The 69694-nt window shown below is 53.6% G+C and overlaps 3 protein-coding genes and 1 long non-coding RNA gene across 5 annotated transcripts in view; 1 reads left to right on the top strand and 3 right to left on the bottom strand.

Moving 5' to 3' along the window:
* The window catches only part of LOC132837003 (dedicator of cytokinesis protein 5-like), a 95049-nt gene extending 76159 nt beyond the window's left edge, over nucleotides 1-18890 (top strand). Inside the window, exons 44-52 of the mRNA XM_060856630.1 lie at nucleotides 369-455; nucleotides 1691-1867; nucleotides 2696-2779; nucleotides 5677-5814; nucleotides 6623-6789; nucleotides 7898-8066; nucleotides 9501-9630; nucleotides 10752-10852; nucleotides 15172-18890. Coding sequence (XP_060712613.1) covers nucleotides 369-455; nucleotides 1691-1867; nucleotides 2696-2779; nucleotides 5677-5814; nucleotides 6623-6789; nucleotides 7898-8066; nucleotides 9501-9630; nucleotides 10752-10852; nucleotides 15172-15282 — 1164 coding nt within the window. The 3' untranslated portion in view covers nucleotides 15283-18890. The remainder of the gene's footprint in view (nucleotides 1-368; nucleotides 456-1690; nucleotides 1868-2695; nucleotides 2780-5676; nucleotides 5815-6622; nucleotides 6790-7897; nucleotides 8067-9500; nucleotides 9631-10751; nucleotides 10853-15171) is intronic.
* A 3809-nt stretch (nucleotides 18891-22699) lies between these two features.
* LOC132836968 (uncharacterized) lies at nucleotides 22700-25587 on the bottom strand. The gene is made up of 3 exons (XR_009647413.1): nucleotides 25529-25587; nucleotides 23412-23489; nucleotides 22700-22781 (listed from the first exon to the last, which is right to left on the bottom strand). It is a non-coding gene; the product is annotated as an uncharacterized LOC132836968 (long non-coding RNA).
* A 6772-nt stretch (nucleotides 25588-32359) lies between these two features.
* LOC132836860 (BTB/POZ domain-containing protein KCTD9) lies at nucleotides 32360-48540 on the bottom strand. 2 transcript variants are annotated; one of them, XM_060856403.1, is made up of 12 exons: nucleotides 48471-48540; nucleotides 45097-45218; nucleotides 44510-44553; nucleotides 43376-43472; nucleotides 42712-42770; nucleotides 42415-42543; nucleotides 40558-40625; nucleotides 40215-40310; nucleotides 39010-39159; nucleotides 36272-36377; nucleotides 34064-34197; nucleotides 32360-32894 (listed from the first exon to the last, which is right to left on the bottom strand). In XM_060856403.1, the coding sequence occupies exons 1-12, from the start codon at nucleotides 48516-48518 to the stop codon at nucleotides 32778-32780; spliced, it is 1170 nt and encodes a 389-aa protein (XP_060712386.1). In that variant the 5' UTR covers nucleotides 48519-48540; the 3' UTR covers nucleotides 32360-32777. The 2 variants fall into 2 exon arrangements, with proteins under 2 accessions (XP_060712386.1, XP_060712387.1); XM_060856404.1 differs by lacking the exon at nucleotides 43376-43472 and having other exon boundaries at nucleotides 44506-44553.
* Nucleotides 48541-55407: 6867 nt separating this feature from the next.
* Nucleotides 55408-60137, bottom strand: dusp2 (dual specificity phosphatase 2). The gene is made up of 5 exons (XM_060856377.1): nucleotides 60066-60137; nucleotides 59186-59612; nucleotides 57904-58022; nucleotides 56647-56866; nucleotides 55408-56137 (listed from the first exon to the last, which is right to left on the bottom strand). Exons 2-5 carry the CDS (start codon nucleotides 59559-59561, stop codon nucleotides 55923-55925), a joined length of 930 nt encoding a protein of 309 aa, XP_060712360.1. The 5' UTR covers nucleotides 59562-59612; nucleotides 60066-60137; the 3' UTR covers nucleotides 55408-55922.
* Nucleotides 60138-69694: the final 9557 nt, after the last annotated feature.

Genomic DNA, 69694 nt, shown 5'->3' with positions numbered 1-69694 from the left:
CGTGATACTCCAGGCGCGGTCTCACCCCCCCCCCCCCCAACACCTCGTACGATTGCAACAACACTTCCCTTTGCCTTCAATTCCTTTCGCGATAGAAGCCTTAAACATCGCGCTAAATTTGCAATCTTTCTTAGCTGCTGTAAGAGTCAGAAAGCGAAAGGACTGAGGGTTTCGTAAACCCAACAGACAAAGCAGCACTCACTGAGGCCGGTCAGTTCCGTTCGGTTGTGTTCATTTGCTGACAGGAACTCCCGGGACACGTTGCCCTGGGCACAGGACTCTCGAGAGTTTGAGAGGGGACTGAGAACCATCCCTCCGTGGTGGGTCAGGAGAGGAGAATGCTTGAAAGATTGTTCTTTATGCTACAGACAATGTGGATCGAGCGGGTGACGTACACAACTATGTACAAGTTCCCAGGCATCCTCCAGTGGTTTGAGGTCAAGGCTACTACGACGGTGAGCACCGGATTTGTTCGTGGGGGACATTGGCTTGCTCAGTGGTTAGTGCCGCTGCCACACGGCGCCAGGGACCCGGGTTCGATCCCAGCCTCTCCCCTGCGTCTGTGTGGGTTTTGTCTGGGTGCTCCGGTTTCCTTCAGGGATGTGCAGGTTCGGGTGGCTTGGCCATGCTAAATTACCCATAGTGCTCAGGGATGTGCAGGTTAGGGTGGATTGGCCATGCTAAATTACCCATAGTGCTCAGGGATGTGCAGGTTAGGGTGGATTGGCCATGCTAAATTACCCATAGCATGAGGTGCTTTAGTTAGAGGGAAACGGGTCTGGGTGGGTGACTATTTGGAGGGTTAGTGTGGACTTGTTGGGCCAAAGGGCCTGTTTCATACTGTAGTGAATTAAATCTAATCTTGTAGATGGTATATACTGCTGCTACTGAGCGTTGGGGGTGGAGGGAGTGGGTGTTTGTGGGTGTGGGGATAATCAAGTGGGGGTTGCTCTGTCCCACACACATCCACACAGACACACTCTCTCTCACATACACTGAAACAAACACACTCAGACACGTACACTCTCACACACACGCTCAGATACAAACACACACAAACATACGTACTCACACATATACTCACACACAGACACACACTCTCTCTCATATAGACACACACAGACACACACTCACATACACACACTCAGACACACATACACACAGACACAGACACACACACAATCACACACACACACACACTCACACACACACATACACACACACTCAGACACAGACACACACATGATCAGACACACACACACACACATACACCCACTCAGACAGACAGACACACAGACATACACACACACTCAGACACACATACACACAGACACAGACACACACACTCAGACACACATACACAGACACACACACACACACACACATACACACACACTCAGACACAGACACACACATGATCAGACACACACACACATACACCCACTCAGACAGACAGACACGCACCCACACATACACACTCAGACACAGACACACACACACACACAGACACACATACACTCACACAGCTCACCAGGAGACTCTAAGGGTGACCACAACAGGAGAGGCATTGGAGCTGGCTGGGTTGGGGGGTGTGGGCGGTAGTGGGTGGTGTTCAGAGGGCTGGGAGCTGCCCCCCCCTCCCCCATTAACACTAAGTTTGTGATTCCTTCCCCCTCCCCCCTTAACCCAGGAGGAGGTCAGCCCTCTGGAGAATGCCATCGAGACCATGGAGCGCATGAACGAGAAGATCAGCAACATGGTGCAGCAGTACGCCTGGGACCGATCGCTCCCGGCACACCCCCTCTCCATGCTCCTGTCCGGAATAGTCGACGCCGGAGTCATGGGTGGCTTGGCCAATTACGAGAAGGTAGGCGTGTTACCCCACGGGTCAGGGGGCATGTGGTCTGGCAGGTTCCCACAGAGAGAGAGAGAGAGAGGCCAGAGGCGAACGCTGTCGGATGGTCATTTAATCCCGGGCGGACAGAACCCATGGAACGATCCAGACTGCGTCGCTAGATCCATGGCGAGAGAATCCGTTTGTGTTGTAGTGTGCACACTCGATAGAGATACCGTCCGTTCACTCAGAGGATTACGCGTTGTTGACCAACAAGAAAGCCTCACTGTCAAAGATCTTTCACGCACCAGGACCCAACGGCAAGAATGCCCCATCTCCCAAGCAAGCTCCAGTTTATACAGCTTGAGAAAAGAGGCTGGCAATTATTGATCGATCCAAGTGGGGAGGGGAGGTCGCACCCCTAGCTGCGATGAAACCCAAGTGCCATTTTCAAATTGCCGGGCGTCCCATAATTCCCTATTGCTCCCTCTCCACGGCAACGGCCCAGTCGATTCGAGTGGAACCGGCCGACCAGTAGCAAGTCTTGAGATGAGGTGTTCTTGCGTGGGTCCTGATGAGTGTGCTGGGCAAGGTCAGTCCTCCCTTTTCTCCCACCTTATCCACCGATAAAGGAGTGAAACTGGGTCCACCTGGGGATAAAGTTGCCCCCACCCCCTCCCAACCCCACCCCGATTTTCAGCTCCCCTTCAAGTCCTCTGCTCAGGGAAAGGGAATGTTCTTTACCCAGCAGCCTCCATGTTGGCAGCAGAGTTGGCCAATTTGCGGCTGGGCGGGCTCTGACTCGTTCCGTGTTTTTGTTCTCTCTCGTCGGACCTCTATCTTTCCTGCTTCCTCTGCCAGGCGTTCTTCCACCCCACGTACCTACAAGAGCACCCCGAAGACCAAGACAAGATAGAGACGTTGAAACAGCTGATTGCTTTGCAGGTAGGTTAATGTACTCTCCAGGGAAACAGCCTCCCCCTCGGACCGCCGCAGGGAGAGAGAGGCCGGGAGAACGTCTCCAGCGCTGTACTGGGCCACAGTCGAGTGGCTCAACAGAGGGGCCGAACGGCCTCATCTGTGGCTGCCGTGCCCCTCACCCTTCTCAGTTGCACTGCTTCCCTCCACCCCAACCAGGCTTAAGAATCTCTCGGACTCCAAATCCGTTTTTGACAGCGCTACCAGCCCCTTTTCCGGTTTCTTTGATCGCCAATTTGGTTAGGGTACAGACACAGACCCTTCGGCCCAACTCTGCCAGCTCAACCCAATCCAGTCCCAGCCCGTATCCCTCCAAACCCTTCCTATTCATATACCCATCCAAATGCCTCTTAAATGTTGCAATTGTACCAGCCTCCACCACTTCCTCTGGCAGCTCATTCCATACACGTACCACCCTCTGTGTGAAAAAGTTGCCCCTTAGATCTCTTTTATATCTTTCCCCTCTCACCCTAAACCTATGCCCCTCTAGTTCTGGACTCCCCCACCCCAGGGAAAAGACCTTGTCTATTTACCCTATCCATGCCCCCTCATGATTTTATAAACCTCTATAACGTCACCCCTCAGCCTCCGATGCTCCAGGGAAAACAGCCCCAGCCTATCCAGCCTCTCCCTGTAGCTCAAACCCTCCAACATCCTTGTCAATCTTTTCCGAACCCTTTCACAACATCTTTCCGATAGGAAGGAGACCAGAATTGCACGCGATATTCCAACGGTGGCCTAACCAATGTCCTGTACAGCCGCAACATGACCTCCTAACTCCTGTACTCAATACTCTGACCGATAAAGGAAGATGCCTTCTTCACTATTCTGTGTCCCATTTTGAACGTCAGATCATTTAACATGAGCCAGGCTAGACACTGAGAGATGATGTTTGCCGTCCCGAAATTTTGGGTTGGTGCTGGGATCCCAACTCTTGCCAACGTTCCCTGAACAATCTGAGTGGGAAAAAAACACATATTTGAATAAGGGGGGACAATACTTAACTCGAGGGTTAGGGGTGGATTAGAGGTCAGAGCAGGAGTACTGGTCGCCGCACTACACAGAGGACCTGCTCGCATTGAGGGGACAGGCCGGAACTGTTCCTCTTTCCTAAAGGGGTCAAAGGTTATAGGCAGGCATCGGCCTAGTGGTATTATCGCTTGACTGTAACCTAGAGACCCAGGTGGCATTGTGAGGAGCTGGGTTCAAATCCCGGCCAGGCAGATGGTGGAATTTGAATTCGATGGAAGGAGGGGGCACGGTTTGAAGGGAATGGGCAGGGGGGGATTTGAGGGATAGGTTTTCACCCGCAACGTGGTGGGGGAGGGGTGTAAGTGCAACTCATGGCCTGTGGCGATTGGTGGCAGAAGGTGCCCTGGAAGAGCTGTTTCGACAAGTGGGTGGCAAAGTGATTGGCATTCTCCCACGGTCTTCACCCCGTCCCCGTCCCCCCACCCCCCCCCCCCCCGGGTCTGATGGCGATGTCGAACAGGACGCTCAGACCCTGTGTGCCCAGGCCTCTGGCGGGGAGCGAATCTGCCGCCCTTACCCGCTCCGGCCTACTCGTGACTCCAGACCACAGCTGCTGCGAAAGGGCCGCAACAAACCGTTCTGGTCTGAGGGCGACTGGGCACAGTGGTGAGAGACACCAACGCCCCGCGAACAATCGGAGAGGGAAGGGAGACAAAAAAAAACAACAGACAAGCCAAATAAGACAGGGAGCTCACCGGGAGAAAGCTGACATTCCCCCTCGTTGGACTGGATAGCGTACAGGTGTCTCCCCCCGCTATCCGAACATTCCGCCAGCGTAACACACAGAGAAGCAAATCCCGTTAATTTATGCCGCAAAACATTCCCAGACCCATACGACATGGGAGTGGAAGTCAGGCCGTTCGGCCCGTCGAGGCCACTCCGCCATTCCATCATGGCGGATGGGATTTTCGATTCCACTTGCCCGCCCTCTCCCCGTGGCCCATAATTCCTTGCGAGATCGTAACCCGGCAGCATCCGTGCGCCGGAAGCGTCGACGCTCCTCGGATGCCGACTGGCGCTGCTGCACTCTCGACTCCACCGCCCTCACTTCCTCCAAAAAAAAACCGTGAACCGACCAGATAACACGCCGGAAAAACCTGAGATTACAAGGAAAAGCCGGAATGATAGGATAAACACGAGGCCTGTAGAAATAGGGAAAAGATAAGCGCTTAGCGCAGTTAGTGTGGGGCTGTGGGAAAAAGATAAAGATATATATATAAAAAAACCAGGAGATTTAGAGTCTCTTCAATTCTGGGGGAGAAATAAATGTGGGAATAGGCCCCGTCTTGCTGACGGACGCACAAAGTAAGTCGGGATAGAGCACAGATGCTCTCGGCCCCTGTCCGAGCTTGATGCTGGGTGTAGTTGCCAGGGGCGACCCTTGGTGGTGCTGTGCGGGGGTGCGCCCCACCCTCTATCATGGCCGAACACCACCGTCACTTTCCCGCCTTTTCTCTGAAGGGCAACGATCCTCTCGCTGTTCCTTTTGGGAAAACAGTTCCAAGACGTCGATGAAAAGGGGGGAAGGCGTCCCTCGTAGCTAACAGGACGGGAGGGAGGGGAGGGCGAAGAGACATTTAAGGGTGAGAAATGAGGACAGATAAGGCATTTTCTCCCCCGGTGGTGGGGGAGCCGGTGATTAGGGAGGGGAGAGACGGTGAATGGGTTTTGGTGGGGGAGGGGGGACGCGATGGGCCCAATGGCCTTGTTTCCGTGGAGCTGCTCCCCGTCGCGTCAGCTTTCCCCGCGAGCGAGGCGGCGCGTCACGGCAGGTGTGTCCGCTCAGTCTCCGTGCGCCTGTCTCTTTTCCCGCTTCCCCCACCCACGCACAGATCCCGTTGTTGACGGAGGGGATCCGGATCCACGGCGAGAAATCCACAGAGGAGCTGAGGCCGCTGCACAACCGCATCGCTGCCTGTTTCAAGGAGCTGAAGGAGAAGGTGGAGAAACTGTACGGGGTCATCACGCTGGTGAGTCTCCACCTTCCATCATCGCCCGGGGCTGGGCAGAGTGCATCAGTGCAATCCTTCCCCCCCCCCACCCCCAAAACACCCCACGCCCCACTTTGGTCTCCCGTTCGGTCTTGACTCTGTAATGGGGCAGGGCGTCAATCCCAATTGAGTTGCTCCCGTTGCCCGATGGACCCAGCCACGGGTACCCCCGCACGCCTCCCCTCTCTCCTCCCCCCCCAACCCACAACTCCTCCAAGTTCACCCAAGGGTGGGGGGGGGGGAAGGATGTGGGGAGAATTACTGGCCCACTCGGAATTATTTGCCGATTGTTGTCCTGTCACGCGACCTTCAGGAGGGTTGGCGTTTTTGTTTGCACCCCTCCCAAGGGAGTCGGTGGGGGGGAATTGGGGAATTACAGGCGCACTCAGAATTGTTCGATGATTGCTGTCCTGTCGCGTGACAGTAAGTGTCGGCTGATGGTTTTGTGTCACCCACAGGTTGGGTGGGGGTGTGGATTACCAGTGCACTCAGGATTGTTCGTGATGGTTGTCCTGTCGCATGACTGTAAGGGACGGCTGACATTTCTTGTTCCCCTCCCCAAACCTCGGGATGGGGCGGGGAAAGAAAAAAAAATGACCGGCACACTCGGGGTTGTTGGCCGTTTGCTGTCCCATCGCGTGACTGTAAGGGACGGTTGACATTTCTTGCCCTCCCTGGGGAGGAGTGTCCCTGGTGCGCAGGCTAAGGCGGATATTCGGCGAGTGTTGTTGACCATCTTTCACCTCCTGCCCCCCCCCCCCCCTCACCTCCCCTCCCCGGGCCACAGGCTCCCTCTCTCATCGACAGGAAGAGAAGCCGATCGGGATCCATGGTCCTGCCGTACATCATGTCGTCGACGCTGTGGCGCCTCTCCACCGTCTCCGTTGCCTCCTCAGCGGCGTCGAGCTCCTCCTCCTCCTCCGACGGCCCCTCCTCCCGGCCCGCCTCCGACGGGTAGGTGTGTGCGCCCTCCGGCCAGCAGGGGGCGCGGGGTGCGGGAGGGCGATGCAAATCCAGCTCGCCCAACCTGGGCCTCCATCTCGCCCGAACTACTCCTATTGGCTCTGCCCGAGTGAGGGGGCGGGACACCACAGGATGCCCAGAAAAATGCCAGGCTGCCCCCCCCCCCCCCCGCGCCCCCTCCCAAGTTGGGTTGACCCTCCCTGAGACAAAAGAGTATCTTTTACCGCCTCCCTCATCATTCAAACCCGCACTCTTCAGCCGAGACCCCAGCTGGCACACCGCGAACGGTTTCGGGGGCCCCGTATCCAAGCCAGGATAGACCAACCAAAAGAAGCAGTCCAGGAGAAGGTTGATCCCGGGGATGGAGGGACCCTCTCATGAGGATGGGGCTTGAGTACTCCCTTAGAAGACTGAGAGGTGACTCTATGGGAACATGCAAGACACTTAGAGGGCACGTGACGGGGGAAGATGTGGAGAGATTGCTTCCCCCCCTGTGGGAGAGGCTGGGACCAGAGAGTCACCTGTTGAAGACAGAGATGAGGAATTTTTTCTGGCCGAGAGGAGGGAATTTGTGGAATTCTTTACCTCAGAGGGCTGCCAGGGCTGGGTCGTGAAGTCTCCTCAAAGGCCGTCAAGGAAGAAGGGGAACTGAGAGGTAAGAGGCAGCGGGAGTGGGGTGGAGACCTGCAGCAGGCTCGATGGGCTGAATGGCCTACATTGGCCGCTACGCCTTCCGGACATTCCTGAGGAGTCAGACATTGGGGGGAGGGGTCAGAGGTCACGGATGGGCATGAAGAGATCCGTGAAGAACGTTTGCCCCAACCCCCCCACCGTAAACATCCCAGAGAACTGTTGGGGTCCCGTCCTTGAGCACGTTCGCAATCCAACATCGGTCCGGTTCCGGGGTGCGTTAGGGTGGGTGGTGCCCGGATTGGGAGAGGCCCCTCCCACATCTCGAGGCCTCCCAGAAGCCTCGGGAGGGGGCAGAGCTCCAGTCCGCGGGTAGTGCTGAGGGAAGGGGTGTTTCTCAGTGGGGTGGAGGGCGAGGGTAGGCCGTTTTCCACTTGGAGACAGGAATCTTCTGGTCTTGTCCCCGCAGCTCTGTTTTGGACCCACTGTTGGAACACAAGGTGGAGGGAACCTTGGGCAGAGACGATCACGAGCACAAAGTGAACAAGTCCAGGAGGAAGGAGCTGAGCCTCAGTAAATCGCAGGTCATCTTTGAGAAACAGGCGAGGATTGACCTCTCCCCCGATAAAGCAGAAACCGTACGTACGCCAAACCTCAGTTTTGCTTGGGGGTTGGTTCCTGTCGGAGCTGCCTACGTTTTCCGCCATCCCTCGATGTCACCCGCCCAGGATAGCGCTGAAAATGCGTCACTGCGGTTTCTCCATCCTCTGCCCATCAGGACCCTTGGCAAGAGTGCCAATTTTCAAACGATCGCCATGATTTAAACCGCCAGGGAGCCCGTGGTGTTTCCTCCCCCACTCCTCACCCTGACAACACTCAGGCACTTTGCCAACCAGTTCCTCTTCACCCCCCCCGTGGCATGAATTGTTGTCGTTTTGAAACGTGGCACTCTTGCCAGGTGTCCTGACGAGCGGGGGACACAATGTCTCAACCGTCAGTTTATCCAGGCTTAATTCTCGGGGGGGGGCCGGCGGCGTCACAGTAATCTGAGTTCAAATCCTAACGTGACCGATCAAACATCGCTCAGTCCTGTGCTCATAGCCATAGACTGTGCCGACCATACTGCCATTCTGAACTAACCCTATCCACCAGGATGTGGTCATGTGTCTCTCTCTAAATGTCTTTCCAACATTGCGAGCATATCTGCTTCTGGCAGTGCGTTCCTGGTGCTTATCTAGAAAAATCTAGCCTTGTACATCTCCTCTAAACTTTCCCCCTCCCTCACCTTAACTATATGTCCTCCAATATTTCCGATAATGTGATAATGTCTCTGACTATTGACCCTAACCAGGTACCTCATAATTAAATAGACTTCTGTCAGGTTGTCTCCAGGGTACACATTCCAGGTTTGTCCGACCTCCTGCTGTGGCTAATCCACTCCAATCCGGGTAAAATCCTGTTCGGCCCCCCCACCTTCCCGCATCCTTTCAAGAGTGTGGTGACCGGGACTGCGCGCAGTATTCCGAAGGTGGCCTGACCCAAGTCTTAGACAGCGGCAACACAACTTGGCAACGTTTGTATGCCCCGATGTGCCAAACACCTTCTGCCCCACCTCGTCCACTCGCAGGGGGTTGCAGACCTGTACCTCTAGAGCCCTCTGTATCACAAAGCTCCTCAGAGTTTTTTCAGAGTATCCAGTCAAATTTTGAACTCCGTGTAAACCCCGGAATTAAAAATCTGTCTGGTTCGCCAATGGTCGTGTGAGGGAAGGACATTGGCCATTCTGGCCCCCAGCCCCACTGCATTGTGGGTGATTCTGAACTGCCCTTGGCCTAGCCAACAATACCGGCATCCCATGGACGCCAAGGGATCGGTTGGGATGACCGGATTTCTGTGTGGGATTTAAACCTGGGGAGCATGACACTGAGGTTCTGGATGGGGGAGGGGAAGGAAAGACCAGGTCGGTGTTGCCAGGGGAGGGGTGAAGGTGTGACGCTGGCCCGGTTGCCAAGGTTGCACGAGAGTCTGGTCTGAGATCATTGTGGTTGTGTTTTTCGTTTCTGCTTGTGTAGATGGCGCGACAAAGGCAGCTGCGCCCGAAAAGTCTTCCGTTTGGTGAATTGCAACAGTCTTCGATGCAAGTCTACACCTCGCACTCAGTGTCCTCTCCGGTCATGGCGGCAGACACCGTACGCAGTCTGAGTACGTAATGGCTAGATCCACCCGTCACGGAGAGGCTGCGTGCACAATGCGGGAGATTTCTCTTTGCCGTCGCAGCGCACGCGTCCTTTTCGTTTTGCTTAACGAAAGCTCCTCTTCCCATCCGGAACATTCCCATGTCCTCCCTCCATCGGAATTCAGCTCGCCCGATGCTTGCCCAGCGTTCAACGCCATTAGCGCCGCCTCAGGCACCACAGGCCTCACGTGCAGCAACACCCGGACAACCGTCCAGGCTGACGCGTGAGGTTTTGGGAGCCGAAACCGGAAGACGGTTAGATCCGAACAGTGAGCGATTGGGAAAGGGAGAGGTGCGACCTCCCTCCTATCCCATTGGCTGAAAGTCGACCTTGCAGGAGCAGCAGATAGTGAGGGAGGCCAGTGGGGTGTTGGACCCTCCATGACGAGAGGATTGGAGTGCAGGAGCGATACCACACCCTGGGGTATTGTGGGACACACGGTTTCGGGGGTCTCCTTATCTGAGGAAGGACAGTCTGGTGATGGAGGGAGGGCAGCGATGGCTTTCCCAGATGGATTCCTGGGACTGACAGTTGGAGAGAGATTGGATTGGGTTAGGGTTATATTCACTGGGAGTTGAGAAGCATGGGGGAGGTGTGGGGGGCGGGGGAGCGGAATCTCAGAAACCTATTGAATTCCAACAGAGTAGAAGACCTTCCCGATGACCGGGGAAGGGGGGACGCCCAGAACTAGGGGGTCACGGTGTAAGGATAGGACCGAGATGGGGAGAAATGTCTTCGGACAGAGAGTTGGGGAGGTAGGGGGAGCCTGTGGCATTCTCTGCTGCAGAAAGCACCCGAATGTTTTCAAGAAGGTGTCGGTGTATGTTTTTTGGGAGAAAGTGGGGAAGGGGCGTGATTCTATTGAATGGCGGGACAGGCTAGGAGGGAGCTGAGTGGCCTCTTCACATTCGGAGTGCTCAAGGGCCCGTCTCCCAGCGAGAGCGAACCTTCCCATCATGCCCCGCCCCACCCTGCCCCCCCCACCTGCCGAAATTCGAGGGCAATCGACATCATGTCCGACTGACCCGCTCTCTGTGTCCCAACGCAGTCATTTTCTCACTCCAGGTGTTGTTCGGTCTTTCCCAGGTTCCCCCGGGCTGCGGAGCGACCCGGAGACGACGCTGGATTCCTGCGGCAGTCCCCCGCAACCTCCGCCAAAGAGCAGGCACTCGAGGGACTCGACAGAGGTGAGCACTGAGCAGGGCTCCGCAAACTGGCCTCGTAATTAGTGGCATGTGAGACTTACGCAGGCTCGTCAGTGCTCGGGTCGGAGGGGGGAGACGGGGTGGTGAGTCCGCATCCGCGAGCTGCACGTCGGCGAGGTTTCCTGGTGGGATGACGCCGAGAGGGGGGGTCGAGTCTCAAGACTGAAATTTGCCACGTCCAGCGCAAAAACATGTTCAGCCAGGAGCATTGGAAGAGCTGCCAGTGTGGGGAGAGAGAGAGAGGCTATGGAACGCTGCAGTACAGAGGGCACTGAAAGTCTCCGTGCGTCGAAGTTAATCACAAAAAAGTCCCGATAAAAAGTCAGTAACGAAAAAAATTACCAACCTAAAGTTACCGGCAGAAAGTTAACGACAAAAAGTTAGTGACAAAAAGTTAGCAGTAAAAATAATTAGGAAAAAAACATGAGTCGGAAAATAACTTGCAACTAAAAATTAGCAGGAAAACGTTAGTAACAAAGAAAATGCAACAAAAAGTTAGGAACAAAACACTCCTAACAAAACGTTAGCAACAAAAGATAAGTAGCAAAAGGTTGATAACAAAAAAAATTAGATTAGATTCACTACAGTGTGGAAACAGGCCCTTCGGCCCAACAAGTCCACACTGACCCTCCGAAGAGTAACCCACCCAGACCCATTTCCCCCTGACTGATGTACCTAACACAATGGGCAATTTAGCACAGCCTATTCACCTAACCTGCACATCTTTAGATTGTGGGAGGAAACACATGCAGACATTGGGGAGAACGTGCAAATTCCACGCAGCCTGAGGCTGGAATCGAACCTGGGACCCTGGTGCTGTGAGGGAGCAGTGCTAACCACTGAGCCACCGTGCCACCCTTAAACACTGTGAAACTCTGCGGGAAAGAGGGATCTGGGACTTTCAATGCAAGTAAATTAGTGACAAAAAGTCAGTAGCATAAAAATTAGCAACAAAAAGACGCAGAAAGTCAGCATGATGAAGTGACAAAACGTTATTGACAAAAACATTAGTAACAAAAGATTAGTAGCAAAAAATTAGCAACGAAACATTAGTAAGAAGACGTTAGTAACGAAATATTCATAACGAAAAGTTTGCAAACATTAGTAGTAGCAAGAAATTAGGAACAAAAAACAGGCAACAAAAATTAGCAATGAACCGATTAGCAACAAAATATGGGGAACAAAATATTCATGACAGGTTAGCAACAAAATATTAGCGACAAAGAGTAACAGAAAATTAGCAACAATAGCATAGTGTTAAGGGTTTAGATAGAGAGGAATTTGTTAAGTGTGTACAAGACAATTTTCTGATTCAGTGTGTGGACGTACCTACTAGAGAAGGTGCAAAACTTGACCTACTCTTGGGAAATAAGGCAGGGCAGGTGACTGAGGTGTCAGTGGGGGAGCACTTTGGGGCCAGCGCTCAGGGATGTGCAGGTTAGGGTGGATTGGCCGTGCTAAATTACCCATAGTGCTCAGGGATGTGTAGGTTAGGGTGGATTGGCCATGCTAAATTACCCATAGTGCTCAGGGATGTGCAGGTTAGGGTGGATTGGCCATGCTAAATTACCCATAGTGCTGAGGGATATGCAGGTTAGGGTGGATTGGCCATGCTAAATTACCCATAGTGCTCAGGGATGTGCAGGTTAGGGTGGATTGGCCATGCTAAATTACCCATAGTGCTCAGGGATGTGTAGGTTAGGGTGGATTGGCCATGCTAAATTACCCATAGTGCTCAGGGATGTGCAGGTTAGGGTGGATTGGCCATGGTAAATTACCCATCGTGCCCAGGGATGTGCAGGTTAGGGTGGATTGGCCATGCTAAATTACCCCATAGTGTTCAGGAATGTGCAGGTTAGGGTGGATTGGCCATGCTAAATTACCCATAGTGCTCAGGGATGTGCAGGTTAGGGTGGATTGGCCATGCTAAAAATTACCCATAGTGCTCAGGGATGTGCAGGTTAGGGTGGATTGGCCGTGCTAAATTACCCATAGTGCTCAGGAATGTGCAGGTTAGGGTGGATTGGCCATGCTAAATTACCCATAGTGCTCAGAGATGTGCAGGTTAGGGTGGATTGGCCATGCTAAATTACCCACAGTGTTCAGGGATGTGCAGGTTAGGATGGATTGGCCATGCTAAATTACCCATAGTGTTCAGAGATGTGCAGGTTATGGTGGATTGGCCATGCTAACAATTACCCATAGTGCTCAGGGATGTGCAGGTTAGGGTGGATTGGCCGTGCTAAATTACCCATAGTGCTCAGGGATGTGCAGGTTAGGGTGGATTGGCCGTGCTAAATTACCCATAGTGCCCAGGGATGTGCAGGATAGGGTGGATTGGCTGTGCTAAATTACCCATAGTGCTCAGGGATGTGCAGGTTAGGGTGGATTGGCCATGCTAAATTGTCCCATAGTGCTCAGGGATGTGCAGGTTAGGGTGGATTGGCCGTGCTAAAATACCCATAGTGCTCAGGGATGTGCAGGTTAGGGTGGATTGGCCGTGCTAAATTACCCATAGTGCTCAGGGATGTGCCGGTTAGGGTGGATTGGCCATGCTAAATTACCCATAGTGCCCAGGGATGTGCCGGTTAGGGTGGATTGGCCATGCTAAATTACCCATAGTGCTCAGGGATGTGCAGGTTAGGGTGGATTGGCCATGTTAAATTACCCATAGTGCTCAGGGATGTGCAGGTTAGGGTGGATTGGCCATGCTAAATTACCCATAGTGCTCAGGGATTTGCAGGTTAGGGTGGATTGGCGATGCTAAAAATTACCCATAGTGCTGAGGGATATGCAGGTTAGGGTGGATTGGCCGTGCTAAATTACCCATAGTGCTCAGGGATTTGCAGGATAGGGTGGATTGGCCATGGTAAATTACCCATAGTGCCCAGGGATGTGCAGGTTAGGGTGGATTGGCCATGCTAAATTACCCATAGTGTTCAGGGATGTGCAAGTTAGGGTGGATTGGCCGTGCTAAATTACCCATCGTGCTCAGGGATGTGCAGGTTAGGGTGGATTGGCCATGCTAAATTACCCATAGTGCTCAGGGATGTGCAGGTTAGGGTGGATTGGCCATGCTAAATTACCCATAGTGCTCAGGGATGTGCAGGTTAGGGTGGATTGGCCATGCTAACTTACCCATAGTGTTCAGGGATGTGCAGGTTAGGGTGGATTGGCCATGCTAAATTACCCATAGTGCTCAGGGATGTGCAGGTTAGGGTGGATTGGCCGTGTTAAATTACCCATAGTGCTCAGGGATGTGCAGGTTAGGGTGGATTGGCCATGCTAAATTACCCATAGTGCTCAGGGATGTGCAGGTTAGGGTGGATTGGCCATGCTAACTTACCCATAGTGCTCAGGGATGTGCAGGTTAGGGTGGATTGGCCATGCTAAATTACCCATAGTGCTCAGGGATGTGCAGGTTAGGGTGGATTGGCCATGCTAAATTACCCATAGTGCTCAGGGATGTGCAGGTTAGGGTGGATTGGCCATGCTAAATTACCCACAGTGCTCAGGGATGTGCAGGTTAGGGTGGATTGGCCATGCTAACTTACCCACAGTGCTCAGGGATGTGCAGGTTAGGGTGGATTGGCCGTGCTAAATTGTCCCATAGTGTTAGGTGGATGAGTCAATATCGGATACGGGAAATGGTTCTGGGTGGGTTACTCTTCGGAGGGTCGGTGTGGACTGGTTGGGCCAAAGGGCCTGTTTCCACACTGTCGGGAACCTAATCCAAGCCGCTGCCTGCTATTTTGTTTGACCCTGACTAAAGGCATTCGTTCCACAAAACATTCGGAACAAAAAAAAACAGAGACAGAATGTTATAACAAGAAGTGAGTGTACGGCAACAGCAAGTGATTAATAAACAAGATGGAGTGTTGGCCGTTATTTCAATGGACTGGAAACATAAATGTAGCCATGCAGGAAACGACCCCGGGAATCCTGGGTATAGTTTTGGAGGGAACCATTGGCTGCCGACTGACCTGGTGGCTGAGGCGAGGCGGTGTGCGATTGGAGTTGAATGACGGGCAAGCAGGGATGAGGCAGAAGGGAGATGAACGAGGGAATGAGAAGGAAAGGAAAAGGAGAAATGGAGGTGGGGTTGACAGGACAGAGAGAGAGAGAGAGAGAGGGATGGGGGGTGGGGGTGAGAGGATAGAAGGAACGATGTGCCCATAGAGACTGGGCACTAGGAAGATAGATAAGGAGGTCTCTGGATTTGAGGTCCATCCCCCCTCCAGGCAGGATTTTATTTGGTTTTAACCTCTTTCTTTGACACTCGCCTCTCCGGTCTTTTGCAGAATGGCCCGCACGTTGCAGAGAAATGGAGTTCCCGCCCACCGACCCCCCCACCCAAACTGAGGCGGTCCCAGCCCCTCTTCCAGCTGCCCAGCCCAGGGGCGAGTGACTGAGCGCAAAGGGAATGGTGTCAGTAACATAGCCCCCCTCCCTATGGCCTGCACTCCATCTGTGAGTGTGTGCGTGTCTCTGTGTCAGACAGTGAGAGTGTGTGTGTGTGTGTGTGTGTTAGAGAGTGAGTCTGTGTGTGTTAGTCTGTGTGTGTGTGTGTTCGAGAGTGACTCTGTGTGTTAGTCTGTGTGTGTGTTAGAGAGTGAATCTGTGTGTGTTTGTCTGTGTGTGTTAGAGAGTGACTCTGTGTGTGTTAGTCTGTGTGTGTGTTAGAGAGTGAATCTGTGTGTGTTAGTCTGTCTGTGTGTGTTAGAGAGTGACTCTGTGTGTGTTAGTCTGTGTGTGTGTTAGAGAGTGAATCTGTGTGTGTTTGTCTGTGTGTGTTAGAGAGTGACTCTGTGTGTTAGTCTGTGTGTGTGTGTTAGAGAGTGAGTCTGTGTGTGTTTGTCTGTGTGTGTTAGAGAGTGACTCTGTGTGTGTTAGTCTGTGTGTGTGTGTTAGAGAGTGAGTCTGTGTGTGTTAGTCTGTGTGTCTGTTAGAGTGAGTCTGTGTGTGTTAGTCTGTGTGTGTTAGAGAGTGACTCTGTGTGTTAGTCTGTGTGTGTGTTAGAGAGTGAATCTGTGTGTGTTTGTCTCTGTGTGTTAGAGCGTGTATGTGTGTGTTAGAGAGTGAGTCTGTGTGTGTTAGAGAGTGAGTCTGTGTGTGTGTGTTAGAGAGTGTGTGTGTGTGTTAGTCTGTGTGTTAGAGAGTGAGTCTGTGTGTGTGTGTGTGTGTGTGTGTTAGGAGTGAGCCTGTGTGTGTTAGTCTGTGTGTGTGTGTGTTAGAGAGTGAGCCTGTGTGTGTGTTAGAGAGTGAGTGTGTGTTAGTCTGTGTGTGTGTTAGAGAGTGAGTGTGTGTGTTAGAGAGTGAATGTGTGTCTGTGTGTTAGAGAGTGAATGTGTGTGCCTGTGTGAGTCAGAGTGAATGTGTGTTAGAGAGTGAGTGTGTATGTCTATGTGTTAGAGAATGTGTGTGTGTGTCAGAGAGTGTGTGTTGGTTAGTCAGTGTGTGTGTGTGAGTCTGTGTGTGTATCTGTGTCTGTGTGTGAGAGTGTTTGTTCCGACAGTTGGCCCTGTGGGTGAGGGGGCAGAGGATATGAAAGGTGGGGAATAGACAGAAGGAGAAGATTATGGAAAGGTGTAATCCGCGTCCCACCAAGCAACCAACCTCCGCGATATCGGCACACACGGCTCGGTTACCTCTCCGGAATAACTCGCAAAGCAGAGTCATGGAATTTGACAGTGTGGATGGTCATTAACCCAATGGTGTCCTGACGGAGCTACCCACTCTCCAGCCCTCTCACAGTCCATCCCTTTCCAATGTCGAAGTATCCTCAAACATCCACCACTCTCCCAGGCAACACTTTTCAAATCCCAACAACTCTCTGAGTCAAAATAAGAACATTTTCCCCCCACTCTCTGTCAAAAGCAAAAGCGAAAGAGAAATGGGCTTGTTAATTTAAGGTTCTAAATCTATAAAGATATAGCAGCATGGTCACTTTAATAATGATGCCACCAGCCCTATTGGAATAAGCTGCCCATCCCCCCTCTTCTCCTCCAGAGGGCAATCAGGGCATTAAATGTCCCAGCAGCCTCAGGCCAGGCCACTGCAGTTGGGCCCCTCCCCTGTTACCAAGGTGACGCTCAAACAATCAACGCAGCTTCCATTGGTTGAATGCTTAGCCAATCCCAAATCGAGCCCTGGGGGGGGGCAGGCCGGGAGCGATCTATGTGGAAGACGATTGGTTGGCTTCAGTCAGGCCCAACGTGCTGCCATTTTCTGGAGTGGCCACCATTTCGTGCGGTTGGCCTCCACCAGAACGCTTTCCCGCCGACGAAACAAAACAGACAGCGAGTAAAAATCGCCCGGGACAAAGTCACGCTCGGGCGTGCGAGTTGAAAGTTCAACCCAACGCGGGACAAATTATTCCCTGGTTGGCTGCAAACTTTGCACGGAATCGAAATCGAACGGATGGTGAGCATCTGCGCAGAAGCTCAAAATCAAAATGGACCCTATCGCGTACATTTTACAGCAACAGGCAGAGGAATTTGGCCTCTGGTGCTACCTCTTTGAATGAGCATCGTCATCTTGCGCCAAGTCTTCATCTTTTCCCATCATCCCTTGCACTCCCAGGCAATCCTCCATGTCCTCTTGAATGCCTGAAACTTGAAAGTTTAACCTTGAACTATAATCTTGTCGGTAAATGTCCCTTTAAGAATCTGCCTCCTGATTCCTGTGGTGGAGTTGCCTTCTCTCGACGCAACCGGTGGTCCTTTCGACCCGTGCTCATCGTTACGCGCGCGAATTATAAGGGAGCATAACTGTTTCTGCTCCAGGGCAGAAAGTTGACTGCTAATTCTTCAACAAGTCAACCGTGATTGGCCAGGGAGAAAGCTCAGCAAATTCCGAAAAAGCACGTGTTCCTCTCGTTTCCATGGACACGTAAATGGCCGCCGCTTCCGTCGGGCGCCAGTTGGCCATGCGGCAAGATTGTCTGCACCGCTGTTGCCGCACTCGGGGAAGCTGTTCAGCAAACGTGTGATTTCCCCTCCACCCCACTACTTCTGTCCCTCAGCGTGAACTGTCACGGTGGCTTGAACCTCGCGTGTTCCTAACTAGCGCACACTTTGGCAACAGGCGGCCATTTTGTGGCAAGACTCAACTAGGCCATCAGCAGCTCATCGCTGGACGATCTCGCTAAGGTTGGATACGCACGGGAGGGAAACGTGAGAGGGCTCCCCCGTGACCCCCCCAACTGGTTATGGCACGGACAGGTTGAGATATTTTTTGTGAATGTACCTTATTTGCTGCTACAATCCTCAACTGGAAGGGGGCTATTTGGCCAGGCCGCCATTGCGAGATGGAACCTTGCTGAGCTGTTTCCCACCTCCCACCACCCCCTCCCCAACCCAACCTAACTAAGGTTGCGTCCCCAGAGACGGTGTCCCGTGCTCCCTCACGTAGAACGCAGTTCCATTTCGGGAAGTAGATCAGTTCTGCTCCGACGTCGACCCTGGTGTCAAAGGCCTGGTCACACACGGAGACGCGAGCGGACCACGTGTCTCGAACAGTCACGTCGTCTCCCTGTGGCCCTCCCCACCCCGCACCGCATCCCAAGAAAAAAAACTGCAAGAAGATGGGTCGTAGCAAGGTCAAGTGTGATTTTGCAGCGCAGCTCGTGGGCTGAGAGAGAAAAGAGGCAGTGCTTTCTCCAGGCCCGGAAATGTATCCGGAAAATCGTGTCCCTGTCAGACACACCCACTAACCTCGCTCTAAATCTAAAACCGAACGCTCTTTATAACCCCCAAGGCCATTTCAGTGTAGGCTACCTCCCTCTCTACTCACACAAGGCCTGGAGCCTGCCAACTAGGCCGTCTGTGGACAGCCTTCCTGACACAGTAAAGCACTCCAACATTAGCTACTTGATCTTTTAAAAAATTTTGTTAGGTTTTAACAAAATTAAGGTGTAAAGTTTGTAAATATACTGATTTTTTTTAAAAAGAAAGAAACATTATTGAAGCAGGTGTCCCAGGTACTGAAGCCAACCATATAAAATAAGATATGTACAGTGGGTAGTGTGTCTCTCTGGTGTTTTTTTTTCATCATGTTGACAATGGAGGGAGGATTTAATCGGGAGAACTGTCAGGGCCATGTATGCGAGCAGACATGGAATGGCGGACTGATGAAAATATCCTCCTGTCCTCAAACTGGTACCACACGAGACAGTACTTGTTAACTGCTTTCACTTGGAATTAGGCGGTTTAACGGGGAATAGGAATTCACACAGGGAATGGATTCCAGATATAAATCCCGCCAACAACTTCCAGTTCGTCCTCAATGACTCATGCGGACTAGGTTCCCTTCCCAGGGAAGAGCGAGAGGCGGAGAGTTTGAGAGCCCCTCAGAAAGCCCTCTCCAAACGTTCGCCACTTTCCGATCATTCCTTGAAGCAACTCCAGAATTGAGGGATTTCACTCCGGAGGGAGAGACCAGAGGAGCTATAGGAGTTCGGAAGTCATGTTGAGGTTGTACAGGACATTGGTGAGGCCATTTCTGGAGCACTGTGTGCAGTTCTGGTCATCCCGTTATATAGGTTGGATGTTATTAACCTGGAGAGGATTCAGAAACAATTTACCAGGATGCTGCCAGGAATGGAGGGTTTGAGTTATAGAGTCATAGAGATGTACAGCGTGGAAACAGACCCTTCGGTCCAACCCGTCCATGCCGACCCAGATATCCCAGCCCAATCTCGTCCTACCTGCCAGCACCCGGCCCATATCCCTCCAAACCCTTCCTGTTCATATACCCACCAAAATGCCTCTTAAATGTTGCAATTGTACCAGCCTCCACCACTTCCTCTGACAGCTCATTCCACACACGTACCACCCTCTGTATGAAAAAGTTGCACCTTAGGTCCCTTTTATATCTTTCCCCTCTCACCCTAAGCCTATGCCCTCTAGTTCTGGACTCCCCGATCCCAGGGAAAATACTTTATCTATTTACCCTATCCATGCCCCCTCATGATTTTATAAACCTCTATAAGGTCACCCCTCAGCCTCTGACACTCCAGGGAAAACAGCCCCAGCCTGTTCAACCTCTCCCTATAGCTCAAATCCTCCAACCCTGGCAACATCCTTGTAAATCTTTTCTGAACCCTTTCAAGTTTCACAACATCTTTCTGATAGGAAGGAGACCAGAATTGCACACGATATTCCAACACTGGCCTAACCAATGTCCTGTACAGCCGCAACATGACCTCCCAACTCCTGTACTCAATACTCTGACCAATAAAGGAAAGCATACCAAACACCTTCTTCACTATCCTATCTACCTGCGACTCCACTTTCAAGGAGCTATGAACCTGCACTCCAAGGTCTCTTTGTTCAGCAACACTCCCTAGGACCTGACCATTAAGTGGATAAGTCCTGCTAAGATTTGCTTTCCCAAAATGCAGCACCTCCCATTGATCTAAATTAAAGCCCATTTGCTACTTCTCAGCCCATTGGCCCATCTGGTCCAGATCCTGTTGTAATCTGAGGTAATCTGTCCACTACACCTCCAATTTTGGTGTCATCTGCAAACTTACTAACTGTACCTCTTATGCTCACATCCAAATCAAGTATGTTGCCAGGGTTGGAGGGTTTGAGCTACAGGGAGAGGATGAACAGGCCGGGGCTATTTTCCCTGGAGCGTAGGAGGCTGAGGGGTGATCTTATAAAGGTTTATAAAATCATGAGGGGGCATGGATAGGGTAAATAGACAAAGTCTTTTCCTTGCGGTCGGGGAGTCCAGAACTAGAGGGGCATAGGTTTAGGGTGAGAGAGGAGCAACTTTTACACACAGAGGGTGGTACGTACGTGTGTGGAATGAGCTGCCAGAGGAAGTGGTGGAGGCTGGTACAATTGCAACATTTAAGAGGCATTTGGATGGATATATGAATAGGAAGGGTTTGGAGGGATGTGGGCCGGGTGCTGGCAAACGGGACTGGATTAATTTAGGATATCTGGGTCAGCATGGACGAGGTGGAATGAAGGGTCTGTTTCAGTGCTGTATATCCCCATGACTCTATTTATGTCAAAGATGGAAAGCAGTGGGCCCAGCAACGATCCTTGTGGCACTCCACTGGTCACAGGCCTCCAGTCTGAGAGCATCGTGGAAGTGCTGGACAATGTAGAACAGACATTTGGATAAGTACGTGAACAGGAAAGGTTTAGAGGGATATAGGCCTGGAGGAGGCTGGGGGGGGACTAGTTTAATTTGGGGATCGTGTTCAGCACGGGCTGGTTGGACCGCTGACCGGATTCGGATTTCGATTCCCACATCTTCCAACCTCGAAAGCCTCGGCCTTCCGTACACCACAGCGGAAACAAGGTCAAAAGAGGTGTCAGATAACAACCCACACCTCCTCGGCAGTGATCCTCCCCTGAATTATCTCCTGTCTTCTTTCCTCAACCCGCAGAAGTGAACCTGGACACGTGCTGTCCAGTCTGTCACTCAAGCACAGCACCGGGACTCTGACAGAGTTACCTCTGCTTACAGAGTTAACCTTCTCAATCGCTGGGGGGAGAGTAGGGTGCAGCGAGACCTTAACTAACTCAGGCAATAGCGGGTTGGTTCACAAGTGAGGTGTTTTTGGACAATCGCAGAGCTGGATAAACAAGGGGACATTTAATTCAATGCTCAGATGGGACCATATGACAACAGGTTTGCTGTCTGAGACTGGTAGCTTGTTCGGAGGGTTGGTGTGGACTTGTTGGGCCGAAGGGCCTGTTTCCTCGCTGTAGGGAATCTAATCTAAAAGCAATGACCGCCATTGGCTTGACGTCTCTGGTGAGACCTCACTTTTAACATTGCCATCCCTCGTCGTCACACAGCGCGTGCTCTCTGACCCCGCCCGAGGAGACTCCGAAACCCTCCGGGGGGCTCTCAGTGACTCCCCTCCCTCCCCCAGTTTCCCCATCGCTCCACCATCGACTGCACACCTCCCGCGAAGCTGCTAAATCCAAGCCTTCGATCAAACCCTTTGCCTCGGTCTCCTCAACCCACCACAGGCTTCGGGCCTAGTGTGGGGAAAGTAGGACCCAGATCATTATTAGGGTCTCGGGATCAGCCGTCAGACAACTTAGGCTATTGCCTCCCCTCATAGAGGTTTATAAAATCATGAGGGGGCATGGATAGGGTCAATAGACACGATCTTTTCTCTGGGATGGGGAGTCCAGAACTAGAGGGGCATAGGTTTAGGGTGAGAGGGGAAAGATATAAAAGGGACCTAAGGGACAATGTTTTCACACAGAGGGTGGTACGTGTGTGGAATGAGCTGCCAGAGGAAGTGGTGGAGGCTGGTACAATTGCAACGTTTAAGAGGCATTTGGATGGATATATGAACAGGAAGGGTTTGGAGGGATATGGGCTGGGTGCTGGCAGGTGGGACTGGATTGGGTTGGGATATCTGGGTCGGCATGGACGGGTTGGACTGAAGTTTGCGCATCCGTATGTCTCTGTGGCTCTCAGGCTGTGGAATGAGATCAATTCCTAAAGGCTGAGAGGGGAAAGAGAGTGTGGGGAGTGCGGCGGTGAGATTGAGGGTCAGTCGGAGGGCACAGCCGGTCAGATGGGCAGAATGGCCAAGTTCCCAGCTTCCTGTGAGTGCAGTCCAAAGAACTCTTTCCCCATGGAGTTGGGGGAGAGCATTCATGTGAATTAATAAAAAGCACAGAGACCAGAGTCCAAAATGTTTTATTTCTTTCTGAGGGGTTAGGAACCTGGTAAACGCTGCCGAACGGACCAGATAGCGACCATCGAAGGCGTCTTCCAGTTCCAGGTCACGGTTTCTTCGTCCTTGGCTTGAGTTTTGCCTAGAGGGAAAACCGCAGATGAGGTGGGGCGGGGGTCAGCGGTGAGGTCGATGGTCAACCTACGATCCTATTCAACGCCCTCTACTCCTGCTCCTCTCCTTCCAGCTCTGTGGGGAAGGAGGCATTCCTCAGCAAGTAGGCTCGATCGCAACCCGAAGGCCAGAAAATCAAGTTCAAATTTGGCTTGAGGTGGACATCAGGGAAAACCTTTTCTGGTTTTCAGTCAGTATCCCGCCCTGAAGGGGTGGGATTGGAGGCGGGGTGGTTTTGGAGGGGAGGAGTATCAAACCCAGTGAACTTCCACTGCACCCCCTCCAGAACCAGTCCATCCTTTCTCAAGTGTGAGGAGAAATGGCCCACAGTTCTCCAGGTGTGGCCTCACCAGCTCCCTGTACCATAATCTCCCTGCTTGTAAACTCCATCCCTCTGGCAACGGAGGACAGAGTTCCACCTGCTGTACCATATACGCTACAACCAGCCTTCCGAGATTCATGCACAAGTACACCCAGGTCCCTCTACACGTCTCAAGCTGGATGACTCCACATTTATTCCCATTGTACTCCATCTCCCCCACCTTTCCCCACTCACTTCCACTATCCTTTGCAAAGTTTCCCAGTCCGCAGAGCGACTAAGGGGGTGCAGAAAGTCGGCTGGGAAAGTTCGGATCGAGTTAGACTGACCCACGGGACCAATCCCGGCCCAGACGACGGCAGGTCTCATTTCCGGAAGACTCTTACCAGGACGCGGCTGCGGCAGTCCGGGGAGAACATCTCCGTCCTCCTGGCTTGCAGCGCCGGTTCAAGATCACGGCTCGGCTGAAACAACACAAGGCGGCCAGCGTCAGGACGCCGCGGTGGGACACCCACGCGCACGCGCTTTCCGAGAGGGAACGCCACCCTCCCCCGGGAACGTCGACAGCCCCGCGGCTTTCGAGATGGGCGGGAGTTGGGGGACGAGACCGGAGAAGCCGGGAATGTCGTCAGGAAGGCGGAGGAGATGGGCTAAGGGGATTAGAGTGACGACAGGGTGGCTCGGTGGTTAGCACTGCTGCCACACAGCGCCAAGGACTCAGCCTCGGGCAACTGTCTATGTGGAGTTTGCACATTCTCCCGTGTCTGTGTGGGTTTGCTCCGGTCTCTTCCCACAGTCCAAAGATGTGCATGTTAGGGTGGATTGGCCATGCTAAATTACCCATAGTGCTCAGGGATGTGCAGGTTAGGGTGGATTGGCCGTGCTAAATTACCCATAGTGCTCAGGGATGTGCAGGTTAGGGTGGACTGGCCGTGCTAAATTACCCATAGTGCCTTGCAGGATAGGGTGGATTGGCTATGCTAAATTACCCATAGTGCTCAGGGATGTGCAGGTTAGATTAGATTAGATTACTTACAGTGTGGAAACAGGCCCTTTGGCCCAACAAGTCCACACCGACCCGCCGAAGCACAACCCACCCATACCCCTACATTTACCCCTTACCAACACTACGGGCAATTTAGCATGGCCAATTCAATTGACCCGCACATCTTTGGACTGTGGGAGGAAAACAGAGCACCTGGAGGAAACCCACGCAGACACGGGGAGAACGTGCAAACTCCACACAGTCAGTCGCCTGAGGCGGGAATTGAACCCGGGTCTCTGGCGCTGTGAGGCAGCAGTGTTAACCACTGTACCACCGTGTCGCCCTTTGGCTGTGCTAAATTACCCATAGTGTTCAGGGATGTGCAGGTTAGGGTGGATGTGCCGTGCTAAATTACACATAGTGCTCAGGGATGTGCAGGTTAGGGTGGATTGGCCATGCTCAATTACCCATAGTGCTCAGGGATGTGCAGGTTAGGGTGGATTGGCCGTGCTAAATTACCCATAGTGCTCAGGGATGTGCAGGTTAGGGTGGATTGGCCGTGCTAAATTACCCATAGTGCTCAGGGATGTGCAGGTTAGGGTGGATTGGCCGTGCTAAATTACCCATAGTGCTCAGGGATGTGCAGGTTAGGGTGGATTGGTCATGCTGAATTACCCATAGTGTTCAGGGATGTGCAGGTTAAGGTGGATTGGCCGTGCTAAATTACCCATAGTGCTCAAGGATATGCAGGTTAGGGTGGATTGGCTATGCTAAATTACCCATAGTGCTCAGGGATGTGCAGGTTAGGGTGGATTGGCCGTGCTAAATTACCCATAGTGCTCAGGGATGTGCAGGTTAGGGTGGATTGGCCGTGCTAAATTACCCATAGTGCTCAGGGATGTGCAGGTTAGGGTGGATTGGTCATGCTGAATTACCCATAGTGTTCAGGGATGTGCAGGTTAAGGTGGATTGGTCATGCTGAATTACCCATAGTGTTCAGGGATGTGCAGGTTAAGGTGGATTGGCCGTGCTAAATTACCCATAGTGCTCAAGGATATGCAGGTTAGGGTGGATTGGCTATGCTAAATTACCCATAGTGCTCAGGGATGTGCAGGTTAGGGTGGATTGGCCGTGCTAAATTACCCATAGTGCTCAGGGATGTGCAGGTTAGGGTGGATTGGCCGTGCTAAATTACCCATAGTGCTCAGGGATGTGCAGGTTAGGGTGGATTGGTCATGCTGAATTACCCATAGTGTTCAGGGATGTGCAGGTTAAGGTGGATTGGCCGTGCTAAATTACCCATAGTGCTCAAGGATATGCAGGTTAGGGTGGATTGGCTATGCTAAATTACCCATAGTGCTCAGGGATGTGCAGGTTAGGGTGGATTGGCCGTGCTAAATTACCCATAGTGCTCAGGGATGTGCTGGTTAGGGTGGATTGGCTATGCTAAATTACCCATAGTGCTCAGGGATGTGAAGGATAGTGCACCCGATGGGCAGGTGGAATTGAGGTACCTACATTCTGGAAGACGATAGCGTCAGTGGCTGCTCGCTTCCCTCCAGGCCGCAGATCAAAGGACCAGTGCTGTGCGGGCGACAGGCTCACAAAGATGGCGGACACCAGGAGAAGGAGAACCAACGGTTTGGTTGCAGGCGACATGGTGAGTGGAGTGAGCGGACCTGCCGACCGGTGCAAACAAACGCCTCAGTTTGTCTCACGGTTTTCTCTTCCCAACCACCACCCCCGCTTAAAATGGCGGCTGGCGGTCATGAATCCGAAAATAAAGGCGGAACAATTGCGCGACTCGGTTCCATCGTTCTCCTGAGCTGAGCGGGACCACTTTGAGATAAAAAATAGCTCGCTAACCCCGCAAGTTTTTTTCTTTAACAGGCAACCATCTTTGTCTGATTCAAACCATCACAATTTGAAGGGGCCCAAGTCAGGAGGGTGTGTGTGGGAATACTCCCCACTTGCCCTGGATGGGTGGGACAGCTCCAACAACACTCGAGAAGCTCAACACCATCCAGGGACAAAGCAGCCCCCGCTCGATTGTCCCCACACCCACTCCCTCCACCCCCCGACGCTCAGTAGCAGCAGTGGGTACCATCTCCAAGACGCACTGCAGCAACTCCCCCAGGCTCCTCAGACAGCACCTTCCAGACCCCACGGCCACTTCCATTGGGAAGGACAAGGGGCAGCAGGTACATAGGAACACCACCCCCTGCAAGTTCCCCTCCGAGCCCCTCACTCGGAAATAGATCAGCCTTATTCCAACGAGTGATGGTGGGGATTGATCCCTCAGCAGCGAACGTCCCAATTCTCCATCAATCTAGGAGCTGGGGTGAGATTTTACTCCAACATGCGTGTTGCTTAATCTTGTAATCTTTTAAGCGTTCAGCTACCTACACGGAAAGCATTCTGACCTCCCTGAATCACGGCCGCATCCTGGACGGACTATTCTGAAAAGCCGGACAGTCGAGGATGGAACTGGAGCCAATATATTTGGGGAGCGTTTTAATTGACAGAGGCGCACATTACAAGCTCACAGCATTGCCCTTTGATGTGAAGGGCACTGCTCGTCACAGGCCACTCGGGTGTTTTCCTACTTTTCCTGGTGGTGGATATTGAATAAAGATTTGTGCACTTTGCGTCTCTCACTATGTCTCACAACTACACACACACCATGGGTGCTGGGGAAAATAAGCACTACCGCAGTTAGGCGGTAGTGTGGGGTTAATAATATATACAAGCTCAGATCTCCAAAGCCTCCTGTACTGGTCGAGAAGAACTTCCAACCACCATTAACTTACGGTCATCACTGGAATCGAACCTCGACAGAATGTTTCTCAGCCACTTCCCTTGTCCAGCTGTGGACACGGGGCTACCTGAAACAGGCTGATCTCAATCCAGTTTCCCTCCACTCTCAGATGGAGCAAGAACTCCCACGCATAAGCTATTGCTCTGAGGGAAGGGATCCCTCCTCACTCGGCCCTCCACCCCCTGTCTGAACATTTCAAAATGGTGCTCCCTCTGCTGAGGTTCAGCCTCCCAGCATGCACCTCCCCTCCCCAGGATCTGATCTGTCTTGATAATGGATCGAAACACAACCTTTCCTCAAAACACAGACCCCCCACCCACCCACCCACCACCCTTGGTTGGTAAGGGGAGAAGGCAGGAGACTGGGGTTGAGAAATAATGATGGCCAAATGTTTCTAATGGTCTGACGCAAGTGGAGAGGGTTCAAACTGAGCAGTGACCTCATCAATGACTTTCAAACTTATAGCAAGACCTTCCCTTTGCAATAAGCTAACTTCCATGTTACTTAGAGTGGTACAGCAGGGAAACAGACCCTTCGGTCCAACCAGTCCATGCTGACCCAGATATCCCAACCCAATCTAGTCCCACCTGCCAGCATCCGGCCCTGACCCCTCCAAACCCTTCCTAGTCATATACCCATCCAAATGCCTCTTAAATGCTGTCATTGTACCAGCCTCCACCACTTCCTCTGGCAGCTCATTCCATACACGTACCACCCTCTGGGTGAAAAAGTTGCCCCTTCGGTCTCTTATATCTTTCTCCTCTCACCCTAAACCTATGTCCCTCTAGTTCTGGACTCCCCCACCCCAGGGAGAAAAGACTTTGTCTATTTACCCTATCCATAGACTGTTGAATTCATAGATTAGATTACTTACAGTGTGGAAACAGGCCCTTCGGCCCAACAAGTCCACACCGACCTGCCGAAGCGCAACCCACCCATACCCCTACATTCACCCCTTACGGTCAATTCACCTGACCCGCACATCTTTGGACTGTGGGAGGAAACCGGAGCACCCGGAGGAAACCCACGCAGACACGGGGAGAACGTGCAAACTCCACACAGTCAGTCGCCTGAGGCGGGAATTGAACCCGGGTCTCAGGCGCTGAGAGGCAGCAGTGCTAACCACTGTGCCACCCATAAATCCATGCCCCTCATGATTTTATAAACCTCTATAAGGTCACCCCTCAGCCTCCGACGCTCCAGGGAAAACAGCCCCCAGCCTCTCCCTGTAGCTCAAACTCTCCCACATCCTTGTCAATCTTTTCTGCACCCTTTCAAGTTACACATCTTACTTTGAGTCACACCGCATGGGGGAAACAGACCCTTCGGCCCAACCGATCCATGCTGACCGGAAGCCCAAACGAAACCGGCCCCCTCTGCCTGTGCTTGCATCAAGAACCCAGTCCCCCTGCACCTCAGAATTCTGCAGTCCTTCTCCATTTTGACATCTGTTCTCCCACCCCCTCCTCCTGGAGTAGACATCCCGACACTTTCCCCTTCTGCTTGCCGAGCCCCTGGTAACCAGTCGTCTTTCTCCTGACACAGTCTCTGACAGAACCCCCTTACCTTGCGAGAGCGGACGAGGAGGCAGGCACTGACTTGGGAATCAGGGGCTGCTTATATACAACACAGCCATTAAGCAGCCAGCAGGGACCCTCCAAAAGGATCACGCCAACAGCCATAATCCCCTCTGCAGGCACACCGCCAAATGAGTCAGGCAAAGATGGTCACATCTCTGCTCACTAATCCATCTCTGTAGGGGTGACTCACTTTGTCAAAGTGCCCAGCCTCAGAATTGACTCGGGGGGGGGGGGGGCTTTTAATTGCAAATGTTGGTCCAAAATGCTTTCTTCGCTAATGGGTGGAGGGGAAGTTTAATCTATGCACAATCTAAGTTGTCTCTTCAACACAAACACATTAAACTGCGACCCTGCTGCGTAACTGAAAGTCACGGTGTTAAGCCTTCTCCCCCTCACAGAGATTTTTCAATTTAATTTTGAAGATTTAATACCTGTTCATTTATCAATTTTCTACCCACATCCACAAACACTTTGTTGTGACTCAAAACTCCCTCCCCGTTTTCCATACCAGGATATATTCTGGAGATATACAAGTTGCTCAATCGCCCTCTCAAATCTGGACTCTGGGATCCCCCCCCCACATCTTAAGAGTCCCGGGATTCTGACCCAGCAGCACTGAAGGAACGGCCGATACATTTCCGAGTCAGGACGGTGAGGGGCTCGGAGGGGAACCTGCAGGGGGTGGTGTTCCCACGTATCTGCTGCCCCTTGTCCTTCGAGATGGAAGTGGCTATGGGGTTTGGAAGATGCTGCCTGAGCAGCCTTGGTGAGTTGCTGCAGTGCATCTTGTAGATGGTACACTGCTGCTACTGAGCGTCAGGGGGTGGAGGGAGTGGGCGTTTGGCAGTGTGGGGACAATCGAGTGAGCTGGGAGGGGCACTAGGACAGAAGAAGGAGGACACACAAATTCAGCATTAAGCCCTCCACCATAACAAGGGCCCAACATACTGAGTAATGCAGATATACTGTTGGCGGATTTGAATGGAGGCACTGATAGGAAGAGCTCCACCCAGTCTCAGAGGTCAGGGTATAAGTGCTACCCAGTCAGGGTTAAATAATGAAACTAAACCTTCCCTGAAAAGGTGAAGCGCCCCCACCTCTGGGCTAGAAGCCCCACTTGGCCTGTGTCCCCGAAGAGGTTGACACGAAGGATAATGAGAAACCTGACTTCCCCTCCACAGACCTGCAAACATTTGGTGCACTTTTCTGCCCCCCCCGACTTGACACTGCAACAAAGGACCTTTTCGAGAACAGGCTCCTCTGCTGAAAATTCGGCCGACGAGAGGATTAATGCCACCCAGTGCCAAAGCCCCTTGCGTTGGCACAGCAACACCCCACAGCCGGACTCCAGTGAATGCTTAACTCGCCCTGGGGCAGACACTTCGGCAGATGTGGCGCACGTCAGATTGTGTTATTCCCCCCACCCCCTCGTGGGTCAGTTTGCAACAGATGCAATTGTTCCTTCCAAGAGCCGTCCCCGGGCTGGGCTCAGCACTTTCTACCCAGCCCCAGTCCTCACTTGAGGTGGTAACGGTGATCAGTCGGCACAGATCGAAGGCACCCGGCTAACAGGAGAGTAGAGGGGGTTGGTGGGGGTCTGGAGCTCAGTGAGCGGGCAGAGTGGAAGAGTCAGAACATATAAGCAGCCTCCAGCTACAGGGCTGTGGGATGAGTGAAGTCAGCTGGTTTGTTAGCCGGCACTCTACCTCTTGGCCTGTTTCTAGACTCACTTTCTCCCTGTGACCTTGCACCTTCGTATCATCCACAATTATTGTTAGGAGGCATTAATTAAAGCATCCACTAGCTCAATTTAATTTAAATAAAATGGAGTCGCAGGTAGATAGGATAGTGAAGGCAGCGTTTGGTATGCTTTCCTTTATTGGTCAGAGTACTGAGTACAGGAGTTGGGAGGTCATGTTGCGGCTGTACAGGACATTGGTTAGGCCGCTGTTGGAATATTGGGTGCAATTCTGGTCTCCTTCCTATCGGAAAGATATTGTGAAACTTGAAAGGGTTCAGAAAAGATTTACAAGGATCGTGGAAGGTTTGAGCTACAGGGAGAGGCTGAACAGGCTGGGGCTGTTTTCCCTGGAGCGTCGGAGGCTGAAGGGTGACCTTGTAGAGGTTTATAAAATCATGAGGGACATGGATAGGGTAAATAGACCAAGTCTTTTCCCTGGGGTTGGGGAGTCCAGAACTAGAGGGGCATAGGTTTAGGGTAGGGAGGGCAGGGAGATATAAAATGGAACTAAGGGGCACCTTTTTCACACAGAGGGTGGTACGTGTATGGAATGAGCTGCCAGAGGATGTGGTGGAGGCTGGTACAATTACAACATTTAAGAGGCGTTTGGATGGGTATATGAATAGGAAGGGTTTGGAGGGATATGGGCCGGGTGCTGGCAGGTGGGACTAGATTGGGTTGGGATATCTGGGTCGGCATGGACGGGTTGGACCAAAGGGTCTGTTTCCGTGCTGTCCATCTCTTTGACTCTACTGTCCAGTCACTGGATGCTTGAGAAACCAGCAGCTTTGGATTCCGTCAAAGCTGGTTTTGTTAAAAAAAATATATTAAATCGTGAAAGGGCATTTTGACAGGGTCAGTCACCCCTCTTCCAACTCCTCGAATCCTGCCCTCAACCAGAGAAATTTCAAACTGCATGCAGTCTCATGCTGAGGGGCTGACGTTTAAGGCGGCAATGAGGAATGCCTTAAGTGAGGACTACAAACACTTGGAACTCTTTGCCCTGGCCAGTTCCCCATTTCTCCCAGCCCAACTGCTCTGCTGAGGTGGTGGGGGAGGGGGAAGCTGCCATCTTGAACAGCATGTGGGTGTAGGGTGCTGTGTGGGGGTCCCGAAGGGAGGGAGGCCCAGGATTCTGATCCCTGAAGGAACGGCTGCTATATTTGAGAGCGGGGGACGGTGAGGGGTCCTTGCCGGGGGGGGGGGGGGGGGGGGGGGGGGTGGGATTCCCATGGAGCTGCTGCCCCTTTCCTTTGAGAGGGAAGTAGCTGTAGGCTGACTCAGCAGAGAAGGTGGATTCACAGTGAAGGGAGACAAACCCACAAATATCCTTTAATCCTTTAATTTAACACAGCAATGTACAATCAGCACCATGCTGCAGCAACAGTGTGCTGAAACTACCCCCCCCCCCCCCCCCCCCCCAGAGGGGAGGGGAGGGGAGAGGAGAGGAGGGGAGGGAGCAGGAGTCATTCCTCCTCATTTCTCAGCAGGTGAGGTGCACATGCTTGATGGTAAGTAATCCCCCTCGTGGGCACCCGCCATCGTCTTCCCTCACCCAGCGGCAACACGTGCAGCCAGCTGGCCGTACAGGGGGGCATCGGGCAGGCTCTGCACTCTCGCTCCCCTCCGCACCCCCCAGGAGGAGTCACTCTCACTCGCCAACCCTCCTCCCACAGCACCAGCCCCCAGGAGTCACTCTCACTCGCCACCCCTCTCCCACACCGCCACCCCACCCCCAGGAGGAGTCACACTCACTCGCCACCCCTCTCCCACACCGCCACCCCACCCCCCAGGAGGAGTCACACTCACTCGCCACCCCCCTCCCACACCGCCACCCCACCCCCAGGAGGAGTCACTCTCACTCGCCACCCACCTCCCACACCGCCACCCCACCCCCCAGGAGGAGTCACTCACTCGCCACCCCCCTCCCACACCGCCACCCCACCCCCAGGAGGAGTCACTCTCACTCGCCATCCCCCTCCCACACCGCCACCCCACCCCCCAGGAGGAGTCACTCTCACTCGCCACCCACCTCCCACACCGCCACCCCACCCCCAGGAGGAGTCACTCTCACTCTCCTCTTCCCCCCCCCCCCCGAGGAGTCACTCACTCTCGCCCCCTCCCAACCTCAGGAGTCACTCTCACTCCCCTTCCCCCCCTCCCCCCCAGAGGAGTCACACTCACTCGCCATCCCCCTCCCACACCGCCCCCCAGAGGAGTCACTCACTCCCTCCACCCACCTCCCCCTCCCCCCTGAGGTGAGTATGTGTAGGGGTGGGTGTGTGTGTGTACACGTGTGCGGGAGAGCAGGTGGGTGTATATAGACAGACAGGAATCAATGTGAGGTGAGGGGCAGGGACAGGCAGGCTGTATGGGAGGGGAGAGTGGGGGGGTGGGGGGTGGGGGGGGGGAGAGAGGAGAGAGGCAGGGGAGAGGGGGGAGGCAGTGATGGCGACTGAGCCATTCCGTGAAGCTGGCCAGCTGTTCAGCGCGGTGGGGTTACCCAACATCAGTCTGTAGGGGGCAGCGGGGCCTTCCCCCCCCCTCCCCCAAGGACAGGGTTGGGGACAGGCAGTAGTTTCCCCCATCCCTCACCACCACCTCCTCCTCCTCCTCCTCCTCTCCCACCTATCGGACACTCTGAGACATGTGCAAAGGTGTGAGCATCTCCTCAAAGATGGCACCTTTGACGTTGGAGCCACGCAAGTTCGCCTCTTGGAGGTCACAGCCGGACAGGTCACAGTTCTGAAAGATAAACGAGGGGGGGGGGGGCGGGGAGAATGGGTTAGTCTGGATCCATCGGGAGAGACAGCTACTGCACCCGCATCTGCTCACCTGGTCGCTCCCCTCGGGATAACAGTGAGGTGCAGGCACAGAAAACAACAACCCCTTTCTCCAGGTAACAGCAATGTCTTGGAGGGGGAGGGAGGGAGGAAAGGAGACAGAGGGAGGGGAGGTGGGCAGGGTGAAAGGAGAGACAACACTGCTTAGGGCAGGATTGGTTGCCCTTTAGGGCTGACTGGGTTTTGCTTTCCTGGTGAATTGTTAACACAGGAGCACAGCACGCTGCGTACTGAAGTCACCTTCTGCTGACAGAACTGACAGTACACTCAAACAGAAACAAGTCGCCGCGTTGGAAGGTGGCGTGGGTTACTGGAGGGTTGGCCAGATCAGTGGGCGATGGAGTTTAAGCCTGAAATATGCGCGGAAGGAGGAGCAAGGCAAGGGGAGTAACTCAGGACCAGGCAGGAGAGAGCTCCTCCATCGACGCCAGAGGGTGAGTAGGAGGTGTGTTAGACAAGGACACTGGCCTTGATCAGTCGGGGTGTGGGTTATAAGAGCAGGGAGGTTACGCCAGAGCTGTCCAGGCCCCAGCTGGAGGACTGTGTGCAGTTCTGGTCCCCACACTGTCGGAAGGATGGGGTTGGACTGGAGGGGAGGTGCAGAGGGAGACGGGGCAGGTTGGAGGCTGGATACGCCTCGGGTCGTGTGCCGTGGAGCAGAAGGGAGGGATCCGATAGAGGGTGTGGAGGATGACGAGGGTGGGTGGAAAGCAGCTTCGATGGGAACACAGGGGCCATCGTTTCACAAGGAGGGACTCGAGGAAAATAACGTTCACCCAGAGGGTGGCTCTGGAATGTACAATCTGGGGAGGGGGAGGTGGGAAATCTCTCAACCTCGAGGCAGTGCTGTGGAGACGCACCCAAAAGGCTGAAGGCCGTGGGATCAGCTTCGATCGGACAGCGTCTGCTCTGCGCCGTACAACTGGACAGGTTTGGGGAGGGGGACACGAATGAAAACGTGCCCAGGGAGGGACGGGCCAGACCTGCCGAGCTGAGCCCAGACTAGGCCACCCTTGGGTGTTACCAGGGGGCCGGGGAGGGTGGGGGAGCTGGGGGGAGCTGAGGCCTCACCTCCAGGTCTGTGCCCGCCAGCGTCGCCCCTCGGAGGTTGCAGTTCTTCAGCTTGGCGTTCTTCAGGGTGGCCACCCTCAGGTTGATGCCCGTCATCTGGCTCCCTTCCATGTCCACTCCCTTCAGGTTGGCGCCTGCAAAAATCCCAACAGCGGGCTTTATCGACTCTGGGCACACAGGGCAGCGCTCCCCCCCAACACACCCCGCACCTCCCCCCATGGTGGGTACATTCTTAAACCAATTGGCAGAGTACAGTTAAGGCTGAAAGGTCAGCGTGGCGCGATGAGATAACAGTTAGTAGAGCAAGTTTCCCTGTAGCTGAGGTGATAATATTTTCCTAATGTCATGATTGGATATTTATTAAGTCGAGTCTGGAATGAAAGACCATTGTTGCTAAAGTTAACACTAAATATCTAACATTAAGTAGAATGTATAACTAAACAGATCATGGGAACTAACATCACTGGTTTATTGTGTAGCTACAGTGAGGTACTTTGATGAATATAGTTGGACATGCTGCTAAGTTAACAGAAACATTTAAAAAAGGTATAAAGATCCACGGACCCGGAGGTTCGAGGGCATTTGGGAATCTGCTTTCTCAGTGTCACTGCTGGCAAATAAAAGAGCCATTCCCTGAGGAACTCTCTGCCTCTCCTGGTGATTCCCGACATTTTCCCCACGACTGAAGGACGCTGTGAAGTTTGAAAGGGTTCAGAAAGGATTGACAAGGATGTTGGAGGGTTGGAGCTACAGGGAGAGGCTGAACAGGCTGAACAGGCTGGGGGCTGTTTTCCCTGGAGCGTCGGAGGCTGAGGGGGTGACCTTATAGAGGTTTATAAAATCACAATGGAGCATGGATAGGGTAAATAGACAAGGTCTCTTCCTGGGGTCAGGGAGTCCAGAACTAGAGGGACATCAGGTTTAGGGAGAGAGGGGTAAAGATATAAAAAGGGACCCAAGGGGCAACTGTTTCACGCAGAGGGTGGTACGTGTGTGGAATGAGCTGCCAGAGGAAGTGGTGGAGGCTGGTACAATTGCAACATTTAAAAGGCATCTGGATGGGTATATGAATAGGAAGGGTTTGGAGGGATATGAGCCAAGTGCTGGCAGGTGGGACTAGATTGGGTTGGGATATCCAAGTCAGCATGGACGGGTTGGCCCGAAGGGTCTGTTTCCGTGCTGTACATCTCTATGACTATCCGACAGAACCTAACTCTGACTTTAACACAGATTTCTATGGGTAATTGTGATTCACTTAAAGTTGCTACAACATGCTTTCCTTCATCGGACGAGGCGATTGAGTACAAGAGTTGGCAGGTCATGTTACAGACTTTGGTTCGGCCACATTTGGAATACTGCGTACAGTTCTGGTCACCACATTACCAAAAGGATGTGGACGCTTTGGAGAGGGTGCAGGGGAGGTTCACCAGGAAACTGCCTGGTATGGAGGGCGCTAGCTATGAAGAGAGGTTGAGGAGATTGGGATTATTTTCATTAGAAAGACAGAGGGGGAAACCTAATTGAGGTCTACAAAATCATGAGAGGTGTAGACAGGGTGGATAGCAAGAAGCTGTTTCCCCAGAGTGGGGGGGTCTCAATTACTGGGGGTCATGGGCTCAAGGTGAGAGGGGAAACGTTTAAGGGAGATATTGGGTGGCAAGTTCTTCACGCAGAGGGTGGTGGGCGCCTGGAATGTGTTGCCAGTGGAGGGTGGTAGAGGTGGGCATGATAGCGTCATTGAAGATGTATCCAGAGTGGGCAGGGAAGAGAGGGATACAGACCCTGAGAAAGAGAGGCGACAGGTTAAGATGGAGGAACTGGATTGGCGCAGGAGGGCCGAAGGACCTGTGCCTGGAACGTACTTTGTTCTTTCAGTGTTTAACATTCGGGCTGTCAGAAGTGCAGCCACTTATTGTATATAACCTCCCAACTGTCCAGCCTGGCATTAAACCTGGTCTCTTCAGCAAGGGAAGCTGGGAGGTTTTCCCTGGCTACCCTGAGCAATACTTAGCCACTGTTTGACGCTTTCATTTCTAACGGGACACGCAGTGCCACCCAACGGTCACTGCCCTGTTAGCTCCTTCAACACGGTACCTCTTCGCTTGAGAAACGCTCCGGACCTTCACCCAGAGGTTGGTGGTGGTGGGGGGGGGGGGGGGGGGGGGGGACAAAAGGTGCTACACAAATGCGGAGGATGAACCGACTTACCCTCCAAGTTGGCTTTCAGGCCTGCAGGGTCTTCGAAGTTGCAGCCCTTCAGCGATGCCCCCTCGGCGTTACAGCACAGCATTTTCACCCCCTGGAGGTTGGCACCCTGGCAAACCAGAAAGGAAGACCCCAGACATTAAGCCCCAGCGCGCAGAAGGGAGCGGCTTTCAAATTGGCAACGTATAGCCATACAACAGGGAAACTGACTCCTCAGGCCAACCCGTCCGTGCCGACCCAGATATCCCAACCCAATCTAGTCCCACCTGCCAGCACCTGGCCCATCTCCCTCCAAACCCTTCCTATTCATATACCCATCCAAATGCCTCTTAAATGTTGCAATTGTACCAGCCCCCACCACTTCCTCTGGCAGCTCATTCCACACACGTACCACCCTCTGTGTGAAAAAGTTGCCCCTTGGGTCCCTTTTATATCTTACCCTCTCACCCTAAACCTATGCCCCTCTAGTTCTGGCCTCCCCCAACCCAGGGGAAAAGACTTTGTCTATTTATCCTATCCATGTCCCTCATGATTTTATAAACCTCTATAAGGTCAGCCCTCAGCCTCCAACACTCCAGGGAAAACAGCCCCAGCCTGTTCAGCCTCCCCCTGTAGCTCAAACCCTCCAACATCCTTGTAAATCTTTTCTGAACCCTTTCAAGTTTCACAACATCTTTCTGATAGGAAGGAGACCAGAATTGCATGCAGTATTCCAACAGTGGCCTAACCAATATCCTGTACAGCCGCAACATGACCTCCCAACTCCTGTACTCAATACTCTAACCAAGAAAGGAAAGCATACCAAACGCTGCCTTCACTATCCTATCTACCTGCGACTCCACTTTCAAGGAGCTATGAACCTGCACTCCAAGGTCTCTTTGTTCAGCAACACTCCCTAGGACCTGACCATTAAGTGTATAAGTCCTGCTAAGATTTGCTTTCCCAAAATACAGCACCTCGCAGTTATCTGAAGTAAACTCCATCTGCCACTTCTCAGCCCATTGGCCCATCTGGTCAAGATCCTGTTGGAATCTGAGGTAACCCTCTTCGCTGGCCACCACACCATCAGTTTTGGCATCGACTCACCACACCCCTCCCCCTCTGTTCGCACCCAAGTCATTTATATAAAATGACAAAAAGGTAGTGGACCCAGCACCGAACCTTGTAGCACACCACCGCGCACAGGCCTCCAGTGAAAACAACACTGCACAAGAAAGTACCATTGCCCTGCTCCAACATGTTAGACGCAATGACATTGTGCATTGACATAGGGTGGAAACGCTCTCAGGGTAAAGTGGCTGTTCGGTTTGGGACTCCGATAAGGTGGGGTATCGTCAGAGGGGTTCCAGATGCTCCAAATAGTGAGCAGATTTAAGACGGAGGTGGACACAAAGTCCTGGACTCGAAACATTAACACTCTCTCTCTCTCTCCTCCCCCCACACAGACGCTGCTGAACCTGCCCCCTTTCTCAGTCTCTCGGAGGTTGTGGGGGGAAATGGGAGAGCAGGGCGGGAGAGCCGTGTCGAGGTCAGCGTTCGACGTTTGTTCTGAGTGGGGTAGCAAGGAGGGGCCAAACTGCCTGCCTCCCTCCCATTTTGTTTCTCTCCATGTATTTATTCCCAGGATGGACTGAAAGTATTCGGGCCATCCCCAGCGAGAGAGAGACATGGAAAATTGGTGGATGATCCCTGCCGATCGTGCACTTTCAGGGTCGCACTCCTGCTTTCCCTCTATCTGCCTTTATCTACATATATCTCCCTCTTGAATATTGCTAATGGACGGGCCCCCAACAGAGGTATCTCAGAGATAGAATCCCACCAGGGCCACAACTCTGACTGAAGATATTCTTTCCAATCTCAGGCCTGAACGGCTTACCAGTTATTATTAGTACTAAACTTTCCCAACATCGGGAACATCGTCCTCCCCTCACCACATGTAGCCTGCCCTATCCCATCAGGATTTTGCATGTTACTATGAGATATCCCTCCCGGATTCTTATAAATTCCAGTGAGTATAAGCAATTCATCGTTCAGAGAATCTAACTATCACCCCCTTGACGTTCAATGTTGTTACCATCACTGAATACCACCCCCCCCCACTATCAACATCCTGGGGGTTACCATCTCCAACGAGAGAATCTAACCATCACCCCCTTGGCATTCAATGGCGTTACCATCACTGAATCCACCCCACTATCAACATCCTGGGGTTACTGTCTCCAACAAGAGAGAATCTAACCATCACCCCCTTGACGTTCAATGTTGTTACCATCACTGAATACCACCCCCCCACCACTGTCAACATCCTGGGGCTTACCATCTCCAACGAGAGAATCTAACCGTCGTCCCCTTGATGTTCAATGGTGTTACCATCACTGAATCCCCCCCACCCCCCACTGTCAACATCCTGGGGGTTACCATTGACCAGAAACTGAACTGGACCAGCCCCATATAAACACAGCGGCTACAAGAGCAGCTCAGAGGCTGGGAATCCTGCAGCGAGTAACTCCCCTCCTGACTCCCCCCAAAGCCTGTCCCCACCATCGACAAGGCCCAAGTCAGGAGGGTGTGTGAGGGAATACTCCCCACTTGCCCTGGATGGGGGGGCACCTCCAACACCACTCGAGAAGCTTGACACCACCCAGGGACAGAGCGGCGCCCACGCGGTTGGCACCACACCTGCCCCTTTGAGCGGTCACTCCATCCGTGACACTGCGAACAGGGAGAAAAAGGAGACTCACGTCGAGGATGGCGCCAGACAGGTCTGCCCGCTCCAGGTTGGAGCTGCAGAGGTTGGCGTGACTCAGGTTACAGTTGCTCAGATTGGCCATCTTGAAGTTGATGTAACGGAGGTCCAGCCGTGACAGATCGGTCCCGCGGAAATTCAGACCCTTGGGCGGACAGCAGGAATGGGACAGGTTAGCTGGCAGAAGGGTGGGGGAAAAACGCATTCCGCAACTAGGAGACACACTGCACTTAACCCGGATCACAGAAACCCCCTTCCACCAGCGCTCGGAATCTCCAGTGAGGAATTCTGAACCCGGTTTACCCCCCCCCCTTCCACCGGTATCATGCGCCCCCCCTCCTTGTCAAAAGGTGCTGTGCAGAGGGACCTGGGTGACCTTGTGCATGAATCTCGGAAGGTACAGCAGGTAATGAGGAAGGCAAATGGAGCTCTGTCCTCCATTGCTAGAGGGATGGAGTTTAAAAGCAGGGAGGTTATGGTACAGGGAGCTGGTGAGGCCACACCTGGAGAACTGTGTAGTTTTGGTCTCCATTTGAGACAGGATGGATGGGCACTGGAGGAGGATGCAGAGGAGTTGAGGGGTTCGGTTTATGAGGACAGACGGAGTAGACTGGGACTGTACTCGAAGAATGAGGGGGCATCTGATAGAAACAGTTAAAATTGTGAAGGGAATTGATCGGATTGAGGTAGAGAAGATGTTTCCACTGGCCGGTGAAACTGGGACAAGAGGGTGTAGCCTCCAAATGAGGGAGGGAGGGAGCAAGTTGAGGAGGAACCTCTTCTCCCAGAGGGTTGGGCATTGGTGGAATGCAGCGGAAGTGGCTTCCTCACGGGATGTTTTTAACGCCAAGATCGGACATTTTTGGAACAGTGAAGGAATGAAGGGGGGGGAAAGAGAGTGGAAGCTGAGTCCATGAGAAAGATCAGCCATGACCCTGTTGAAGGGGGGTGGGTGGGGGGGGGGGGGGGGGGGGGGGGGCAGGCTTGAATGGGGACAGACGGCCTACTCCTGTTTCTGATGCTTAAAAACCCACAGAAGTCCACATAACCCTTCTGCACCCGCTGAGTCGCCTCCTCAAACCTGTTCACACCCCAGGAGAGGATTTGAAAAAGATAAAAAGGTCCAGCGACCCCACTCCCCACACCAAGAGGCGCCCCAATCCGGTCACGGAAAGCCCGAACAGCCCCCTCCCCGGTCACCTGGCAACGCAGCTCCGACTTGGTGGGCGTGGCCAGCAGGAAGCGGACAAACTCCTTCCGGGAGATGGGGGAATGGTCCTCGGCAGGTAGGGAGTTCTGGAACGGAAGCGCAAGGCAAAGTGAGTTCAGCTCGCTCAACCTGCGCCTATCACAGCGGGGGGACTGCTGTGCAACGGAACGCAGCGTATCAGCCCCGCTCCCCTACGGGTTCAGCCGTCATAATCCTGGGCGTTCGGAGCTGGCTGTATGAAATACGTACGTGCACACACACAAACACGTAGATGCATGCACAAGCACTGGAAAGGCCACTCAGCCCCTCAGTCGGCGTTGTCCGAACCCTTACCTTAATCAGCAATTCCAACTGTTCGATTAGCGAGTCTATTCCGAAGAACTTGGCTTCCTCGAGGACACCTGCAAGGGACAAGCGAGGCGCTCGTAAATTCCAACAAGAGTTCCTCGCGAGCCTTTTAACCTCCCAGCAGAGATCCGCCCCTTCTCAGACTGATCGACACGACCACTGCTGCTTCCCTCAATTATTTCAGAACACAACCCCTGCACAGTGCGGACGCAGGCCGTTCGGCCTGGCGCGTCAACACTGACGAGCAGCCCCACCCGCTCGCCCCTGTAACCCGGCATTCCCCACGGCTAATCCACCAAGCCTGGTAACTACAGGTAAGGGGGGAGGTGGGGGGGGAGCGCATCCACCCGCAAGCCTGGACATCTTTGGACTGTGGGAGGAAACCGGAGCAAACACACAAGCACAACGCGTCAACGGCGCACAGACAGGTGCCTAGGGTGGGGGGGGGGGGGGGGGGGGGGGGGGGGGGGGGGGGGCGATCGAACGCGGGTCCCTGGCACCGTGAGGCAGCAGTGCCAACCAGTCGGCCACTGCGTCGTGCCAGTTGCTTGGGTGTAGACATAACCCGTACCCTCGGGCTGTTTCCTCAGTGGCATGCCACAGACGCATTCCAGGAATTCTTCCTTCATTCCAACAGCACTCGATACGTTAGCCAGACAACCACAATATTGAGGTCAGCCACAAACCCATCGCTGAAAGGATTTCTTCATATCCATTTTTTAAACATTCATCTGTGGGACTAGGGCTGGGCCAGCATTAAGAGCCCATCCCTATATGCCCCTTTGAGAAGGCAGGGGAGCTGAGCGGCCATCTTGAACCTTGTGTGGTGTGGGGACGCCCCCACACAGAGCCCTCAGGGAGGGAGTCCCGGGATTCTGACCCAGCGACACTGAAGGAACGGCCGAGATATTTCCGTGTCGGGACGGTGAGGGGCTCGGAGGGGAACGTGCAGGGGGGGGTGGTGTTCCCATGTACCTGCTGCCCCTTGTCCTTCCCGATGGAAGTGGCCGTGGGGTTTGGAAGGTGCTGTCTGAGGAGCCTGGGGGAGTTGCTGCAGTGCGTCTTGTAGATGGGACCCACTGCTGTTACTGAGTGCCAGGGTGGAGGGAGTGGGGGGTTTGTGGGGGTGGGGACAATCGAGCGGGGGGGCTGCTTTGTCCCTGGATGGTGTCGAGCTTCTCGAGTGTTGTTGGAGCTGCCCCCCCATCCAGGGCAAGTGGGGGGTATTCCCTCACACACCCTCCTGACTTGGGCCTTGTCGATGGTGGGGACAGGCTCTGGAGAGTGACCGCGCTCGACTTTATCGAAAAGGAGGCGGCTGTTTCTTAGCGCCACTTGGACACAGACAAGCCGCCCGAGAACGCAGTGTGACCAACGCATTCCCGGTCCCCGTTTCCCAGCTCACCCAGCAGAGACAGCCCCTCGTTAAAACCAGGCTCTGAGCTCTCTACTTCCCGAGCCCCGTTTCCCAGCTCACCCAGCAGGGACAGCCCCTCGTTAAACCCTGGCACCAAGCTCGGTATGTGCCCGGCCCTCGTTCCCCAGCTCACCCAGCAGGGACAGCCCCTCGTTAAACCCAGGCTCTGAGCTCGGTACGTGTCTGACCCCCGTTCCCCAGCTCACCCAGCAGGGACAGCCCCTCATTAAACCCAGGCTCTGAGCTCGGTACGTGTCTGACCCCCGTTCCCCAGCTCACCCAGCAGGGACAGCCCCTCGTTAAACCCAGGCTCTGAGCTCGGTACGTGCCCGGCCCCCGTTCCCCAGCTCACCCAGCAGGGACAGCCCCTCGTTAAACCCAGGCTCTGAGCTCGGTACGTGCCCGGCCCCCGTTCCCCAGCTCACCCAGCAGGTTGAGACCCTTGTTGACGATGAGCTGGCCGTGCCGCAGGTAGTTGAGGATTGGCATGAAGTACTCGGGACTGCGGTCGATGAGAAAGCCCCCCTGGTGGTCCCTCTTGTTGCCCCAGGCATCTTGGGGCAGATCCAGGCAGCCCAGTAGCAGCGATAAACATAAAAGGGAGGGAGAATGGTAAAAGGGGGGAATGTCAGTGAGAGACGAGAGGGGTAGGGCTATCCCGCAGCACGCCAGCGAGCTACGCCCCCACCTCCCCCTGAGTAACACGGTGAGGAGGTACTCACCTTTATCACTGAACATGTGAGCGAGCATACTTTCTGGCTCCTTATTTACTAAAGTGCTCCTGTGGAAGACAAGACATCCATCGCAACGTTAGTGTTCAGGGCGGCCAAACCAACGCAGCCATCCTGGGGCTGCTCCACACGGCGTCAGACACACCAGGCCTGCTGGGAAACTACTGGGACAGGGAGTGAAGCTCTCTGAGCCAACACTCCCCAGGACAGGGACAGCACGGGGTTAGATAGAGTAAAGCTCACTCTACACTGTCCCCCCATCAAACACTCCCAGGACAGGGACAGCACGGGGTTGGATACAGAGTAAAGCTCCCTCTCCACTGTCCCTCCATCAAACACTCCCAGGACAGGGACAGCACGGGGTTAGATACAGAGTAAAGCTCTCTCTACACTGTCCCCCCATCAAACACTCTCCAGGACAGGGACAGCACGGGGCTGTAATGTTGATGGATAGCGAGGTGACTCAAGTGACCGTACTTTGAAGGAGGGTACGACAGTATTTGAAGAGGGGCCCAGACTACGACGGTGACATGTTCAAATCTGACTGGGTGCCAGCAACCAGGGGCCAGGGGAACCAGGGCTGAGACACACAAGGTACCCGGGGGCACGCGAACCAGCCGCTCCCCTGCCCTGCCCGCCGGCTGAACATCCCTACCGTGTGGTGGTGAAATACTGCCCTCCAACATTTAGTGTTATCCAGTCAGCGCACGTGTCTGATTTGGTCTCTGAGCTTTTCTGCTGTCCCTCTGGGTCTGCCCGGAGTCGGGGGGGGGAAAAAAAAAAGAGAGAGGAGGGGGAACAAATGAACGTCCTGAACCAATTTCTCCACCGGTCGCGTTGCCGCGGTGACTCGCATTCCTCTCGCACCTTCAACAATGCGATGACGACCTCCCCGTGAAGCCCCCTTCCACCCCCCCCACCCCCGCCCCCCGCCCCCAGACACCATGACACATCAGGCCAGAAACCCTGCCCTCCTTTCTAAGCAGCGCCTCCTGGTTGTCCAGGGGAAAGCCACCGCTGGCGCCGGAATCCACGCCGAACGCCGCCGGTCGCAGGCTGGAAACGCCAGCCCGCACTCGCTCCCCACGGGTGCTGCCTGACCCGCTGCAACCTCTAGCATTTGGTGTACCGGTACACAGACACACAGACAGAGAGAGGGAGACACAGACACACAGACAGAGAGAGGGAGACACAGACACACAGACAGAGAGAGGGAGACACAGAGACACAGACAGGGAGACACAGACACACAGACACACAGACACACAGACACACAGACACACAGACACACAGACACACAGACACACAGACACACAGACACACAGACACACAGACACACAGACACACAGACACACAGACAGAAGGAGAGAGAGAGAAAGAGGGAGACACAGAGAGAGATACACACACAGACGGCAGCTTCCACCCCAGGAGTGAACGAGTCACCCAGAGCTATGCCTGCTACCTACTGAAACCCGACACGGGGAGCGGCGGTCTCCCTTCACAAGTGCCCACGGTGGTTAACTGTCTCGCCCTGGACCTGACCACCACCCCACTAACACAGCTCCCCACTGAGAGAACGCAGAGACGCTGACTCCCCAACAGGCTTGGAGCCGATTTATGGCAGAGATGAGAGATTCCCGGGTAGCAAGGGTGTGAAAAGGGAATGCAGGAACGTGACACTCCAACTCTGCGCGTGTCGCTCAGTGCAACGATCGATTCAATTCGGAAACTTAAAAAAAAGACTTGGCAGAAACGTTGGAAGGGAGGAGACTTAGTATCACATACCTACCTACGAACGGCTCGCCTTCGGATACGTACAAGACGTCGTCATCTCTGGTCAAAGAGAAACGTGCAAAGGATCAGTAACTCGCATCCTCCGCGAACTCATCTGACCAACCACAGGCCAACATGGGCAGGGGGAGGCTGAACTTTCACCTCCCTGACCTGCTGAGGGAGCCAACGGCTGGCTGCATTTAGATAGACACTTCCCCGTCCTCCACAGCCCGGTGCTCTGCGAGGCGGCGGGCGCAGCAGGTGGGCACAGGGTAGGACTGGCAGACAGCCACTTCACCCCAGCACCTCTGCCCTAACCCTCCCCGCTCCTAGGCGACTTGCCCCCTTCTGCATTGGAGTAGCCCCTGATCCGAGATGGAGCCCAGAAACTCCATCTGGCAGCGACCGTGATGGTGTGCAGAGGCAGGAGGGAGTCGAGATTTAACACGGTGGGGGGGGGGGGGGGGGAATTTCGGAGGATGTGTTAACCCGCCCCAAATCGCAGTGCGGGAAATGGCAGCCCACAAGTGGGTGGCGAGGGAAAACTGGAAAACCAACAAGCATCACCAGAGAGAGAAAGGGGAGAGAGAGAGAGAGACGCACCGGATGAGAGCGATGTCATCGATGAGGCCACCCTTGCCATTGTAGAGGTGAGAGGCTTTGATACTGAGCTTATTGCTGGCAACTGACAGCAGGTCGGAGAGCGCTCCATACACAGCGACGACCTGCCGGGGAAAGCACAAGGGTGAGAGGCAGAGACACGCGCAGACGCAGGGGAGGTGGGAGAGAGGGGCAGTCAGTATTACCCAGAGGGAGGGAGGGGGCACAGTGAGGACCCAGACACAGGGGGGACAGTCAGTATTACCCAGAGGGAGGGGGCACAGTGAGGACCCAGACACAGGGGGGACAGTCAGTATTACCCAGAGGGAGGGGGGTGGGGGCACAGTGAGGACCCAGACACAGGGGGGACAGTCAGTATTACCCAGAGGGAGGGGGCACAGTGAGGACCCAGACACAGGGGGGACAGTAAGTATTAGACAGAGGGAGGGGGCACAGTGAGGACCCAGACACAGGGGGGACAGTCAGTATTACCCAGAGGGAGGGGGGAGGGGGCACAGTGAGGACCCAGACACAGGGGGGACAGTCAGTATTACCCAGAGGGAGGGTGGGGGCACAGTGAGGACCCAGACACAGGGGGGACAGTCAGTATTACCCAGAGGGACGGTGGGGGCACAGTGAGGACCCAGACACAGGGGGACAGTCAGTATTACCCAGAGGGAAGGGGCACAGTGAGGACCCAGACACAGGGGGGACAGTCAGTATTACCCAGAGGGAGGGGGCACAGTGAGGACCCAGACACAGGGGGGACAGTCAGTATTACCCAGAGGGAGGGAGGGGGCACAGTGAGGACCCAGACACAGGGGGGACAGTCAGTATTACCCAGAGGGAGGGGGCACAGTGAGGACCCAGACACAGGGGGGACAGTCAGTATTACCCAGAGGGAGGGAGGGGGGGGGGCACAGTGAGGACCCAGACACAGGGGGGACAGTAGTATTACCCAGAGGGAGGGTGGGGGCACAGTGAGGACCCAGACACAGAGGGGACAGTCAGTATTACCCAGAGGGAGGGGACACAGTGAGGACCCAGACACAGGGGGGACAGTCAGTATTACCCAGAGGGAGGGGGCACAGTGAGGACCCAGACACAGGGGGGACAGTCAGTATTACCCAGAGGGAGGGAGGGGGGGGGGCACAGTGAGGACCCAGACACAGGGGGGACAGTCAGTATTACCCAGAGGGAGGGGACACAGTGAGGACCCAGACACAGGGGGGACAGTAGTATTACCCAGAGGGAGGGTGGGGGCACAGTGAGGACCCAGACACAGAGGGGACAGTCAGTATTACCCAGAGGGAGGGGACACAGTGAGGACCCAGACACAGGGGGGACAGTCAGTATTACCCAGAGGGAGGGGGCACAGTGAGGACCCAGACACAGGGGGACAGTCAGTATTACCCAGAGGGAGGGAGGGGGCACAGTGAGGACCCAGACACAGGGGGGACAGTCAGTATTACCCAGAGGGAGGGGGCACAGTGAGGACCCAGACACAGGGGGACAGTCAGTATTACCCAGAGGGAGGGGGGGGCACAGTGAGGACCCAGACACAGGGGGGACAGTCAGTATTACCCAGAGGGAGGGGGCACAGTGAGGACCCAGACACAGGGGGGACAGTCAGTATTACCCAGAGGGAGGGAGGGGGCACAGTGAGGACCCAGACACAGGGGGACAGTCACTATTACCCAGAGGGAGGGGGCACAGTGAGGACCCAGACACAGGGGGGACAGTCAGTATTACCCAGAGGGAGGGGGCACAGTGAGGACCCAGACACAGGGGGGGCAGTCAGTATTACCCAGAGGGAGGGGGCACAGTGAGGACCCAGACACAGGGGGGGCAGTCAGTATTACCCAGAGGGAGGGGGCACAGTGAGGACCCAGACACAGGGGGACAGTCAGTATTACCCAGAGGGAGGGAGGGGGCACAGTGAGGACCCAGACACAGGGGGGACAGTCAGTATTACCCAGAGGGAGGGGGCACAGTGAGGACCCAGACACAGGGGGGACAGTCAGTATTACCCAGAGGGAGGGGGCACAGTGAGGACCCAGACACAGGGGGGGCAGTCAGTATTACCCAGAGGGAGGGGGCACAGTGAGGACCCAGACACAGGGGGGGCAGTCAGTATTACCCAGAGGGAGGGGGCACAGTGAGGACCCAGACACAGGGGGACAGTCAGTATTACCCGGAGGGAGGGGGCACAGTGAGGACCCAGACACAGGGGGGACAGTCAGTATTACCCAGAGGGAGGGAGGGGGCACAGTGAGGACCCAGACACAGGGGGACAGTCAGTATTACCCAGAGGGAGGGAGGGGGCACAGTGAGGACCCAGACACAGGGGGACAGTCAGTATTACCCAGAGGGAGGGGGCACAGTGAGGACCCAGACACAGGGGGGACAGTCAGTATTACCCAGAGGGAGGGAGGGGGCACAGTGAGGACCCAGACACAGGGGGACAGTCAGTATTACCCAGAGGGAGGGGGCACAGTGAGGACCCAGACACAGGGGGACAGTCAGTATTACCCAGAGGGAGGGGGCACAGTGAGGACCCAGACACAGGGGGGACAGTCAGTATTACCCAGAGGGAGGGGGCACAGTGAGGACCCAGACACAGGGGGGACAGTCAGTATTACCCAGAGGGAGGGGGCACAGTGAGGACCCAGACACAGGGGGGACAGTCAGTATTACCCAGAGGGAGGGGGCACAGTGAGGACCCAGACACAGGGGGACAGTCAGTATTACCCAGAGGGAGGGAGGGGGCACAGTGAGGACCCAGACACAGGGGGACAGTCAGTATTACCCAGAGGGGGGGGGGGGCACAGTGAGGACCCAGACACAGGGGGGACAGTCAGTATTACCCAGAGGGAGGGAGGGGGCACAGTGAGGACCCAGACACAGGGGGGACAGTCAGTATTACCCAGAGGGAGGGAGGGGGCACAGTGAGGACCCAGACACAGGGGGGACAGTCAGTATTACCCAGAGGGAGGGGGCACAGTGAGGACCCAGACACAGGGGGGACAGTCAGTATTACCCAGAGGGAGGGGGCACAGTGAGGACCCAGACACAGGGGGGACAGTCAGTATTACCCAGAGGGAGGGAGGGAGGGGGCACAGTGAGGACCCAGACACAGGGGGACAGTCACTATTACCCAGAGGGAGGGGGCACAGTGAGGACCCAGACACAGGGGGGACAGTCAGTATTACCCAGAGGGAGGGGGCACAGTGAGGACCCAGACACAGGGGGGACAGTCAGTATTACCCAGAGGGAGGGGAGGGGGCACAGTGAGGACCCAGACACAGGGGGACAGTCAGTATTACCCAGAGGGAGGGGGGTCAGTCCGACCCTGCGGCCGCTCGGCCCCTCCTCACCTTGCCGTCCCGGTGACTCCCGTTGACGAACAGCGTCACCCGCCTCATCCCGGCCGCCGGAACCGGAAACGGGCTCCCGTCCCTCGCTCGCTCCACTGGGTGCCGCCCCCCACTCCTGCTGGAGTGACAGCCCTCCCCACCAATCGGCACACGGCTCTCTCTCTCTCTCCCCCGTGTGGGTGGGGACTGAGTCGGAATGGGCAGCCAATCGGAGGCACGCCGCGTCACTCGCCCGATCGTTTGTCGTCTCGCCCAATAGTGTGCCGCCTTTTTCCTCTCCTGACCAATCAATGGAATTCATTCTGCGTGACGTATTCTGACAGACGGCAGCTCCCACCAATGGTTGTCTTACCTAGTCGCTCCATCGACCAATCGGTGGCGGGGTGTGTCAAGTGTACTGACCATTTGGGATGAAGAGCCGGTTTTGACCCACCCACACCCTGGTCGCTGCTGACTGCCCCTTGTGGACGGGAGGTTTTACTGCAGTCTGGTTGTCCCGGGTCTTTCATCCACTCCGCCGGAAGGGGCGGTTTGTTTACAGCCGGCAGCTTGCGGTGTTTACCGCTCCCTGCTGGACGGGAGGGTGTGTTACAGGCTGCTGCATGGTCTCCTTACTGCCCCCTCCCGGCGAAGGGGAGGCTTCATCACAGATTAGTGCAGCAACATTTCCGGCCCCCTGCTGGAGGTAAGGAGGTGTTACATCATCCTGGGGGGTATCTACTGACCCCCTACTGGGGGTATTTACTGACCCCTTCTGGGGGTATTTACTGACCCCCTACTGGGGGTATTTACTGACCCCTTCTGGGGGTATCTACTGACCCCCTACTGGGGGTATTTACTGACCCCCTTCTGGGGGTATTTACTGACCCCCTTCTGGGGGTATTTACTGACCCCTACTGGGGGTATTTACCGCCCCCTACTGGGGGTATCTACTGACCCCCTTCTGGGGGTATTTACTGACCCCATTTTCAGGGTATTTACTGACCCCTTTCTGGGGGTATTTACTGAGCCCCTTCTGGGGGTATTTACTGAGCCCCTTCTGGGGGTATTTACTGACCCCTTCTTGGGGTATTTACCGCCCCCTACTGGGGGTATTTACTGACCCCCTACTGGGGGTATTTACTGACCCCATTTTCAGGGTATTTACAGCCTCCTACTGGGGGTATTTACTGGCCCCCTTCTGGAGGGGGTATTTACAGCCCCCTACTTGGTGTACTTACTGACTCTGCTGGGGGGTATTTACTGACTCCCTTCTTGAGGGGGTATTTACTGACCCCCTTCTGGTGGCGGTATTTACTGACCCCCTTCTGGAGGGGGGTATTTAATGACCATCTTCTGGAGGGGGCTATTTACTGACTCCATGCTGGAGGGGTATTGACTGACCCTCTGTTCGGAGGGTATTTATTGACCCCCTTGCTCAGGAGGGTATTTACTGACCCCTTGCTTGAGGGGTGTTTACTGACCCCCTGCTAGGGGTATTTACTGAAAGGGATATTTACTGACCCCCTTCTGGGGTGGGTAATTTCTGACTCTTTGCTGGTGAGGTATTTACTGTCCCCTCTCGGGGGTGGGAGGGTTAAACGGGGGAGAGTCACAGGGGTTGTCGAGGAGGGGTGAAAGCACTTTGGTTTGTCCCTTCCGCTCTGGCCATTCCCCCCCCCCCTCCAGCCGTGGGTAGTGAACGTGAACTGAGTTCCCAGAAGGGAGATCTGAAGGCATGGTGCGCGGCTGGGAATTTTGAAACATGTGAGGGCATTTGGCCCCTGTAGTCTGTTCTGTCACTCAGTTTGACCCTGGTTTACCAAGTCCACGTCTCCATTCATTCCCAAATCCCATGGCTCCCAAAAACTGGGCTCCAAACATTCTCCAGCTCCTCTACATAAGCTGAATCTTGCTGGGATAAAAAATGAGGTCTGCAGATGCTGGAGATCACAGTTGAAAATGTGTTGCTGGTTAAAGCACAGCAGGTCAGGCAGCATCCAAGGAACAGGAAATTCGACGTTTCGGGCATAAGCCCTTCATCAGGAATGAGGAGAGTGTGCCAGGCAGGCTAAGATAAAAGGTAGAGAGGAGGGACTTGAGGGAGGGGCGATGGAGATGTGATAGGTGGAAGGAGGTCAAGGTGAGGGTGATAGGCCGGAGTGGGGTGGGGGCGGAGAGGTCAGGAAGAGGATTGCAGGTTAGGAAGGCGGTGCTGAGTTGAGGGAACCGACTGAGACAAGGTGGGGGGAGGGGAAATGAGGAAACTGGAGAAATCCGAGTTCATCCCTTGTGGTTGGAGGGTTCCCAGGCGGAAGATGAGGCGCTCCTCCTCCAGCCGTCGTGTTGTTATGTTCTGCCGGTGGAGGAGTCCAAGGACCTGCATGTCCTCGGTGGAGTGGGAGGGAGAGTTAAAGTGTTGAGCCACGGGGTGGTTGGGTTGGTTGGTCCGGGCATCCCTGAGGTGTTCTCTGAAGCGTTCTGCAAGTAAGCGGCCTGTCTCACCAATATAGAGGAGGCCACATCGGGTGCAGCGGATGCAGTAGATGATGTAGATAATCATCTACATCATCTTGCTGGGATAGTCTTTACTGACTCCTTGCTTGGAGAGGGGGGTGGTGTTTACTGCCTCTTTACAGGCTATGGAAAGACTGTAATGTTGGTCTTTCTTTTAATTTTAACTTTATTTTCCTAGCTTATACTGTGAGGAACCATCGTGGCGAAGTTTTAGCTTTTTTTCCCCTGCGTTTCTCCACCTCATCGATTTTGGTAATGGCAGAGGGGAAAAAGATCAAAACAACGGTGTTTTTTTACAACGAGGAGGACAGACAAAAGGCAGCGAAGGAGAGAGAGGAAGGAACCCACTAACACAGCAGTGCATCTGCACACTTCCTGTCTTTGGTGTTTGAGTTCAAGTGTCACTGGGCATTGGAGTGCGTCCAGGAAAAATGAGCATGCGAAATTCTCAGCTGCCCCTGGGGGATCCGGTGTGGGACAGCTCACAGCGCAGGAACAGGTAAGTGCATCGTTTTTAATGTGTCACTTTGCTGTAGGTCTGCAGTTAGTGAGTAGAGTTGATCGAATGTTTTACTGAGATCTGTCTCTCGGTTAAATGTTAAAAATATAAACCGTAAGTGTGACATTAGCCTGGAGCACTGGTTTTCAGCGTTTTTGGGTCGGTCCTATTTTCTGGGATCTGTGAAGGAGTAAAATAGCCATTGTCCACATTGGCACCAACGACATAGGAAGGGAAACGGTTGAGCTTCTAAGGGAGATTACAGAGTTAGGCAGGAATTTAAAAAGGAGGTCCTCGAGAGTTGTAATATCTGGATTACTCCCGGTGCTACGAGCTAGTGAGGGCAGGAATAGGAGGATAGAGCAGATGAATGCATGGCTGAGGAGCTGGTGTATGGGAGAAGGATTCACATTTTTGGATCATTGGAATCTCTTCTGGGGTAGAAATGACCTGTACAAGAAGGATGGATTGCACCTAAATTGGAAGGGGACTAATATACTGGCAGGGAAATTTGCTAGAGTTGCTCAGGAGGATTTAAACTAGTAAGGTGGGGGGGGGGGGGGAGGGACCCAGGGAGATAGTGAGGAAAGAGATCAATCTGAGACGGGTACAGCTGAGAACAGAAGTGAGTCAAACAGTCAGGGCAGGCAGGGACAAGGTAGGGCTAATAAATTAAACTGCATTTATTTCAATGCAAGGGGCCTAACAGGGAAGGCAGATGAACTCAGGGCATGGTTAGGAACATGGGACTGGAATATCATAGCAATTACAGAAACATGGCTCAGGGATGGGCAGGACTGGCAGCTTAATGTTCCAGGATACAAATGCTACAGGAAGGACAGAAAGGGAGGCAAGAGAGGAGGGGGAGTGGGGTTTTTGATAAGGGATAGCATTGCAGCCGTGCTGAGGGAGAATATTCCCGGAAATACATCCAGGGAAGTTATTTGGGTGGAACTGAGAAATGAGAAAGGGATGAACACCTTATTGGGATTGTATTATAGACCCCCCAATAGTCAGAGGGAAATTGAGAAACAAACTTGTAAGGAGATCTCAGCTATCTGTAAGAATAATAGGGTGGTTATGGTAGGGGATTTTAACTCTCCAAACATTGACTGGGACTGCCATAGTGTTAAAGGTTTAGATGGAGAGGAATTTGTTAAGTGTGTACAAGACAATTTTCTGATTCAGTATGTGGATGTACCAACTAGAGAAGGTGCAAAACTTGACCTACTCTTGGGAAATAAGGCAGGGCAGGGGGCTGAGGTGTCAGTGGGGGAGCACTTTGGGGCCAGCGACCATAATTCTATTAGATTTAAAATAGTGATGGAAAAGCTGAAGTTCTAAATTGGAGAAAGGCTAATTCTGACGGTATTAGGCAAAAACTTTCAAAAGCTATACTTCAGTAAGGCGTTCGACAAGGTTCCCCATAGGAGACTGGTTAGCAAGGTTAGATCTCATGGAATACAGGGAGAACTAGCTATTTGGATACAGAACTGACTCAAAGGTAGAAGACAGAGGGTGGTGGTGGAGGGTTGTTTTTCAGACTGGAGGCCTGTGACCAGTGGAGTGCCACAAGGATCGGTGCTGGGTCCTCTACTTTTCATCATTTATATAAATGATTCGGATGTGAGCATAAGAAGTATAGTTAGTAAGTTTGCAGGTGACACCAAAATTGGAGGTGTAGTTACCTCAGATTACAACAGGATCTGGACCAGATGGGCCAATGGGCTGAGAAGTGGCAGATGGAGTTTAATTCAGATAAATGCGAAGTGCTGCATTTTGGGAAAGCAAATCTTAGCAGGACTTATCCACTTAATGGTCAGGTCCTAGGGAGTGTTGCTGAACAAAGAGACCTTGGAGTGCAGGGTCATAGCTCCTTGAAAGTGGAGTCGCAGGTAGATAGGAGAGTGAAGGAGGTGTTTGGTATGCTTTCCTTTATTGGTCAGAGTATTGAGTACAGGAGTTGGGAGGTCATGTTGCGGCTGTACAGGACATTGGCTAGGCCACTGTTGGAATATTGCGTGCAATTCTGGTCTCCTTCCTATCGGAAAGATGTTGTGAAACTTGAAAGGGCTCAGAAAAGATTTACAAGGATGTTGCCAGGGTTGGAGGATCTGAGCTACAGTGAGAGGCTGAACAGGCTGGGGCTGTTTTCCCTGGAGCGTTGGAGGCTGAGGGGTGACCTTATAAAGGTTTACAAAATTATGGGGGGGGGGGATCATAGATAGAATAAATAGACAAAGTCTTTTCCCTGGGGTGGGGGGAGTCCAGAACGAGAGGGGCATAGGTTTAGGGTGAGAGGGGAAAGATATAAAAGAGACCTAAGGGACAACTTTTTCACACAGAGGGTGGTACGTGTGTGGAATGAGCTGCCAGAGGAAGTGGTGGAGGCTGGTACAACTGCAACATTTAAGAGGCATTTGGATGGGTATATGAATAGGAAGGGTTTGGAGGGACATGGGCTGGGTGCTGGCAGGTGGGACTGGATTGGGTTGGGATATCTGGGTCGGCATGGACGGGTTGGACCGAAGGGTCTGTTTCCGTGCTGTACATCTCTAGGACTCTAATTGTAACTGGGTACCTTGCCACTGGCAATGTGTGTGGCGACATTATGCATTTTCCACTATACCCCTGTATTTGAGTATACTCAGGAACCTCGATTATCCGAGGGACACAGGCGGGGAGTATTGCATTCGGTTAATCGATATCGGATAATCAAATGCCAGATAACACTGTTTTGCCAAGCCTTGAGATCTTGCCATTTTCCTGGCTTTCCCGGCTAATCCAAAATCCGATAATGGAACACCAGATAATTAAGGTTCCTCTGCATATATGTGACAATGAAATGTTATTCTATTTTAGGGCCCTTGTATCTAATATATAATAGGAGTTTCCTGATCATATTGATAGCAACAGTAATGATGCCTGTTACCACCTCTAACATTGCTCAGCTTATTGACAGCTGAAGCCTTCACCCATGCCTTTGCTGCCTGGAATTCCCACAGGCTTCAGGCCAACCTCTCGCACTCCCAGCCTGCACAGTGAAGGCACGATGCCAATAGCAAATACCCTGGCCAACTTTGAATCAGTGCGCCATCCAGAGCGTTCTGTCTGTAATGGCAACCGTGTACCCATTCAAGATGGGAGACGGTTACAGAGAGGGGTGGACTCGGCCCGGACACTCACAAAGGCCCAACCTCCCATCTACAGGATCCATCTCCCAGGCCCCACTGTCAGGGAAAGGCCGGGCAGCCTTCTCAAAGCTCCATCCCACCCTGGCAATGTTTTTCTCCAGCCTCTACCATCGGGGGAGAAGGTACAGAAGGCTGAACACACACACACCAGCCGGTGTAGGAACAGTTTCTACCCTCCTGTTGTTAGACACCGAATGGACTCGCAAACTTTTAACATTCACCTGTCCCTGTGTTTTTATTTTTGCAGCATTTACCTATTATTTACTTATCTACGCTCCTTAACTCTGCGATCGGCCTGTATTGCTGGCAAAACAAAGCTTTTCACTGTGTCTCGGTACACGGGACAATAAATTCAATTCAGACAGCAGGTGTGAGGGGGAGATAGAGAGAGAGAGAGAGAGTGTGAGAGAGAGAGAGAGAGAGTGAGTGTGAGAGAGAGAGAGAGAGAGAGAGAGAGAGAGAGAGAGAGAGAGAGAGAGAGAGAGAGAGAGAGAGAGAGAGAGAGAGAGTGTGAGTGTGAGTGTGAGAGTGAGAGAGAGAGAGAGAGAATTCATTAGCCTCTGTCTCGGACACGATCCCTCAGTGCAGAGCTGAGTGTGCCGTAGGAACCAATGATTCTCAACCAGTCACCCTGGGAGAGCTGGTCAACAGCACCAGGAGCGAATTAAATGGTCAACAAAATAATGTAAACTTTATTTATCAAAACACAATAAATAATGTGCACCTTCTGACAATTACAAAACAGGGAATCTGAAAAAAAAAATATATATCTCTCTCTCTATAAAGTAGTTTCCTTTCAAAAGGAAATTAGCAGGTAGTTTTCCCTTAAAACAGAGAAACAAGTCACATTTTCTGTAACTGTGCTGCTGCCTCACCAGGTGACAAAGCCCAAAGTCATTCAGATGTTCTCCCTGAACTGTTTTCCACCCCCTTCCTCAAGGAGCCGGAGCTCGGGAGAGCAGTCAGTGCCAGGTGGTCAGAATGTTTTTCTCCCAGGCTCTGCCACAGGGAGGTGGCGTTGTGCCAGAAGGAGAGGGTGGCTCGCGTCGCTTCAGCGGCCGCCGAACGCTGGCACTCGTCCGGAGGGACACGTGTGTTCCGGGAACTGGGGAGATTAGTCCCGACCCCGTCGATGGAAACGCCAAGGGGGCTTCTGCGTCAACGCAAAGCAAGGCCCGGAGTTTGGGGCAGCAACGTGTCGAGAGGTGGCCGCGGCCGGAAACTTCCGGAAGGGGAGGCCGTCTCAACCCTCCGCCCCCTCCCTCAGCGGCACAGCACCTCGGTCTCGAACTGCAGCAGCTGCCCCATGAAGCCGAGGTTGGGCGAGATGACCCCCCGCCGTCGCTTGACAAAGTCGAAGGCCTCCTCCAGGGGGAGCCGCTGAGCGTGGATCAGGTACGCCAGGCAGATGGTGGCCGAGCGGGAGACTCCCGCCTGGCAGTGGACCAAGGTGCGGCCCCCGCTGCTCTTCACCGAGTCTGAACCGGGAGGGGGAGGGGAAGAAAAACGCCTTGTTAATGGTTGCCGGGAGCGGGCACACGGTCCTGTTCGAGTACCCGGCGAGATCGCCCAGTCTGCGGATGCCCGCCTCGTGGAGAGGGAAGGAGGTGGAGAGCGCTTGGGCCTCCTCATCCGTTGGCAATGACGTGTTGCCCCCGGCAACCAGAGTTGCCATAGGAGAGATAAAGCAATGGTCGCCCACTCCCCATGCCCACTGAGGGGAGGAGACATCACCCTCCACGTGACTCCAGACCACTGGCTCCCCCTTCCCTCCACTTGAGGGATTGAGCAGGCCGGCACGGTTGCCAGGGACGGACGGGAGAGGGGTGCAGGATAACTCAGCGCGAGAGGTGGGCAGGGAGTGGCGCAGGTTGGGCTGGGGAGGTGCCCTCAGGATGGAGCTCACGGGGATGCATCTGCTCCTGCCCACCCCCTCCAACGGGTCGCCCAGGAAAAACGGCGATGCCGACGCGCCCCACTCACTCACCGATAAAGTCGATGGCCTCCCGGAACCAGGCGCTGATGTCGGTCACGTGGCTGTCTTCCACCGGGATGCACTTGTACTGGAAGGTGCTCTCAAAGTAGTTGGGACAGGTAGACGAGACGTTGAGGAGGGCGGTGATGCCCAGAGACTGGAGGCTGTCCTTGCGAGAGGAGTGGTAGGCACTGCCCAGGTACAGGAAGGGCAGAATTTCTACTGGGCCACCCTGCGGGGAGACGTTTAAATGAGAGGGGTTAGACCGTGACTGGCGACAGTCTCACGCCCCGCTGGCTCTCACCCTAGCACAAAGCCCATACCATCAGATTCACCAGAAAAGCTAACAATAAGGGTCCGCTGGGCAGTACAGAGAGACCATTCAGCCCATCGAGTCCTCGCCACCCCTTCAATCGTCCTCCACTCCATTTTCCTGGCGTAAATCTGGACTCCCCTTTCCCCGACCGCAACCCTAACGTTGAAGGTAGCTGGCAAATAGAGTTGGCGAGCCAGCCCAGACAGCCTCTCGCAGTAAAGGATGACACATTCATTCCCCTCAGAACTCCTCCTCATCTGTCCGCAGCCCCTTACTCCGAGATTATACCCTGCGGTACTGGACTCTCCCGAGAGGGAGAGACAACCTCTGCACATCTCTTCCCCCCCCCCCCTCCCCTGTCAAGTCTCCTGGAATTGAATACAATCCCAACAATGTGGAAACAGGCCCTTCGGCCCAACAGGTCCATTCTGACCCTCTGAAAAGGAACCCCCTCAGATCCATTCCCCCCCTACCAAACATTTACCCCTGACTAATGCACTTAACCTACACATCCCTGAGCACTATGGGTAATTTAGCATGGCCAATCCACCCTAACCTACACATTGTTGGACTGTGGGGAGAGACCGGAGTGCCTGGAGGAAACCCCACGCAGACACGGGGGAGAATGTGCACACTCCACACAGACAGTTGCCCGAGGCTGGAATCGATCCCGGGTCCCTGGTGCCGTGAGGCAGCCGGGCTAACCGCTGAGCCCACCGTGCCGTCTCAAAGTCCCCTCTGAGAACCTTCTACACTTCGATAAGGGCTGCCTCTCGTTCTCCTAAAATGCCAGCGAGTTCAGCTCCTTCCTCCACCGGCCTCGATGGGCCGAATGGCCTCAGCTCGTGCTCTGAGACCCCTAGTCTGGCAGCCTCAGCTCGCCCACTCTGCAAACACCACCCCCCCCCAAACACACCCTACCGAAAACCTTGCCCTCCCTTCCAAGGTCTCACCTGATCGTACAATGGCGTGGAGCGGAACACTGGAGATTCACCGGGGCTCCCCTGTGGGCAAGGCTTGGCAATCTGTGTGCACATGCCAGGGAACAGCGAGTGAAAGGTTTCGTAACCTCCTGCCAGAGAGAGAGAGGTTTAGAAAACAGCACTGAATAAGTGCTCGCAAAACCAAGTTCCCCGAATGGAACTCCATCGGTCAGCGCATTGAGTACACTAACGGCTGTACAAGACACTGGGAAGGCCGCGTTCGGGAATACTGCCTACAATTCCGGTCGCCCTCCTCATAGGAAGGATGTTATTCACCAGGGAAGGGGGGGGGATGCAGGAAGGATGTCACCAGGACTGGTGCGCTTTGAGTTCTCAGGAGTTCATTTTCCCTGGAGGCTGAGGGGTGACCTTACAGGAGGTTTATAAAATCATGAGGGGGTCACGGATAGGGTGAACAGACAAGATGGGGGACTCCCCTGGGGTAGGGGGAGTCCAGAACTAGAGGGGCATAGGTTTAAGGTGAGAGGGGAAGCAATATAAAAGAGACCTAATATTTTCACACAGAGGGTGATGTGTGTGTGGAATAAGCTGCCAGAGGAAGTGGTGGACTCACTTGCGTCCAACATGTTGCTGTAGGATCACTGTGTCTATGAAGAGAGAGTCTCTCTCTCTCTTAGTTGTGGCCAGATCTGCTGAATATCTGCATCTAGTTTAATGGCAACCCTCTCAAAACTAGGGGCTATCCTTGCCTACTGGGGAGAGAGGGTAGACTGGCAATGGAGAGAGAAAGAGAGATGAGTGCAGGGTGGCATTTCTGATCCAGGAGCTGAATCGCGTTCTGAAACACTACAAGCACTCAGAGGTTCGGTCAGGGAACACAAAACACAAGTCGCTCATAGAGAAAGGGGCACCACTTGTGGCAGCTTTCTGAGGTTGGGGGCTGGTACACTTAATTCGCACAAGTCACCCCTATCCTTGAGCCAGGAGGGCAAAATCCCCCAAATGTACAGAGATCAGGGGACAGGAGGAAATATCTCTGGGCTGGGTGGAGGGGAATAAATCTTGCAGCCCTCTAGCAGCTTTTTCTGCCTCTCTGGCCACTTTGATGAGATTGGCTTCCCCTCAGTGTGGAAACAGGCCCAACAAGTCTACACTGACCCTCCGAAGGGTAACCCACCCCCAGACCCATAGTTACCCCTGGCTAATGCACCCAACACCGTGGGCAAATTCGCACAGCCAATCTTATCTAAACGTACACGTCTTTTGCTTTCGGATTGGAGGCCAGTCTTACCTTTCAGGAAGTAGGTGTGGACGCTGTGGGCGTCCAGCTGAGAGAGGAGGGTGCTGAGGACCAGCTTATCCGTGGGGTCACCGGTCAGCGAGGCGAAACCCAGGCTCCTCTCGTCCAGCACCACCACCGTGTGGTAGCGGCCGCCCCTCAGGCCAGCGCGGACGCTCTCCTCGGCCAGGATGCAGTCCAGGGTGATGGCGCCCTTGGACCTACGCTTGACAATGGAGTTGCAGTAGACGTTGTGGGAGCCCCGAATGTGGGAGGCGTTGAAGTTCAGGAAGGAGCGGCAGTCCAGCACCAGGGGTCGCTTCTGGGCCTCCACCAACAAGTGCATCAACTGGCAGCTGTCAATCTCCAGGGGCTCAGTGGTGACCATGGCCAAGGGTGCAATCCACAAAATTACTCCAGCCACAGGGGAGGGGAATGTCTGTTTTCAAAAAAAAAACACCCAAACACACAGTTAAGAGTTGTGTCACCACTTCCAAACTCTTTTGACAATTGAAATCATTTCTGAACAAGAAATTTTTTTACAGCTCTCTCCCCATCTCCCCCAACCAATTTAAGGAACCACTCCTGTTAAATAGGACAGCACCCACACTGTTAGATCAACTTTATCCAAACACAATATTGAAATGTTTTGGAAGATTGCAAAAAGAAATCACCCTTTTTACCAGCCACCCTCCGACTTAAAGCTCAATTTCTCTCTCTCAAAAAGGAAAGCCCCAAATGTTTGAATAATTTTCTCTCTCAAAAGGACAGCACCCACACGGTCAGGTCACTTTTATATTGAAATGTGTCTGAAGATTGCAAAAAGAGACTGATTTTCCCACAGTTTTGTTTTTTGATTCCAATTCTGTCCCAGTGAAGCAAGAATACTCACAGTCAGGGTGAGGAGATGGCGTTAGGGCTGCTGGAGGGATGTTGTGGGATTAGAACTCCTCTCCAGGTACCGCGGTCTGAAGGTGCTGCGGAACTCGCCCGCTGTTGCTTTATAAGCGCCGAGCCCGGAAGCCTGTCCTTATTAGGGCATTGTCGTCACGGGGCGGGGGGGGAACTCCCTCCTCCTCCACCTCCTGCCGCTGCGGACTGTCCTAATTAGGCGGGGAGACGTCATCGCCGCGAGCTCCAGGAAACACCCGGCCCGGGACACTGACGTAGAAGGCGCGCGTGCTCAGCTGCCCCCCCCCCCCCTCCCTCCCGGGTGTGCATTTTGGTCAAACTCCCCAGAAGGAAACTGAGCTGTTTATTTCTTCCTTGTAACCTACTCCCTCTGTGTGTGTGTGTGTAGAAGTACTCTCATTTGTATACATTGGACATAGTGTGCTGTATTTGTATTGCCACCTACATTGGGCACAGTGTGCTGCATTTATATTGCCACCTATATTGGACATAGTGTGCTGTACTAGTATTACCACCTACATTGGACATAGTTTGCTGTATTTGTATTGCTGCCTACATTGGACACAGCGTGCTGCATTTATATTGCTGCCTACATTGGGCACAGCGTGCTGCATTTGTATTGCCACCTACCTTGGGCACAGCATGCTGCATTTATATTGCCACCTACATTGGGCACAGCATGCTACATTTGCATTGCCACTAACATTGGGCACAGTGTGCTGCATTTGTATTGCCACCTACATTGGACACAGCATGCTGCATTTGTATTGCTGCCTACATTGGACACAGCGTGCTGCATTTGTATTGCCACCTACATTGGGCACAGCGTGCTGCATTTGTATTGCTGCCTACATTGGGCACAGCGTGCTGTATTTGTATTGCTGCCTACATTGGGCACAGCGTGCTGTATTTATATTGCCATCTACATTGGGCACAGCGTGCTGCATTTGTATTGCTGCCTACATTGGGCACAGCGTGCTGTATTTATATTGCCATCTACATTGGGCACAGTGTGCTGCATTTGTATTGCCGCCTACATTGGGCACAGCGTGCTGTATTTATATTGCCATCTACATTGGGCACAGTGTGCTGCATTTGTATTGCCGCCTACATTGGGCACAGCGTGCTGTATTTATATTGCCATCTACATTGGGCACAGTGTGCTGCATTTGTATTGCCACCTACATTGGACACAGCAGTTTCAGCCGAGTGAACCTTCTCTAGACTGCCTCCGGTGGCCAGTCTATCTTCCCTGGGGCCCCAAAACCATTCAAGGTATTCCAACTGTGCTCCGACTAGGGCCTTATATGGATTTAACAAAACGTTTATACCCTATTTCCTTTAAAATAAAGGCCAACATTCCCTGCTCCCCGCTGAATTTGCACACTAGCTGGTTTGTGATTCATGGATGAGGACTCCCCAATTCCCTTTGGAGTAGTTGGCCACAAGGATCTCACTGGGGGGAAGGTGTGTTCAAATCCCGCCACCGCCTGTGAAATCGACAGCAGAATTCAGTGACGGTGAAATAACACCAAAAGACACAGGGGCGGAAATTAGGCCGTTCAGCCCATCGAGTCTGCTCAACCATTCAATCATGGCTGATACATTTCTCAACCCCATTCTCCCGCTTTCTCCCCTTAACCCTTGATCCCCCCCAATACTCAAGAAACTATCAATCAATTCTCAATGACCTGGCCTCCACAGCCTTCTGTGGCAATGAATTCCATAGATTCCCCACTCCCTGAGTGAAGAAATTTCTCTCCTTATCTCTGTTCTAAAACATCTTCCCTTTATTCTGAGCCTGTGCCCTCGGGTCGTAGTTTATCCTACCAATGGAAACATTTGCCCAACATGCATTCTGTCCAGTGTTTTGTAAGTTTCAATTAGCTCCCCCCTCATCCTTCTAAACGCCGAGCTTAAACCCAGAGTCCTCAAATGTTCCTGAACATAGAGACCTTGGAGTGCAGGTTCATAGCTCCTTGAAAGTGGAGTCGCAGGTAGATAGGATAGTGAAGGCGGCGTTTGGTATGCTTTCCTTTATTGGTCAGAGTATTGAGTACAGGAGTTGGGAGGTCATGTTGCGGCTGTACAGGACATTGGTTAGGCCACTGTTGGAATATTGCGTGCAATTCTGGTCTCCTTCCTATCGGAAAGATGTTGTGAAACTTGAAAGGTCTCAGAGAAGATGTTGCCAGGGATGGAGGGTTTGAGCTACAGGGAGAGGCTGAACAGGCTGGGGCTGTTTTCCCTGGAGCGTCAAAGGTTGAGGGGTGACCTTATAGAGGTTTATAAAATCATGAGGGGGCATGGATAGGGTAAATAGACAAGGTCTTTTCCCCTGGGGTGGGGGAGTCCAGAACTAGAGGGGCATAGGTTTAGGGTGAGAGGGGAAAGATATAAAAGAGACCTGAGGGGCAACTGTTTCACGCAGAGGGTGATGAGTGTATGGAATGAGCTGCCAGAGGAAGTGGTGGGGGCTGGTACAATTGCAACATTTAAGAGGCATTTGGATGGGTATATGAATAGGAAGGGTTTGGAGGGATATGGGCCGGGTGCTGGCAGGTGGGACGAGATTGAGTTGGGACCGAAGAGTCTGTTTCTATGCTGTACATCTCGATGACTGTAAACGTTAACCCTTTCATACCTGGGGCCACTCTCGTGAACTTCCTCTGAACACATCCTCAGACAAGTCCATCCTTCCTGAGATATGGGGCCCAAAACTGAGCACAATACTCCAAATGTGGTCTGACCTGAGCCTTATACAGCCTCAGGAGTACATCCCTGTTTTTATATTCAAGTCCTCTCAAAGTAAATGCCATCATTGCACTTACCTCCCTTACTACTGATGCATCCTGCAAGTTTACCTGGAGAGAATCCTGGACTAGAACTCCCAAGTCTCTTTGCACTTCAGACTTCGGAATTTTCTCCCCATTGAGAAAATAGCCCATGCCTCCCCTCAGTTGCCCCCTCACCCAGTCTCTACACCCCCTCACCCAGTAGAAGTCACACAAATTGGACTGCTCTCTGTCCTCAGAACCCAACCCCTTCAAACCTGCTCTTCCCGAAGGGTGGATCTCCACATGGGGATTCATCCAAATTGCAGGACCAGCAAAAGTAGGTCAATTCCTCAGCAAGAAAACTCCCCAGATCAAAGCCACCACCCACCCTGTTGAACACGATGATCTCAGAAGCGAAATTAACCCCAGATGTCACTCACTTTTCAAATGAGTAGCAGGGTATTCCCTTGCTCAGCGGTAGAAAGTACAAAAGTACAAAATAAATAGAGACCAGACTGAATTCTGTTTCTTTTCTCTCTCTGGTTCAGTTCCCCAGATGACTCAACGGCCTCCTGCACCCCAGATGTCCCCATGGTTCCACTTAGTCAAATGGCAACTGACACTACAGGGTGCTTGTCGTAGAGATGTACAGCACAGAAACAGACCCTTCGGTCCAACCCGTCCATGCTGACCCAGATATCCCAACCCAATCTAGTCCCACCTGCCAGCACCCGGCCCATATCCCTCCAAACCCTTCCTATTCATATACCCACCCAAATGCCTCTTAAATTGTACCAGCCTCCACCACTTCCTCTGGCAGCTCATTCCACACACGTACCACCCTCTGTGTGAAAAAGTTACCCCTTAGGTCTCTTTGATATCTTTCCCCTCTCACCCTAAACCTATGCCCCTCTAGTTCCGGACTCCCTGACCCCAGGGAAAAGATTTGCCTATCCATGCCCCCTCATGATTTTATAAACCTCTATAAGGTCACCCCTCAGCCTCCGACGCTCCAGGGAAAACAGTCCCAGCCTGTTCAGCCTCTCCCTGTAGCTCAAATCCTCCAACCCTGGTAACATCCTTGTAAATCTTTTCTGAATGTGTGTTTGTCTCTCAAAGTCAGAGGAGAGCAGCTACAACTGAGTCACAAAATATAATGTATTTGGTTTCTTCCAGCTGTTTTGAGGGCCCCACCCTTTCTCTGGATGCTTTTAAAGAGACCTCGAGGTTTAGGGGAATGTCAAATTCCCCACCTCCTGACTTGCTGTGTTCTTCCAGCCTCTTGGGATTCCAGTATCTGGAGATTTTTTTTTTCTTTGTCCATCCAACAGCGTGGTACGATCCCAATCTTTAAGTTTCGGCGATGAGGTGTGCCCGGATATATGCAATAAACACACCTTTTGATTTCGTTTAAGCCAATGCGCTACGTGAATCTGTTTCTATTGTTTGGAAGGGATGAGTCTCTGGTGGGACTAATGGCAACAGGTAACATATTCCAGATTGGAAAAGGGATGCGGAGACCCTGGAGAGGGTCTTGGAAGGATGATATAAGAAAAGGGTGAGGAAAGGGTTGGCAACTTCGGACCTGCCCCTTCAAAACCCAAAGGCCAAGGGGTGACCTAATCGCGGTGTTTCAAATCCTTGTCAGGTTCTCGATGGAAAGGCTACAGGGGGACTGCTTCCTCTTGTTGGGGAGAGCAGAACAGAGTCTATCACTATCAGACAGTCCCCTGAGAAATCCCATCGGGAATTCCTGAAGGAACCCCATTCCCCCAGAGTGCAACTTGCTCCATTGGTGTTCAGGGATGTGCGGGTTAGGGTGGATTGGCCATGCTAAATTACCCATAGTGTTCAGGGATGTGCAGGTTAGGGTGGATTGGCCGTGCTAAACTACCCATAGTGCTCAGGGATGTGCAGGTTAGGGTGGATTGGCCATGCTAAATTACCCATAGTGCTCAGGGATGTGCAGGTTAGGGTGGATTGGCCGTGCTAAATTACCCCATAGTGTTCAGGGATGTGCAGGTTAGGGTGCATTGGCCGTGCTAAATTACCCATAGTGCTCAGGGATGTGCAGGTTAGGGTGGATTGGCCGTGCTAAATTACCCAAAGTGCTCAGGGATGTGCAGGTTAGGGTGGATTGGCCGTGCTAAATTACCCATAGTGCTCAGGGATGTGCAGGTTAGGGTGGATTGGCCGTGCTAAATTACCCCATAGTGTTCAGGGATGTGCAGGTTAGGGTGCATTGGCCGTGCTAAATTACCCATAGTGCTCAGGGATGTGCAGGTTAGGGTGGATTGGCCGTGCTAAATTACCCATAGTGCTCAGGGATGTGCAGGCTGGCCATGGGAAGTGCAGGATGACAGGGATAGGGTCTGGCTGGAATGCCCTGTGGTGGGTCAGTGTGGGCTCAATGGGCCGAATGGCCTGCTTCCACACTCTAGGGGGCTCTCTCTGGTCAGGATAACTGCCTGCCTTTTAGCCTGTTCAATCGCAGAGAGTCTGAGGAGGCCCAGGGACCCTTAAAGACTGTGGGTGGGGGTGTGGGCGCTGGGACGAGACATGGTGGGCAGAAAGACCAGATGTACTGAATGTGGGGTGGGGAGAAACCCAGTGGGACCAATGAGCAAAAAAACCCTCTCTGAGGCTAATCCATCTTGATCCTGGTGCCTACGTAGAAGCCTGCCACAGGAACAGGCGCTCTCTCTCTCTCTCTCTCTCTGCCTCACCATCTGTCTCCGTCTCTCTCTCTCTCTCTGTCTCTCTGCCTCTATGTCTGTCTCTGTCTCTTTCTCTCTATCTCTCCATCTCTCTGTCTCTCTGTTTGTCTCTTTCTCTCTGTGTCTCTGTCTCTCTCTTTGTCTCTCTCTCTCTCTCTCTCTCCCTCTCTGTCTCTCCCTCTCTCTCTCTCTGTATCTCTGTCTCTCCATCTCGGAATCTCTCTGTGTCTCTGTCTCTCTCTTTGTCTGTCTGTCTCTCCCTCTCTGTCTCTCTCTCTCTCTCTGTCTCTCTCTCTCTCTGTGTCTGTCTCTCTCCCTCTCTTTGCCTCTATGTCTGTCTCTGTCTCTTTCTCTCTGTCTCTCCATCTCTCTGTCTCTCTCCCTCTCTCTCTCAGTCTCTCTGTCTCTGTCTCTCTCCCTCTCTGTGTGTCTCTCTCTGTGTCTCTCTCTCTCTCTGTCTGTCTCTCTCTGTCTCTGTCTGTGTGTCTCTCTCTGTGTCTCTCTCTCTCTCTCTCTCTCTCTCTGAGGTTACTGAAGCAGTTTCCATTCAGTCAGGGGCTGAGATGTCACCGCGATGTTATGTTGTTCTCGGGAGGATGTGGGACAGGCTGTTCCACGCGTCACCAACACATCCCTTCCCCCCCGCCCGCCCCGACCCCAGAGTGCCTGGGACTCGCTCTCAGCGCCTCCCAGAACCTTCCGTTGCGGAAACCGGAACGCCACGTGACCGAACGGGCACCTGGAGGTGGGGGGAAACAGAGCGAAAAGAAACGTGCCCACTTCCCGCTCCCCCACCTCCCACCCCGGAACAAGAATGACTCAGGGAGAGAGAGAGAGAGAGAGAGAGCGCGCGCTTGGGGTGAGGTGGACCCGCGACTGATGGGGTTCTGTTGCTGTGAGGAACGGGCTTGCCCAGTGGTGGGTGGGGTGGGAGGGGGGGAAGGGTGTAGGTGAGGGGGCAAAGGGCTGAGAGTACAGAGTGCCACCTTGTTGGGTTCATCGTGCTTGGCATTCGGGCACAGGAAGGGGACTCAACACCACTCTCCCCCAATCCCACCCCCGAAATGGATTGGTCAGGCCTTTCCCTCCCCTACCGCCTGTGGGGTCTTGCTGTGCCCTGACCAGGAGGGGCCCTCGATGTCACTCCCCGGGGAGGGGGGTGGGGCGGGGTTTGGGGGGGCTGGACGGGAGGGAGGAGAGTTGAGATGACGCAAGTGGAGCCTCAGAAACCACAGGCCGCAAACTGTCAACGTCCTGTCAACGTTGCAAGCGACAACTGCCTCGCCCACAGAAACCCATCGCCCCTTCCCCCAATCCGGCTTCATGCCACCTCAATGCTTTTTCAGAGATCACAGGCGCTCTATTCCAACACCACACACAGAATAACAAAACTATCAGAGTACATCACGGGACAGGATGTATTAATGCCTCAGAACCCTGGGTATTAACGCCTGGGAACCCTGGGTATTAACACCTGGGAACCCTGGGTATTAACACCTGGGAACCCTGGGTATTAACACCTGGGAACCCTGGGTATTAACGCCTGGGAACCCTGGGTATTAATGCCTGGGAACCCTGGGTATTAATGCCTGGAAACCATGGGTATTAATGCCTGGGAACCCTGGGTATTAACACCTGGGAACCCTGGGTATTAACGCCTGGGAACCCTGGGTATTAACACCTGGGAACCCTGGGTATTAACACCTGGGAACCCTGGGTATTAACGCCTGGGAACCCTGGGTATTAACACCTGGGAACCCTGGGTATTAACGCCTGGGAACCCTGGGTATTAACACCTGGGAACCCTGGGTATTAACACCTGGGAACCCTGGGTATTAATGCCTGGGAACCCTGGGTATTAACGCCTAGGAACCCTGATATTAACGCCTGGGAACCCTGGGTATTAATGCCTGGGAACCCTGGGTATTAACGCTTGGGAACCCTGAGTATTAACACCTCAGAAACCTGGGTATTAATGCTTGGGAACCCTGGGTATTAACGCCTGGGAACCCTGGGTATTAGTGCCTGGGAACCCTGGGTATTAACGCCTGGGAACCCTGGGTATTAACGCCTGGGAACCCTGGGTGTTAGTACCTGGGAACCCTGGGTATTAATGCCTGGGAACCCTGGGTGTTAGTACCTGGGAACCCTGGGTATTAACGCCTCGGAACCCTGGGTATTAACGCTTGGGAACCATGGGTATTAGTGCCTGGGAACCCTGGGTATTAACGCCTCAGAACCCTGGGGATTAACGCCTGGGAACCCTGGTATTAGTGCCTGGGAACCCTGGGTATTAACGCCTCAGAACCCTGGGTATTAACGCCTGGGAACCCTGGGTATTAGTGCCTGGGAACCCTGGGTATTAACGCCTGGGAACCCTGGGTATTAATGCCTGGGAACCCTGGGTGTTAGTACCTGGGAACCCTGGGTATTAATGCCTGGGAACCCTGGGTGTTAGTACCTGGGAACCCTGGGTATTAACGCCTCGGAACCCTGGGTATTAACGCTTGGGAACCATGGGTATTAGTGCCTGGGAACCCTGGGTATTAACGCCTCAGAACCCTGGGGATTAACGCCTGGGAACCCTGGTATTAGTGCCTGGGAACCCTGGGTATTAACGCCTCAGAACCCTGGGTATTAACGCCTGGGAACCCTGGGTATTAGTGCCTGGGAACCCTGGGTATTAACGCCTGGGAACCCTGGGTATTAATGCCTGGGAACCCAGGGTATTAACGCCCGGGAACCCTGGGTGTTAGTACCTGGGAACCCTGGGTATTAGCACCTGGGAACCCTGGGTATAAGCACCTGGGAACCCTGGGTATTCACGCCTCAGAACCCTGGGTATTAGTGCCTGGGAACCCTGGTATTAGTGCCTGGGAACCCTGGGTATTAACGCCTCAGAACCCTGTGTATTAATGCCTGGGAACCCTGGGTATGAATGCCTCAGAACCGTGGGTATTAGTGACTGGGAACCCTGGGTGTTAGTCCCTGGGAACCCTGGGTATAAGCACCTGGGAACCCTGGGTATTCACGCCTCAGAACCCTGGGTATTAGTGCCTGGGAACCCTGGGTATTAGTCCCTGGGAACCCTGGGTATTAGCTTCTAGCGAAACATGACAATCTCTTGCCAAGAAGCTGAGCACACACCAATGTTTTAGGCCCCACACTCATTTGACCCACCTCCTTCGTTCTCTGTCTCGGTCAAAAGAAAGAGAGAGAGAGAGAGAGAGAGAACACTGCACCAACGCCCAATAATGGCGGCTCCCTCGCGCCTCCGCTGGAAATGAGCTGGTCTGGGTGAACCAGCCTCAGGACAATGCAAGACAGAGGAGGGGCTGGGGAGAGCGACAGGTCATTCAGCCCATCAAGCCTGCTCCAGCATGTCAGTGGGACCAACGGCCCTCTCCCTCCCGCTTTCCTACCCTTCGATTCCTGTTTATTCTTCCCCTCGCTTGTTCACGGGATGAGGGGGTCACAGACGAGTATTCACGAATTGCCCAGAGTGGGAAGTCGAGCCAGAACCCTGCAGGACTGGAGTCACGTGTAGTCCCAGTAAGCCTAAAGGATGTTCATGAACCCAGATTAGGAGATATCCTACCCCCCCAACCCAAACAACCGAGTCAGGGTCCTCATTAGCTGCTTGACCTCCCGATCGGTTTATTGAATTGAAATTCCGCGGTGGGGTTCGAATCCCTCTTCCCCGGGGACGTTACGTGGGGATTTTTTTTTTTGGATTAACAATCCACTAGGGTCCCCCTTGCCAATGGGATCGACCTCAGCCTGAAATACTCATGGGCCCTCTGCTTTCCCCCCCACCCAACCCCAGCCACGGCTCTCTGTCAGTTCCAAAGACCCTCACCCTTCTGAGAAAAGGAATCCCTCCTCATCCTGAGGGAGGCCCTGTAGAAAGGGCCTTTCTCCCTCTCTTTCCCCCACTCCCACCCATGGTCCTCGGTGTGTTTTAACTGTTGGCTCTCTCCCAACGCCATCTCCACACCGAGCATCAGAACACATCTCGAAGCCAGCGCAGGAAGACGATAAAACACTTGGGGGGTTTCCACGACGCTGGCAGCCCGAGTGATGGGGAGCGTTCTGAGCTGTTGGCAGCCGCCAGG

This window comes from Hemiscyllium ocellatum, chromosome 48 (genome assembly GCF_020745735.1).
Source record: "Hemiscyllium ocellatum isolate sHemOce1 chromosome 48, sHemOce1.pat.X.cur, whole genome shotgun sequence".
Lineage (NCBI taxonomy): Eukaryota > Metazoa > Chordata > Chondrichthyes > Orectolobiformes > Hemiscylliidae > Hemiscyllium > Hemiscyllium ocellatum.
Note: the sequence above shows the minus strand (reverse complement) of the source record. Positions and strands in the feature narration are given on the sequence as shown.

Excerpts from the sequence above, each read along its gene's own strand:
- LOC132836860 (XM_060856403.1), bottom strand. The coding sequence starts at position 48,518 with ATGAGGCGGGTGACGCTGTTCGTCAACGGGAGTCACCGGGACGGCAAG. Across the intron at positions 44,554-45,096 it reads GATGACATCGCTCTCATCCG|AGATGACGACGTCTTGTACG; the intron begins GTGCGTCTCTCT and ends CTCTTTGACCAG. Across the intron at positions 42,771-43,375 it reads CAGTATTTCACCACCACACG|GAGCACTTTAGTAAATAAGG; the intron begins GTAGGGATGTTC and ends TGTCTTCCACAG.
- dusp2 (XM_060856377.1), bottom strand. The coding sequence starts at position 59,561 with ATGGTCACCACTGAGCCCCTGGAGATTGACAGCTGCCAGTTGATGCAC. Across the intron at positions 56,867-57,903 it reads CCACGCCATTGTACGATCAG|GGTGGCCCAGTAGAAATTCT; the intron begins GTGAGACCTTGG and ends GTCTCCCCGCAG. Across the intron at positions 56,138-56,646 it reads GGAGGCCATCGACTTTATCG|ACTCGGTGAAGAGCAGCGGG; the intron begins GTGAGTGAGTGG and ends CTCCCGGTTCAG.